Source organism: Tympanuchus pallidicinctus, unplaced genomic scaffold (assembly GCF_026119805.1).
Source record: "Tympanuchus pallidicinctus isolate F22 unplaced genomic scaffold, pur_lepc_1.0 scaffold16, whole genome shotgun sequence".
Lineage (NCBI taxonomy): Eukaryota > Metazoa > Chordata > Aves > Galliformes > Phasianidae > Tympanuchus > Tympanuchus pallidicinctus.
The window spans coordinates 3,909,964-3,981,781 of NW_026294679.1; the positions used below are offsets into that span (position 1 = coordinate 3,909,964).

A 71,818-nucleotide genomic window follows, 5' to 3' on the forward strand; every position below is an offset into this window, starting at 1 on the left:
TATGCCTTTGAGGCCTCCAAATGAATGTTACAGTTTTCCATTATTTTCTTTTTTCTTCCGAGAGAACGAGGCTACCTGCTTATTGCCTAAAACCTACACCCTGCGATTGTTCTGCTGTAAAATCTGTCTTCCAGCAGTAGCCTCACACGCCATCAGGCATCCTCAGCATTTCCTCCCCATTGTACCCAATGCAGAGAAATTGTACATGAGAAAAGAATTGCAGCACACAATTGCATTCAATTCAACGCCTCATGCTAAAGTTTGTGCATCGGCAACATTTCTGAAATTACCTTTGAAGAGCAGAATCTTGCAAAGAATTACGTGTGTTCACTTTATGTCCTGTGAATATGCATGGTTTTACTGAGATACTTACGTGGCAGTGATTGCAGAGGGAGCCTGGGTCTGCAGGCTGCTTCAGCCTCTCTCTGTGACCTTAAACTTCCAGGCAGGTGCCTATTCTATTGAAACATAGAATCATAGAGTCATTAAAGTTGGAAAAGACCTCTGAGATCATCAAACTCAACCCCAGCCCACCCTCACCATGCCCACTGCCCATGTCCGTCAGTGCCACATCTCAATGGCTCTGGAACACCTGCAGGGATGTGGACTCCACCACCGACCTCTGTGCCCTGGAGCATCCCAGGTTTTGTGCCTCTGCCTCCCGTGCCTGAAAAACCTTCCTGTGTACTTGGAGCTGATGACAAACACATTAGGTTAGCACGGCACTTGGACACCATGGTGGTGGGAGTCACTAACATATCACCACTGCTTCACAAGAGGTTGCTTAGAGACACCACGTGAACCTCCGCTCCCTCAGTCTGTAGGATCAAAACAGCATTAACTTTAGCTATTCTCACCCAGCAAAAAGCCTAAATTCCAACTGGGACAGATTCCTCCAGGCACAGCCCAACTCAGTCTGGCTGCTCCAGGGCTGAATTTGGCTCGGCACCCATGGCCATCACCTCCCATTCCGCCCAGCCAAGATTCCCTGGAGCTCTTTGACACATACCCTTCGTGTGAAATGAAGATGTCCTTCTACATCTTTCTTCTCATTAAAATGTTGCTATTAGTCCACCTCCAGCTATTAGAAAAAGATAGACGTGACCCTCTTTGAATGGTGTAATTTACAGCCGTGAGTATCTATATATTCCACTCTGATTACATCACAAGCACGAGCTCAGAGTCAGCAAATTTACCACCTCTAAACTAGTGGAATAATCACTAACAATTAACGAAATGATATATCTAAGTCACAGTAATCTTTTTAGCCACTTTGAACATATATTTGTTCTTTTGATGTCCTGTGTGAATAGGAGTGCTTTATCTGACTGATGATGGGCTAAACAATGGTTCAGAGTTGTAATATAGAACTCAATTTGCTGGAACTATCATCTGAAAGGCCTGGACAATTTATTGAACACTGCAGATGAAAGAAAGGGGAAAAAAAATTTAAAAACTGACCACTTCTAAAATGAAGAAAATAGAGCAGTAAAGGGTATTGTAATATACTTTAATCTTCCTTAATGTAGAAAAATATGAAATGCCATTAAAGCCTCCTTTGAAATAGATGTGTCCGCATGGCTTGAGCACCAAAATCTAGTTAATGAATCTATTGTTAAAGCAAATAAACAGGAAAGCAGCAGAGAAGGAGTGATCTGTGCTTTATACTGTCTAATTCAGAAGATGAAAGCAGAGAAAAATTAAAGTTAAATTCATATAAATATTACAGCCAAGGAGAATAGTTGCAGGTGTTAAGGAAAAAAAAAAAGGAGCAAAAGAGAGGGAGAGAGAAAAGGCAAAGCACGAACATTCATTCAATTCCAAGTCACAGCCAGAGACATTTTTTGTGTCAGAGCAAAGTCAGGCAAGATGAAAGCTTTTCAAGGGGCCCAATAATTAACATTTTAAAAGGTTTTAGCAATAAAATAATGATCCCACAATAACAGCAATTTAATCATTTTACTTGAGAAATTAAATTGATCGCTAGCGTTCATTTGTAAGAAGTGGCGTTTACTGCGCTTGTCAGAAGTTATCAAATCACCTTTCCCCGTTAATCGTGGTGGGATTTTTTATTTATTTTTTTTTTAACCTGTATCAGCATTCAGATGCTGCAGCCACCCGTGGGCCCAAACAGCACTACCTGAAGCTCTCCGTGCACACAGCCCTGTTTGCAGCACAAAGAACTGCCGCTGGGCAGCGGCGGGAGGCAGAGATATCCCAGCAGGATGCCCATCCCACGGTGCTGGGGGCACGGCGCTCTGGTTCTGTGCAGAGGGAGCTGCAGGGGCTGCTTGCAAGCCAAGCGGCGGAACGTGCTGCTGCACATGAGGAGCATCCTGCAGGAGACGGGAGGCCCAGCCCTGCTGAGCTCAGTGGAAAGATCTGCAGCAACTCCAGCGGGATTCTCACGCAACAGAAAGATGTTGGTTTATGTATAAACAGAAATACGTACCTCTAAATCCTTCGAGCTGCTAACGGGAAGCATGCGGGATGGGCCCAGCTCTGTTCGGCGTAGGTCCGGTGAGAGGATGACGGGGTCCTAACTCAGTGCATCTCTGGCAGAAATTAAATCACGGCACAGATAAAGTGAGCAACTCATATATCATCTCAACCAGACTATCCATATAATTGTCACAATCTAATTTAAATGACAGATCCGCCGCAGCGTACTTTCTTGTGTACGTCTAATGAATTTGTATTTCCAGCCCATATATTTTAACTTTCTGATTGCATTAGATCTTTGGTGGAGTGTCCACACACCAAATCACCATCTCTAAGATAATGATAATGCACAGCTCTGCTTTCTGTATCTGTCGGGATCACAATGTAAGACAAGATGGGGTTCTCATAGCTGACAGTGGCATGTGCACTTTTTCTTCTTTCATTTTTTTTCCCCTCCAATGTGCATTGTTCAAAATTGGGCTATTTCAATTTTCCTTTTAAAACTATAAGCTTTAACTCTCCAAGGTGGGAGTTGTGTAGGAAGAAGCTGCCAGGTAACCAATGTATGTGTTAAAGTTGCTGCTTGAGTGTGGACAGTAATAGGATTTCCAGAAATGAACTGCTATTTTGTGAGGCACTAACACAGAAATGTACAGTGGGAAATGAGAGCTTGAACTTTGCTTCTCCTAGAAAATTGAATCGTCTGTTTCACGGGGAAAAAAAAAAAAAGGATTTGAAAACAAGCCATTTTCCATTGCTTTCCTTTAATTTATATTTAATAATACAACAATCACTTTGTTTTGGTGAGTGGAAGGCCAAAATTATACAGGACAAATTTATCTATGTATATGTGCCTCCTTCTGTATCTGTCTTTCCATCTCTTTTTGCCTGTGACAGCTCAGGATAACACAGTGATGCTTTATGAACAATATTTCCATTGATGGGGTTACACCGAGGACGTCTGTTCTTCCTTCTGGCCACTGTACAATATCTTTGTAGTCTTTAAGAAGGCCAAAAGAGATTTGTGCTAAAAAAAAGTCCTGTCCATTAAGGCAACAGCTTGATGAAGGCTAAAGGTTAGGTCCATGGAGTGACTGCAAAGGTTTCAGAAAACACTGAGAGAGCTCGTGGTCATGTCAGCTCCTGCCCCCTCCGGCCCACCTCTCACCTTGTCCTTCCCCAGGCAGAAATAGGGGCAGGGTCATCTCAACTGGAGGAGAGCTGACCCCCATCCTCTACGGTCCTCTGGAGATGGCTGTGAGTCTTTTAATATGTGAAAATTATGAGGGAGGGAAGGGAGGAAAGCATAGAAAGAGAGCTTGCTGTGTTATTCCAAATGCAAATCAAAATTCGAAACGACAAAACATTTGCAGCAAAATCACACGGAAAACGTATGCCATGTAGTAAACAGCACGACTAAACTCATCCCTCTCCGCCAGCCACGTCAGGGCGTGCTGCAATGCAGCCCAGCTCTAACATCCTGTGCCAGCTGTGCCACTTCTCAGTCCCTCTGGTGTCTGCCACAGCGCTGGGATTGGGTCCCTCATTCCTTCCCTTTGCTTTTCCTTGCCAGGTGCCAATGCTTTGATAAGTGGCATTTCTTACGGCAGCCTCCCTGTTACCCATTTAGCACCTATTCCCCACTTGCCCGATAAGCTGCTTGCAGCCCAGCACTCGCCTAATCTTTTTCCCTGTTAGCTTTCTCATTCCCCTCTTCACCCCATTCCAGTTGCAACATTCAATTAAGGCTGGTTAGAACCACAAGTGAGCAGCCCGTGGCACGAGGGCAGGTTGCGAGCAGCAGGGCTGCCAAACATCCCCATTTGTTCCCCATCCTTGGGTTGCATCCCTTACTCTTACAATTCTCTTCAACCCTTTATGATTTTACCTGAATTCATCCAGCTGCCCTCAGACCACGCCGACAACCCTTTCCTACGTTTGAAGCTGGATCTATTTGCCTACCACGTTTTGATTTCACCTCCCGCTCTGCTTCGCGTGGGGCTGTGAGTGCAGGGGATGGAGCAGCAGGACTCGGAGCTTCAGTGCTCCCAGAGCTGATGGAAAGCCTACAAGCAGAGGGAGGGGACCCGCAGCCCCTGCCAGAGGGAAGTTAGATCACTTTGGGCTCTCAGAAGCACCGTCTTTTAAATGAAATTGCAAGATGGTGAATAAAGCGCAGCCTGAAACAAAAGCCCCGGTGATCTTTGGCAGATTACTTTGGGAAAAGTATGGCCCATTTCAGAAAAATCAAAGCAAAGAAAAACATTGACTGCAATTCAGAGGCCTAATGTATTATTACGGCTTTTTATGGATTTTATATATAATTTCCTGTAAAGTTAAGAGGTTGAAGTGATCTCTTACATTCGGCTGCATTATCAGCATAGCACCAAACAATTTTCTACATCTTATTATGTTCACAGTTGACATACTATTAGAGAAATGTGCAGCTGTCTTACTCTGCTATTCATTTCCTCATTACTATTTTATAAATATATGATTAACAGTTATTGCAGCTGCCTAATTCACATTTATTGCAAATGCAACCCCACAAATGAATGTTCAAAGCAAAGAGATGTGGTTTTAGAGTAATTTAAATTTTACAGTTCCATTTACCCTGCTTTTTAATTTACTGTATAATGACCCTATTAGAATAAAACACATCTGGAAGTTCTTTGGGGAACATTTAATTTTCTGTGGCTTCAGTACTAACAGAACTTGTACCATAAAGGCCACAGATGCTTTGAACACTGTACAAATTTTCACATTTTCTGCCAGGATGCTGGATAATTGTACAGATGAGACAACTGCAACGAGGCAAGAGATAAAGTTCTCTGCACCTGAAAGCAAATGAGAGAACCTTGCGCTGCGGTTTGGTGATGGCCATCTCTTAACCCCATCTCAGGTATAGAGGGAATTTGAGTCAGAATATAATATATTATATATATTATATATATATAGAATATATTGATCCTAAATCTCCATATCAAATACAAACAGCATTTTTCAAGTCCTGTGAATCCTCGGTCTACATGCTCTTTAAAGTAAAGGGAAAATGCCCTCCCACATGACTTTCCAAGCTTCATCGCCAGCCTCTAAGCTTCTCATCATCACTATGAAGTGACACAGTAAATCAATGAGACCAGAGAAGGCTTTGGAGGTCAGTGAGCGATTCCATAAGCACCCCCTGTTTGCAGTCTGCGGAGGGGATACAGATGCGGCGAGTCCCAGCCTGCCATATTAGCAGAATCATCCTGAGAATTTGAAATTGATTTGAATATTAAATACAGATCACTGCAGCAGAGCTCTTTTACAAGAAAGGATGCGAATCCATTCTCATTGATTAGTTAATTTATGTTCTACAACTAATCGAAACACAAATCTCATTAGCCACAGGTCAGTAGATGTGGGGAGGGGGAAAGAAGAAAATCATTTGGATAGCCCAGTTAGCTGTAAAGATATAATTATAAGCCAAACTGCTTTAAAGCCAGCGCCTTGGTCAGCGTGTGCAATGGGCTGTCAGCAACCATTGTGCGACTTCTCCCCAACGGTGCGAGCCTTCAATCTATTTTTAAGTAAGATGGTTGCAGGCACTCAGCTATTACAGAGAGAGCAGCAGCACTGCTCACTCCAAGGCAAAGAAAACGATGCACACAAAATATATATACACATGTCACAAAACACAAAGCTGACGGAATCGTAAGCAACATTAATTAACCTCCTTCTCATTTGAAGTAACTAAAACAACTCTCTGACCTCGTCCCCTACGGTCTGTTTCGTCCACATCCAACACAATACCAGATTAACAACATCACGTGCAGTCACATCAGTTGTCTCTTCTCCTGGCTGTTCTGCAACACGCCTGCACCTGTGAGCGCCAGCCCCAACCTGATGCATTAGCAGAGAAATAACTGACGCAGTTTCCAGCCTAGAGATGTGTAAGTATGGAAACGTTCGTGCTCAAAACGTTTTCAGTTCGTTGCTGAATCCTGTTTGATGAATTAGAATTTGATAACTCTATTCTAATACAAATTATTTGTTAATTAAGTGAAACTTTACCATGCGGTGTGTAGGTTTTTTCCACTCATCTTAGAAGTAATGCGAGTCATTTCATTAAAAGCTCATATGTTGCACTACAATTTCACCCCGAAGTCTTTTAGCAACAAAGTTTCAAAATGAAATTATTATTCCAGGCAGATCTTTTCCTGTTTCCGCAGTACCTTACATCCCCTAATTGCTTTATAATATGTTAAATACATAAAATAATATTCAGTATGCAGTAATAGCGAGCCCTTTGGAGATAAAGAGCTCAGCGCACACACCAAACTAGGGCAGAGAAGCAAATAGCAAGAGTTACCCCACTTCTGCAGCTTAGCAAGCACGGGGAACAGCCTGGTGGGACTCATCCAGGGGAGTGGAACTGGCCAGGGATCATCACAGCATGGCAGCCCTTCTCTACCTGGAAGAGATTAAGAAAGTGGAAAGTCAGAGCAAGGGTGATGGCCCGGTGTGTTGTATTTGTTGTCTCCTCCAATGCTTGCAGGATGGAGGTGGGGGCATCCAGAACACGACCCCTCCCCAGCAGAGACATAGAGACCATCAGCAGGATCACGGGGGTTGGGGGGACTTTTGGAGATCATTGAGTCCCACCACCCTGCTAAAAGTAGGTTCCTCACAGTAGGTTGAGCAGGATAGAGTCCAGGCAGGTCTTGAATATCCACATCAGACGCAAACGTGGAGATGCCACGTGAAGAGGCACCCATGGCTCTGCATTCTGTGACTAAGTCTCCAAGAGCAGCACCGAGGGTCATCTGTAATGCAGAGGCTTTCCACTTGGAGAGACAGGAACACCATTGCAGCAACAGTTAAAGATGGAAAACATAATTAAGTCAAAACAATCACTCCTGCTGTGTTGGATTAGCACTTTTGCTGGTCTCCATGTGTTGTATTTGCTGTTTTTTTTTTTTTAAGAGACGATCTATGTTGCAAGGGTCGCAGCAGCCTGTTTGTATTGCAGCACTTCTGCTTCTTTGGGTTGTTTCGGTGAGAAATATGGGAAATATTGCCTCGGGAGTCTCAGATTTCTCCAGTGAACACCCAGCTTTGATGCCTCCTCAAAGCAGCAGCACAGGGATAAAACTGAGGTCGCGTCGTTCTCAACATCTCTTTTTAGTATCAGTCAGAGCAAAAGACAGAAAACTAGGAGGTTCTCAAATGTTATTCTCAAGAAATTCAGTGACTCATTGTATAACCTTTGGGAAGTCACTTGACCTCTTTGGCATCCATTAACCCACATGAAAACTCAGCAAATGGTAGGACCTTGCTGAAAAGCAGATACTTAAAACTGAATTTTCCTGGGTAAATAAATGAGAAAAACAACCAACAAAGAAAGGCACTGTTCAAAACTCATCTCGTGACCCCATTATTCATGGATCATTAGTGTAATAGGCCACATGGGATCCATAAAAGGCATTATTGCCTTTTATGTCATTGCGTATTTAGAGAGTGATAATCCATATATTATTGGAACAATATAGACTCTAGCAACTCCTTCCAGCCTATTTTATGAGATTCTGAGATTTCAGAAACAATAACCAATGAACATCCTAAGTATCTGCATACGACTGATCATGAAGTAATAGCAACTGCAGTGCATTTACAAAGAAAACTCCTTTTAATCTCTGGACTGAAAGCATCTAGTTCACATTATGGTAAGTAGTTGGCAAATGATCATTTTATTAAGTTAAAGGCACTCATTAGTGCTGCTTTGAAAAGGCTATGAACCCTGCCCCTCCCTACAGAGAAGTATTAATGCGTTAGATGGCTGAAAATACTCATAATCAAATGAAGTGCAAACAGAAAAGCTGGATCTAACGGCACATATGCAATATTTTCTGCATTCTGTGGTTCTTTTTTTAATTTGTCTGCAACATATGGAGACTCCAGTCCCTCTGAAAAGGACATAGGAAGCTACTGTCTTGAAATTAGTTCTAATAACAGTTACAAAGGAACAAAACCAAATTCCAACTGAAGCAGAAAAGATTTTGTACAGCGTAAGATGCTGCCACTGCTTTGCATCTTAGCATTATCATATTTTTGTTTTCTGCATTTCACATCCTCACAGTATTTCAGTAGATATTTTGTCCATAGGTATAGTTTAGAATTTGTACCCGGTATGTCAAGAACTCCCTCAACATATGTAAAAAGATACAAAAGCTGTTCTCTCTGCTCAGAAAAGTGGAAGGAAGGAGTCCAGTCTCCTTTTGAATGCTTTATTTCCTACTGCCATCAGCACCCAGGTAAGACATCAGCACACCTTACACCAGCTGTAGCTTCCTAGATTCCAGCTAACAGATCAAGAGACAGCTTTCCCTGTTCTCTGACCCTATTTGCTTCCATTCTGCAAGCTGGTCAGCTCATACAGTTGTTTCCAAATGCATTTCAAAGAATGTAAATATGTTAGCAAAGATTTGCTGCTTAAATGATACCAGCTCAAACAACTCACACTGACTACCAGTGGGTTGGGAAACCAGCGCCTGAAGAGCTCAAAACAGCAGCTTGGAGAAGAAATCTACTTCCAAAGACTTGCAAATGGCAACAAGCCATAGCCTTTCCACCAGAGCTATGCAGAAAGTCCCTAAATGGGGCAGTTGTCCTCATTTTAAGGCTGTTGTATATGTTGGAATAATGCAAAGCTCCTGTGATAGCAGCTAGGAGCAAGCTCTTGATCCATGTCTCTAAAACCACACGGGTGACACCACATGAAACCTAGCAATGCAGCCAAGGAACTACACAGAATCAGGTAAGTTCAGCTCATGGTGAATTTTAATAGGTAGGCAACATCTCAGCCTGTAGATGTGGCAGATAGTCTATCATCTTGCACCCATTATAAGAAGCACTCTGTAGAAAAAAAAACAGGCTCCTATATCCCCCCCATCTTCTTAGGCAGTCAGGTTTTGAATTTACAAGGAAATAAGATTTCGTGAGCCTATCTTTATTACTGTGTGATTAGGCTATTATTACCTGGAAGGGGGCAGGAACATGAATACAAAAAGATTTTCTGCACTGACCATAATGATCCTGCCTATTAAACACTGCCTCACTCTGGCAAACTTTGAAAAAAAAAAATAATAATATTTTATCAAAACACCCATTAAACTGTTACAGGTCTTTTCTGCCTTTTTCTCCATCAGAGCTGATTACACAAGGTGCACATCTCTAAGCATAAACACCCAGCTTTCTTCTTTTATAACCAGTCATCTCCTTCTTTCTCTTGTCTGATTCACTCTCAGATGCCAAAATCCAGCAGATGTGGTATTGCAATTGCCTCCTCGTGAATGGCTTAAAAAAATAAATTAGTAAAACTTTCTATCCAACATGAGAGCAAAAAATTCAGAGCTCTAAGTTTCTGTAGCGGGATGGCAAACTGCAGCCAGCCAGAAAGGAGATGGATTTCCTGTTTTTACTCATATTTCTATTATTCTTTCTATCAGTATTATAAAATAGTTGGATACTTTATGACACCATACATATATATATATATATATATATATATATATATATATGTATATGAGGTCCTTTGTTCTTCTTAAATAATAATAACAATAATAATAATAATAATAAAACATTTAGTTCTGCAGATGCCTTGGGCTGATATTCACTGTGCTTACCATACACTCATTTGCCAGGACATCATGAAGGTCTAGCAAGACTGAGAAACATCATGAAATCTCCTCAATGAAATTAAAGTGCGTTTTGCTCTTTTGTTCCAAAATATTACCTTTTTTTCTTTTATCAGCAGTTCATACAAATCTTTTTTATGACGTCAACTCACCCATGTGCCATTTGGCACCGGGCAGCCCAGCGCATTACACAAAGTAAATACTGTGTGATCACAGTGGGTATATTTCTTCATATTGTCTCTTGAAGGTGCAGCCAGCCATGCTATAACACTTTCTATTAGGGGAAAGAAGAACGTGGAGGAGGTCTCACGTCCAGTGACTTATGGGCATTTCACAAAGTGGGATTACTATGGGAGAGTGTGCAGTCCACAAGGCTCCACACAGCCTCTTGGCTCACAGTTTTAGCCTAAAGACAAAGAAGCCAATGACAAATTGAATCTGCACGATCCTACGGAGCTGTGCCACGGTTTTGGTTTGCCATCACCTCTTCCTGAATAACTGCATTCAGAAGACAAGTTGTGGTCTGCCAGGTTGGCTGTTTTCACAGACACTGTCAGGGTTTAAAACCATGAATCTGCAGAGATGCTAAAGATCCATCCCCTTAAGTTCTAACTGACAAACTAGGTATATGTCAAGTAGTATTACATCCTGCTCAGATTATTTTTCCTAATTTGGCCTGTAATGACTACAAAAGATCCTGAGATATCCTCAAGGCACAAGTAGGCATGTGAATATTATAGATAATCTGTCTGGTTTATTGGGAGAATTTACTCACATCTACAGTCACATTGAGACATCAGCTAGGATATGCAGGCAGGCAGGTTAAATGTTAATTTCCTTTCTACTGTACCATTTTCTAACCTCCGCCCATGAATCAAAGTGAGTAAAAGGTTCCTCACTTAGAGACATAAAACAAATTGAACAAATTATGTTACTTAACTGAGGAAGAACCAGCTAGTTCATTGATTTTTTTTGTTTGGCTTCACATGTCTCTTTTTAATTAATATGAATTTGCAAACATGATTTTTAATTTTAGACCACAGTGTCCCATATACTCCAGCTGGGTTTTTCCAAGTAAGACAGGTCCAGGGGTGCTCAGATACCTCAAAAAGAGAAAAATCTGAAATTTAGATGCAGTAGTTTGACTTCATTAAAACCAATGGCCTTGCGGTCTGTTCCTCCATAAGCCTAAGTCAGGGGCAGCTCAACCAAAGGTAGATTTAGCTCTGGGAGCAATATGAAGTCAGGCCCCGCCAGGCTTCAAAGACAAAACAGCCCCCACAATACCTCTAAATGAATGTAAAATTAGAAGCCGAGGGTTCTGAGTACAACGCAGTTAATAGGATATGAAAAAACAGCCATTAACTTCTCAGTTCTTTTAGACTGGTCATGAATCACGGTCATCTGCAGCAACAAGTCTCTTAAGCTGACAATTTGCTATTTAAGGAGTACAAGAAGAGAGGGAATTTAAGCTTGAGCCAAGCTGAGGTACATTTCTCTTTCTATAGCAGCACTGACAGCATGAAGAGGAAATGCTTAATACTAATGGAGACCTCTAAATTTTTTACTCACAGGATATTTTGGTGAGTATCTAAAAATTGCCTGAGTTTATTCCTACATGGAAGGTGCAAAATTTCCACTGCGTTCTTGAAGCATGCGTGTAGAAATAGCACACCAATGCAGGTTTCAGAAAGACAAATGCGCTCAGGACTGCAGATTTGGGATTTTCAGCTGAAATTGTTGTCCTAGAGAGTTAATTCTCCTGTCAGTAGTGCATTAGCAAAATATCTTTGCTGCAGGAAATAAGATTTCATTTTTGGTGCTGGTGAATCCATTTCCATTCTGCCTGGCAGCTCTTTTCCTTCTGGAAACACAACCTCCTGCTGAAGTACTCATTCCCTCCCTTTGTTCAGCTGCTTCTCAAAGGTTGCCCTCCTGCTTACATACCCATGACATGCGTACATGCAGTCGGTTCAGATGGATGCCTTACTGTCTTCCACTTCAACTCTTGGTTGTGTGGCCACAGGTGTCCTGGCCTCCTCTGACAACGGGGACTGCACTTGCACTAAACTAGATTCAAACTAGATCTGCATTTCAGAACTTTCTTCTGCAAATCTACGTATTGATAGAGTAACAAAATGGACAGTGGTGCTCCTTAATTGCCTGTAAACCAAGTAGGGATAAGTGCATGCACAAGTATGTGTATGAAACCACTTAAGCCATCATCATGAATCCAAATAAGGATGTGTCAGGCTCAGAAGAACCGAGAAAACATTACCTATTAAAACATTACTGCCTAGAAAACCACTGCTTAGCACTAGGACTCCTGCAAATGACGAAGGAAAGAGCAGCTGTTTGATGCCAACTGGGTGGAAAATGGGAGGCAAAAATAGCTTTTGAAATGTTTGTCTGAGGAACAAAGGTTACAGCATAGTAGTGAGAGCAATACTCCAACCAGAGCCAACGTGTCTTCCTCTCCTTACCTCTCCTTTCTGAGTTGTACACTGAAACATACAGATAGAGCTGTTTTTCAGTTTGCACTGAAAGTCTTTCTAGCACAGATTCTTTTTCCTAATTCCCTTTTGCCAGCAGAATGCATGTCATCCAGCTCAAGGTTTACACTGATATTTATCTTTAGCCACTACAAGAACAGCGCAGAACTTTTTAAACTATTTTAGTCCCCTTCCTTGAAAAAAGACAGAATGAAAAGCAATCAAACTGACCTTCCTTCTAAAACAAAAATTTGGAAAAATACATTATAATGGAACCCCTCCTCTAAACACACACAGAGAAAACATTTCACTTTGAATATAAAAGCAGCAACTCACAACAAGTGCCAGGCTGGATTTCTTTCTTTCTTTCACTTCCATCATATTACATTGGAGATGTTCCTTGTGGGCACTCAGCACTACTGAAGCAAGGTTATCTCATGGCCAAAGAATGGTCACAATTCAATATTGAACGCTGCACCATCTGGAAGAGAAAGTGAGCAGCAGAGCCATCAACCCTACGTAGGGTCACCCTGCTGTGGGGACACCCAGTGTCATTGTCCCCTGCCCAGGAGCCGTGATAGAGGAGACGACCACAAGTGAAGGTGAGCAAGGCCCCACAGCTCTTGATTCTAAAGCTAAATTCTGTGGTTGGGTAAATCTTGTTCGGATATCTGTATAATATTGTACCTTTCTTTTGCTTATAGTGTTAAATGTTAACCCGAGGCAAAAATGTAGGTTATGGCATAATTTATTAAGAAATCAATACCATATTCCCCAGTAATGGCACAAACACTACAGCTTATAATAGCTTTACTGTAGTACTGTATTTTTTTATCATTACTTTCCAATATGATAACGCTTGTTCTAAGGTCAACAGACGTCACATGGTCAGGTAAATATTCTGAAAAGAGCGAGTTGCCAGAGTGGGTGCAGCAAGGTGGGATGATGCCCCCTCCAAAAGAGCTCCTATCAGAAGCGTGCTGCAGGCCCCTGCTTTCTGCCCTTAACAGCGTTATGCCATGTGGAATCCTGATGGCTTGTTGAAGGTTTTTCTGCAAAACCTCTCCTCTCAGAACTAGGCTCTAGTTCTTTAATTTACCAAGGCATCTCCAGCTACGTGCAGAGCACACAACAAGCAGCCCTGTATCCCCAGAACGTGCACCATAAAGCACAAACTTTACAATTTATTCCTTTCTTTTACTGGTTGCCTCATTAGTGGCTAGGTTGTCCATCGTGCACGATGCAAAACCATAAACCAAGGAGCTGCAAAGGCACTTGGTGCATGCAGCTGGAGCAATGAAGAATGTGCTCAATGAGATTACACTAACTTTATATAACTTATTAAAATAAATATCAAACTTTGTTTTGCCTCATTCAATTTTTGATGTTAATTAAGTAAGCACAAGCATAAGAAAGGAAATTGGATTTGCTACTTAAGGAACTTCCAATAAAGCCATGGACGTTAGTGAGATGAGTTTCTAATAAACATTAATAAGTGTCTATATAACGAGCAGTGCTTGTCTTTAAGAACATTGGATTTTTCTCACAGGATACGGACAGCAATAAAATACATTTGCAAATATGAAGATGTATTACAGGCACATTTTTCACTACCAGTCTTAACCAGCCTCAGATCCCAGCTTTCCGATTCTGTGACCTTGGGTACAATCCTGGGCCAAGAAATTTAAAAAACCATTTTAAAATTCATACAAACGTAATTTAGGAACAGCACCGGCTAGATGGGAACTTTAGACAAGATTTTTACAGTGAATAATGCTTTTCTTTGTCCATATCAGACAAATTTAATGTTGCTACTACATTTGACATCAATCACCCAGTCATGAGCAGCCACATCCTTGCTCAGCCTAATGACAGCAGGGAAAGGTGCGCAGCCCGAGCAGCGCGGCTCTGCATATGGAAACTCAGTGGCAGCCAGGGCTCTGATTTCTACCTTTCCTGCTGCAGCCAGAAGAAAGCCATTACAGCCAAGAAGGGACACATCTCCCTCACCATTATGCTCATTTATTGCTCCTAAGATTGGATGTTTTCTAAGAAATCCACAGCTGGGCAAGAGCCTATTGCCAACGCACAGGATAATGCTTGGAGCAGATTTTGTGCGTCTGCTGCCCTTGCATTTGGCAGCTGGGATCAGTGACAGATGCACAAGGAGAAGAATTGTGGAGCAAGATGGTGACATTTTCACATCACCTTTGGAGCATAAAATGCCACCTTTTAAACAGAAAGGCATTACAGGGTGCTGAGGGTGCCACTTTGCTGGTTCAAGTCATAAATCTGGTGTCAGTGACAACTCATAACAAAAGAGCAGAGCTAGTTTGGAAAAAAAGAAAAAAGAAAAAAAGAAAAAAAAGGAAACCTTTTCACTAAAACAGAAAAAAAAATGCTTGTAATCCCCATTTTCACTAGAAAAGGTTATATTTTAGCATGCATTTCCATTTGAGACTGCTGCTAGTCTAACAATGTTATTTCTGATACCATCCCTGGTTAGCAGACTGTCCTGAAGCACTCATGTCCTCATTCAGGACAAAATAAACAACTTCATCTGAGGAGCACCATGCCCAAACCAGCCTCTTCCACAAGCTTGTTTTCCTCCTCCCCAGAGGCCCATCTGCCTGGGAGGCCACGTTCACTGAGCTCCAGGGATCTGGTGGCTGTATGGGTGAGGAGCAGCCGCTCTGTGAGCTTCCATTACAAGAGCAGGGAAAGGGGCAGCCTCTGCACAGCCATCAGACCGAGCAGTAGCACTCCTCGCAGACATCTAGCACCATTTTCTGCCCCTGCAGTGTGGCCTGTTCATTATTTCACTGTTCAAATACGCTCAAAGGCTGCTGGGATGGCTGCATACGTGTACTTGGGGTTACAGCTTGTTCAGACAGTTATTCCACCCAAAGAAAACCCAACAGCGGTTCACTGAGGGCACGACTGGTAAAATTCAGCCTTAGTAAAACAAACTGCTGTGCTGCAATTAGTGGTCAGACAATCACCAAATCAAATACGTTCTGGTAGCAGAAACACTTCTGGCACAGACTTGCCCACTGGCACCAAAGTTACTGACTTCAAATACGTGAATTTGTTTGCCCATAATTAATATGATGTATCTCAACCCATTCAAAATAACAACTGTATCCCTTCCTGGTAATGAAAAGTGATTAATTTTCAATTATAGTAAGCATCCAATTTTTCACAGTGCAGCACTGGTCTATCTCTAACAGTCTAATTACAGACATTAAAAGTTCCTTATAATTATTGTAGGAAGATCAGTGGAATTAAAACTATTGGTTACTTGCCGCTGTTATTACATTTGCTCTAATGTAGCCAAAGCTTAAATTTATGTTGGAGCTGCCAGCCATTTCATCAGTCTCTTTCTGTGACTTGTTTAGAACAACTGGTTTTATTTCACGGTCTCAGTAACTGTTCCAACAGGTCTATTAGCGGTTTGGCACTCTACGTTTTGTAAAGCTTTAATTAAGTGAAACAAGCTAAAAATCACTAATATGTGCCTTTAGCAAAGTAGCAATGTAATTATCTCATTTAACAGATAACTACTTGTATTTCATTTTTCAAAGCACAAAGAGGAAACTAGCTCTAAATGTCACTTTTCAGGCTCATTAAACTCACCGGGGAAATATCAAATTAGAGATTTCCACTACAAATACTATGGTAAACTCTACGAGCTGATATGAACAACACGAGTATTTGGGGAAGGGACAAGCATTAGAAAACAATCTATTTTGCAAAATAGATGTTAGTTGCATATTTACAAACATCTTTTTATTGCAGCATCAACGAAAATTTGAGTCCTTTTTAAAAGAATCCAAAACTCCAAACCTTACATTGCTCATATTTTGTCATATCAAGAATTTTATATTCAATAGCCAAGCCTTTTTTTCTTACACTCTCTAATCATCTTTTTTTTTTTTTTCTTTGCTAAGTCACCTTTTCTAAGTCACTCTTTCTGAACTGCCTAAGAAGTGCCTGCAGTGAGAAATTAATGCAGAAGCAAGCACACAGTCTGGAGAGATGATGCACTTGTTCTTGCATCTGATGCAGGCACTAACACGGACATGATCACCTGCCATAACCACTGCCATCTCAAACCAAAATATTTACATGGGAACCTGAGGCCCATACTGAAAACTTCTCCTGCAGTAACCATAGAACAATACATAGATGGCCACTTGTTCACTTGCACTACCAGCTTGATACTCTTAGATGCTGGTCATGTTTCCATAAATGAAGCCTTAACCTTCTACTGGCATTTATTTCAGTTCAAGCACAGTTGTATCTGCCCCACTCAAAATTGCCCTTGCTGATGACAAAATTGATATATATCATACATATAACATATATAACATACAGATCATATCATAATATATGCATGGCATATAATGGTTATGGAAAGTCTGAGATGTCACCACCCCAAAAGATGTCAATCATCTGGGAAGAGCCATGGGAACCTGTGGCAAACCCAGTAACAACAGCTTTACCTCCATGTATGTATTATAACCATACCCTAAGGTAGCTTCAATGCTTTTCTACCTAAATTGTGCACAGCGGTTGGAATCCAAAGGCAGAAAGGAAAAACATCCAGCTGACGGCTAAAGGTCTTTGACCAATCCTACAGAAAAAAATAGCCCTCTGCTCGGTTGCCTGTCCAGCCAACCCACTTCATTCTTCATTCCTCTCTGAACACTGTTGCCCATCCTATTAACAGCACTGTCGGAGCCCGGCTGGCTCCAGGAGCCTGTGCAAGCCACTGGGACTGGCTGAATCCATCCTCCTGGAGCTGGTCTGGCAGGGCAGAATCGATGAGGTTACACCAGGGATGCATTTGGCTTGGTGCAGTGCACTCGCTGGGGTATTTCTTGGAGAGCAGCCACAGGCTTCAGAGTAAACACACAGAAATGGCACTGCGTTACAATGCATTTGTATTCTGTTGTGTTTCTTATTGTGCATTATAATATGGCTTATAAGCCAGCTGTAAATAAAGTTGAAGCAATAAAGCTTGACTGATTGATTGATGCATCACCATTTTTAGGGTCCATTGCACAAACTATTTTGATAGTTGAAGCCCATAAAGTATAATGTCTGTGCTAAAAGTGACACAATGAAGAAGATGATGCACCTGCTTCAATTTCAGCTTTGAGTCATTATTTAGAGCTGGGGGTCTAGGAGTTGCAAAATACTGCCTTTCTTGTTCCCTACTGGTTCACCAGAAGATAAATGTCTAAAACCAAGGACCCCGGGCACACAATAATAAAAACCTTTTTAGAGTCTAGACCCTTCCACTAGTTAAAGGAAACCTATTCCCATTTTTCTGTTAGGAAAAAAAATGGGATGCGGTTTCCCAGTGGCAGAGATCAAGATTTTTATTTATATTAAAAACACAGGATTGATAAGAAGAAAACCTTTCACAGACGGGACCAGTGGGATGAGGGGTAGATCTGACCCCAGCACGCTGCAAAAGAGAGCAAGACCAGCCATTTCCCCATGGATAGACACTGCTGTAAAAGCCAAACTGCCAGCAGAGTGGCTGCCACCTGCAGCATGGGGCAGAGGGGAGCATAGACATCACACTCCTGCCATTCTCAGGCAGAGCTTGCCACTATCACCTGCACCTATAAAAGTTATCCCCAACTTCTGCCACCTTTATCAGCACCACAACCCTGAGGTGGAGGCGTGAAGAAGCAAAGGAGGATGGTCCTCCTCTGCAGTTGGTAACTCCAATGGGGTAGAGCTTTCACATTCATTTCATTTGCCATTCTTCTCTTTTGCCCTACTCTGCGAAGAGCAGCAACATTAGGACAATGTGGGGGAATATGAATGTCATGCATTGAGTCAAGCCTGCGCCTTTCAGCATCAGCAGGACCTCAGCAATGGATGTTGCAGGGGAGGACACCTGGCAGGACAATGGGATTGCTGTTTGGTAGGAGTTCTACTTAGCCACGGCCTCTTGCTTTTCACAGCAGTCAGCGCTAGGTGCAAGAGAGGTGGGAAGAGGAATGAAATGAAAGAGGACTGAAATCAAGACTTTATACACAGACCATAAAGAAATTTACCTTGAAATGAACCTTTCCCAAGCAAGATCATCAAATATGTTTTATTCTTTTTTTCTGTTGCATTTCTAGCATACCTGCTTGTATCTACAGAGACTGTAGGTAGCATGCTTTGTATTTGTGGGGATGTGGCTTGGATATCAAGTGACCAAATAGCACCGGAGAAAGGTTAAGGAGTGTGACCTATTGAACACTAACCTTCAACTGCTCTTGCAGGAGATACATTTTCCCTCAAGGAAAATAAGTAACCTTTGAACCTCAAACCTTCATATTTATTTTCTGCCTTCTGACAAAGTTTCAATAGAATGGTCCTGAACAGATCAGGTTTGCTTCACCCCTCTGATCAGACTGGGGTACATCTGGCTGTATTCTGCCCTTTGTACTCTCACACAGGAAAGCCAGATTCCATAATCTCTCACTGGCAACAACTCAAGACGAGAAATAAGCCTTATTATTTCAGCCATCATACCAGAGTGCATGAAGATCAGAACCTTAGCAGTGCAGAAGTTAGTTGATCCACCATAACACCACCACAAGAACTGGTATCTGTGTGTATTACCTGCAGGGCTGCACCACAAAGCAATGGCAAACATCCATTTGGATCAACGACTCCTGCTTAGAAAATAAGCATCCTGGATTAACCTTGGGCATTTGCACAGCAGCAGGAGACTATAATCCTGAAGCAATGTTCTTCTCCACTGACATTATCTCTTAATTTTTACCCACTGCAGATTAAACTTAAATCTATCAGGCAGAGAAACCCTGTACATGATTCTTCACTTTGTTGTCACCGGAGTTGTCACTAAAAGCTTTACTTCAGAGGGATTCAAACTGAGATTCTCCTTGCATCCCAGCAATAAGCCATACTCCTTATTTCAAAAAAGATTATAATACAGCTCTAAGTTGTATCCATCAAAATACTGCATCCATCCTTTTTTCCCTTCTCTGATGCACTCCTCAATTGCCCCATGGTTTGTTGGTCTCAGCACAGCACTGTACCATCGACTCAAAAATGCTGCCCAAAATTCCTACCTGGACTGCAAAATTTCCGTGTTTTCTTCAGCCAGATTACAAACTACTCCTGATATTCTTGTGGCAGCTCACGTATGCAAGCAGATTTCTCCCTCTTATTTAAAGCCCAGGCTTCCCGCAAAAGCGATCCTTTTTTGTTTCTGTGGGCAAATGCCCACTAAAGGAGCATTCTGCTCATCTTCACCTACAGGAAACCTCATGAAGATGTGAACCTCCAGCTACAACTCGCTGTTACCTCACTCCCTTTTTGAACTAGCAGTGCAAAACAATAAAAAAAGTAAACGCAATCCCTCTGTCCCAGAAATAGCGCCAGGCAGAGCCCATCCCTTAGATGCCATAGAAGATTTCCTGTGGGTCTCAGCATCAGAAAGCTCAGGATCTCTTAGCTAAGTATCGCAGCATACATGGTATGGAAAATGCCATACTGTTTTAAGAGTGCTACAACGCCTTAACACAATGGAGCAGATAAAAAGGAGGACTGCAGCTTTAACTTCACATCTCTGGCTTTTGTTGGCTGAAGCCAGATCCTTAGTGTTATTTTAATGCGGCAGCAAAGAACTGCATTTAATACATGATAGGCTCAAGATGCTTCTCTCTTTTTTTCCTCCTTTTTTTATATCTGTGCTGAATATCCAGCGTGTAATTGAAAAAGGAAAAGGAGCTGCTTGTTTGCTGCCTGATCTAGGAATGATTAAAGGTAGAAGTTTTTCAGACATTACTGACAAAAAGGGTATAGTTAAAGCTGCTTTAAAAAAGAGAGCCTTCATAAAGAGCCAGTACTCAAACCACTATTAAAAGCATCATGCTTGTTAAAACCTGTAAAAAGGCAGGAAATCAGTGAGTGAAATGCAGCTTCTTCACCAATTACTGAAAGGAGTGTACACCTTAAAGCACTCTTTGAATTGTGCCGGAGCAGCCTCTCCGCCTCTCCCCCTGCCGCCAGCGCTGCGCACGTGTCCGTGTGTCTGGCTGCCTCAGCCCTGTGCCAGGCCATTCATTGGTACATTAGCGCTGGGGGGAGCGGAGGGGGCTGCAGTGCTGCACCAAGTTCACTTCTCGCTTGTTGTTTGCGACCCATTTACAGCTGAACGCCTCTGAGCAGAGACAGCTCTAAATGACTCTCTCCACCTCTTCACCGAGCCACTTGTTTTTGTCATTTCTTTCTCTTTTTTAAAAAATCCAAAGGAAATAATTGATAAACCGAACGCCATCCACCTTAAAGGCAAATGCATATATCCACCTGGTTAAAATTCCTCCTCTTTCTATTTTCCATCTCCCTACATCCATTTTGCTCGGCGCTGTTTAAACAATACTTCATCAAATGCAGCCCGAAGCAAATAAAAAGCACAGTAGAGTAAATAAAAAGTAAAAAAAAAAAAAAAAAAAAAAAAATCGCAGGCTGGAGGGTAAGTACTTTTATTCCTGTACTTTCATTGCCTGGGGAATTATTATTCCATTGCAGGTTTCAGGAAGGGGGAGGGAGTGGGGGGGGGGGGGGGGGGGGGGTGAAAGGACAGCCATGTTATTCGCAAAATGGATTGCTCCTCTCACTGCTTTTCACTCCTCTGGGTTCTCAAGAGTCCACTGATTACAACAAAGTGTGGCCATCTATTCCGTCTTATTGACAAAGGTCCTTAATTACTGCTGCACCAGTAATACCTGCTATTAAATTCTGCTAAACAGAGGCTGCAAATTAGCCGCGGATCCCGGTAACCTTTTGTGTGTAATTACAGGCAGTGGGACTGACGCCGGGGCTGCAGCACTGACCCGAGTCACAGCGATGGGAAACCTTTGTTTATCACCTGTGGTGGGGGCCAAAATGGGAAATTAAAAGCTCTCCATCAGCGGAAGGCCTTCAGGAGCCCTGGAAAGTAACAGGAAGGCAAAAAGCAAACTGCTCTATATTTATAACCGACTTCTTCAATCGCTATTTAAACTCGCAGCTCATTAACCTGGGAGGCTGCTCCAGCACGCAGCCATGCAAAGTTTAAAATGGCAAAAATTTAGCTTGTCTTTCCGAGGTGTTCTGTATTTCATCAGAGCCTTCAACCTGCATTTAAGAGCCGGTCGGATGCAATTGCTGACTATAAGCAGGAGCCAAGCCCTGCCACGCACGCACGTTTGGCATTTCTCTGTGGGAAGGTGTATGTCGTGTAGGCCTGGGGCTGGCCGCCATGCCTGCAGGTGTCTGGCAGCACTCAGGCTGCAGTGGACTTTCCCCTGGTGCCCTGTGTCCATCACAGCATTGCTTCACTCCTGTACCCGCCCTACAGATAGCAGCACCCTCACCACCAGTGCTTCTGCCTCTCCGCTCCTGTGCTGATCTTATGGAATGAGATTCTTAGTCTTAGGGACTAAAAGAGCCTTTAGAACTAAGTGAGGGTCTGCATGGGAGGCAATTTCTTCTCTATGGGCTTTTCAGGATCGGATGAATCAGCTTGCCAAAACCATCTCCATTGCCAAAACTTGCCAAACCTTCATAGAATCAGAGCATCATTAAGGTTGGAAAAGACCACTGAGATCTAATCCAGTCCCACCGTGCCACTGCCCATGTTTCTCAGTGCCACATCTCCGTGGCTCTGGAACACCTCCCAGCACAGTGACCCCATCACCTCCTTTCATTCCACACTGGGCATTTTTTACCCAAAACACCTCTCTGAAGAGAACAAGATTGTAAGGCATCTTACTCGTAAAGCGAGCAGGAGATACCTCGATTTTCAAAAGAATAATGCTTCCAGCTGTGCTAGTTAGAGGATTTTAAATTTTATGTCTATATTAAATTAATAGAATACAGCTGCATTTTATTTCTAACACAATGTTGTATTACAGTATAGCATGTTAAATCTAACTATTACTACTGAGATGCAAAACGATGTGAAAATAGTGTATTTTTCCTTAACAGTAGAATAAGGATAGCTGAGATCATACAAAGGATTTATATCCTCACATCCCCAAACTTTTGTTAATTCAAGCTTTCCTGACCTGCTCCCCAGCACATCTGCATTTCCTCCACACCCTGCCCCGCACTGCCCTTGAAGAACAAGTCTCATGTCCTCAGAGAGGAGGATCTGAGCATCTATGAGTGGGTATCAGGTGGGCATCTGTGTGATGATGCCACAGAGAAAGGCATTAACAAACTGCAAAGTGCAGGATTCGTGCATTCGTGTTGTTCTAGCTGACCATTAAGAGCACTTCTCAGATTATGTTTTTTTGAGAGGCAACTAAGTAATCCTGTCTTTTACAAGAGGAAGGTTTGAGAACAATTAGTTTTTCTGGGTCTCGAGGACTCTGGTACAAACCCTGCAATCCTCACACCAGCAGCACTTCCACTTCTCCCAGCAGGTGGGAGCTTCTGCTAAGAAATTCCCACTAATTTGAGGGCCAGCCTGGGTCCTCTGGCTGCTATTCTCATCTCTCCTCTCTAACTCTGCACAATCAAATGCCAGGCTCTGAAGTTCTTTAATGCTTTATATGGGCTCATTTCTGCAAGTTACCGAACAATCAGGGTAGAGTGCACAGCACTTTGCAGTTCTGAGGCACAGATGAGGTTCCCTAAGGATTAAATTTGATTCTGTCCAGAGGTCTAGAACTAGACTCATTCCACCCCTGAAGTCCCACTTAAGCATTATTTTGAAGGCATTAGCAATATTAAGGCTAGGTATTTCTCAGTCTTTAAGGATGTAGCAGCAGAGCACTGCAGCACCATATAATAGTCGCAGAGACATAACTCCCAGCCTTTCTCCAGACAGAAGCCAAGGCCAAATGGCCAATCTGAAAACATAAACCTGATCCTGCACACTGAACGTCCAAGCAGCCATTCTGGCCCCATCCTATCTCTATGTGCTATCAGCAACAGAGTCACCCTGCCCAAACTCTGCTCTGGGAGATAGATGCTCAGTCTGTAGGTGTTAGCCGTGGCATTTCTATTTACAGGGGAAAGAAAAAAATAGAGGAAAAGATACCAGATCATAATGGCAAAGCCAGGATACTCCAGGCCCCAGGATAGATAGGGTACAGCACACAGCCAGCAGATTCATTGTTGTGGTAACATTACTCCTCCAAGTATATAAATGTGTATTTCTGCAGCAAGGAGATCTGTCTGTTAGGTTCACATCTTTGAGCAGATTATATTTATCTTGGGGTTGTAAGGGAAAAAAAAATGCATTGCTGACAATGCTTAAGCTGCTCATGTCATAATCACTTGAAATCTTAAAGCCCAAGCTCCTTTGTACTTGTGAGAGGCTCTGCTGACCTCTCTCTATTTACTTTAGAAAACAAACTAGCTCTCTTGGATTCAGAAAAGAGTTTGAAAATGAGGTCTGGAGGTTTTAAACCCAAAAGACAAAAAGAAATCATAGTTCATTAGCTTTTAGAGTAAAAGTTGGTGGTGTTTTTTTTTCCATTGATTCATTTTTAGTGAGCACTTAGTATTTTATAGCATGTGGGCTTAGCAATATCAGAAATAATCTCATAGAAGTGTATTACATTTTTGCACAGCCTCATGCAATAACAATACTGTGCAACCTGAGAATTATTACAGGAGAATGGCTTTTTAATTAACATTAGTATGCGTTACTAAGAGATGTTGTAAACATAAATCAGCTGTTTTAACTCCCCTTACAACATTCACTTAGCATTAGATTCTGCTTTAGGAGAAACTCTCCATGACCCTGTACTAAGTCACTGAATAAATATGGCAGACACCAAAGGAGCTGCCAGAAACTGAGAGATGAGACCTTCCTTATATTTCCTGTGAATATTTGCATCCCTAACAAGCTTTTAATCAAAAAAGAAAAATGGATTCCATTGTGCTACATAATAAATACAAAATAAAAAAACATACATTCTTTTCTGACTACCTCTTAGGAACAATGTCAAGACTTGCCAGAGGATTGTGTTATCTAGAAGTTCCTACAGTAGCAGATATTCATGTTGTTCCCCTGGGGGTAGCTGCCATCCCTTTAGTTTTGGACACCTACCCAGCCCTTCTAGAGGCATAACCAAAAGGTGCATCCAGGCAGTGGTTCCTTCCATCCTGACCCACGAGCTGCTCCCCAAAACTTCCTTCTCTTCCCTTTGAGAGCACTGACAGTCCCAGAGATAAGTTTAGAGACAACATTTAATTTTTGGACAGTTTACAGCATGCTAAGCTGATCACAACCTATTAAGCTCATAGTGGGGAATATTTTTAACAGAGTCGCCTTAGGTGTTTTCCATCTGTGCTGACCTCTTTTATCCTTTCATTACAGGCACTCATTTGAAGGGATGACCTGAACCTCACAGAGCTCCTCTGGGAGATGCCTTCTGGAGCCTTTATCAGCTCAGGGTTGGAACACCCAGCACCACCTTTTGCAGTGGCACCTCCGAGCAGCACTTGGGACTCCTCATATGAACGCTTTATAACACACAGTTGAAACAGCAGAACTCTCTGCTGACATTGGAGGACTGCACCAATGATCTGAGAAGCAGGGCTTGCTGCAGAACTCCCATAGCAACTATTGCTCCACACAGACATTGGAACAACTCCACCTCACATCACCTTTGGGACATTCTGAGGCCACAGTTAGCTGTCCTTGTCACTGTCACCTGCCCTTTATTCAGTGCCTGAGTCAGAAACTCATCCTCCGTGAGCAGCCTTTATATTAACATTTACTGAGTGCACTTTAAAATGTTAAAATGCAATCACAAGTTTCCAGACCAGAACAGGGGTTTGGGTTGTTTGGTTTTTTTTTCACTTAAAATGCCCTGAAATCCCAGAAGACACTGTAAAAATATGTGGAACTCCACAGCTCCAATGGCCAACACAAGCATTTTCTAAATTGCTTGCCTATCAAAATCATATTTGGAATTGTGTTCTGTAAGTATGTGCAAAATTTACATTACAAAAGATGCAGTGTGACACGAAAAAAAAAGAGTTACTACAACAGTTCTGAAACAGTGCAGTGTGGAAAAGGGGCCTCCAAGGATTATTTTTATTGCCCCTAGGACTCCTGTTGAGAAGTGCCTCAGGATGACAGTGGAAAACCTACAATTAAATATTTAAATCACCGTAACAGCATTTCTTAAGGAAAAAGAACTTCAAGAGACCTCTTTAGAAATCGAGTGCTCCCTTGTAACATTACACATGCTAGTGAAATAATTTTAAAATAAAAGGGTAATCTAAATTTTATATTGCCCTGAATGTAATAAGCTCTGGGTGAGAACAGTAATGTTGCAGTAAAATATGAAAGTGCAATGCGTTTTCTGATTACATCAGGGTTTTCTATTTGCCACTTTAATCCTTAGAATTCAGCTGTTCCCTCTTTGGTCCTTTTACATCATCCTTAGCTAATCTGTCAAACATTTCAGACAGCCAAACCAATTTTCAGATTGTTCGGGACTTTGCCACAAGCACCGTGTTCTGTTAATAAGATTTTCATTTGGAGTGATGCCATGTCATCCATGTTTCCTATCGTATATAAATACTGAAGTTTAATGGCTTCAGGTTTTGTTTAATGTTAACATCAACAATCAAAAAAAGGGAGGTTCTCAAACGCCAAGCCCCATAGTGAAATGCACTGGTGACAGCTATTTGCAAGGTTAATGTTGTGGAAAACAACATCCATCTTTGAAACAGTTTCATTAGCCCCATACAGCTGACCTCTCCACATAATGTTGTCAAAAGTGACGTGCATCAGATTATTGGGAATATGGAGATCAATAAATATGCAACACCAGCGCTCAGAACGCTCCTGGCATCATAGCCATACAAACGCCATCTAACATCCCAAAGAGTAGCTGTCATCTGTCAAATCTACTAGCAAATAGACAGGCTTAAGGGGAAAGCTATCGGTAATGGTAAAATACAGAAGTAAAGATGAATTAGGGAGTACAAAGTCAAGGCCCTGATACATTACGGTTCCAAAAGGAAAACTCCAGATAAACACTTTCGACCAACGACTTGCCTTATTTGTTGTGTTCAGTGTAAACCTCTTCTGTGTGGCAATACGTTTCCCAGAGCAGTTTCATGCGCCCATTTTGCCCTTTTGGAGCCACGTGCTCAGCAGTGCTGTGCCCCAGCCCACCCGGTCACTCACCAACCCGTGGTCCAACACTGGTCCCCTCCACTCACAGCATCCCAGGTTTGCAAGGAAAGCCTCTGGAGAAGTTGTTAAGGAACTTGGATGGATGCAGTATACTCCACAGAGGTCAGCGTTTCTTGATAATAAAAAATAGAAAAATACACGTATTAACATGGCTTATTAATTTCAGATGAATTCTGTAGGCTAAAAGCGATGGAACTCAACAGCAGACAGAGACATAATGTGTTTGTTATCATCTGTGTGCTTTGGTTTCAGGTCCCGTGAGCTTAGGCTACAGAGCGATGGTAAATAACAGAATTAGAGAGAGGTTTGGTAGCTGATCTCAAAGGGGAGAAAGAGCACCCAGGAACTCGCATGCCTGAGCTCTCATTAATTGCAGCACTCGAGGGAAATGAAGCTCCCTCCTACCTGCTCTTTGACTGTCAACATTTGGTAAGGGGAGATGCCTGACATTTTTCTTCTGCTTTGTATGTATCACGTTGTTCTCGTCATCGTTTCCTAAATAATTGGTAGTAATCCTCAGCTCGTTGCAAGTGCTGGCATGGCTGCCACAGTGGTGGAATTTTGCAATAAATCAGCAGTTCCAATCAATCCCTGAACGAGGGCTGAAAACTCCCCCAAAACTCACAGTGCTTAATGCTGAGAAGGACACACCTGCAAACAGCTCCTCCTCAGCTAAATATGTACACTGAAGTGTTACCTTCTTACTCGAGGACACGCTGTCCAATTAAAGAGATAACAAATTGGGTTTTTGGTGGTTTTTTTTTTCCTTATATGTTTTTAAAAACAACAGTCATGCTGTGGAAGAAGAGAACAAACAGAAAGCAGAAAGGTATTTTTGAAGTATATAGTTACAAGGTGCTTGGCTGATAATTTGCAACCTTGGTACACAACATACCTTTTAGCAAGGCTATTTATTTCTCAGGGAGAATGCTACAGTACTTAGGATAAAGGCCTCTGTTGGACCTCTTCATCAATAGCAAACCTTTAAGCACAGCACATTTCATAAATAGGAGTTCCACTAACACAGACTTCAAAAGGATAGAACCTGATAATTCAAAAATAGAGCTATATTAAGTGTTCCAACAGTCCATCCATAAAAGCAGCCTCCAAACGCCTCCTCTGTGCAGCATGACAGTCTATTAGAATAATAGCAGGGGAAAGCATAATTACAAGTAATCATTGGCTGGAAAGGAGCTAGTTGTTTTTGTAGAGTAAAATGCCTTACTGAACCCAGCAGAAAATGCAGCGCTGGTTCTAGCAGGGAGGGCAAGTAGGCACAGAAAATAATCAGAGCACGCTTCTTGAGCGATCCAGCTTTACTTTTTAAGCCCTTATGTCAGTCTTGATATTCTCCCAGTGAATCACACTTAGTTTGCTGCCACTTTTTTAGTTCCCCTATTTTTGCTGTTGGCCAAGTAGTGACTTTCCTCCTGCTGGAATTTCAGCTTAGTTTGGTGAGATATGTGACTTAATGACTTCATTCTTGCCTGCGTGAGTTACCTCAAAACATTCTAAGATGAAACATCTTCCACCACCCATGATTTTTAACCTACATCAGAATGTCTACTGCAGATTGTAAAGGTGGTGGTACAAGAAAGTTCACAAGGGATTCATAGAATCACAAGGAGATCATAGAATCGTTAAGGTTGGAAAAGACCACTAAGATCATCAAGTCCAACCCTCAGCCCATCAGCATTCTCCCCCCATTCCCATAGATGTAGAACCTGGCTATCTTGTCTTCAAAAGCAAAGAATTGCACCCCAGTGAATTGCATTTCCATTTGTAGCTGAGCTCCAGAAAACCCAGTTCTGAGAGCTTCGTTTCTCCTTCTTCTAAGTGATTTCTCATCAATCCCACTTCTTTTGTGCCCCCCAGCCTTACAAGTGTCTCAGCCTTTATGCTCCGCCATTAAGACATTTGGAGATCTGCTGCTGACTTCAGCCAAAGTAGGCTTATGAGTTCTACTCCCATGTACTATCCATATGGATCCATGTACGGATGTTCTTGTTAGAGTTGTATCTCTTGATGACCTATGTATTGCAGCAGCCTGTTGCACCACGTTTTGGGAGACACAGAGGAGGTGGCTCCCAAAGGACCTCCTCAGAGAGGAGGTGGCTGAGGAATACAGAGTGCTATTTTGGAGCTATTTCCCTCAGCTTCCCTGCCATTGCAAAAAATTAACAATTTCCCCTCATAGGAAGAACACTCCGGGTCAGATAAAGCACAAGAACACGCCTGGGCCAATTAAGCAATTATAATTATACCATCAACTGCCAATCATTTTATTTATTGTGCTATTCCAGGTACAGGAGCAGCACCTCTCTTGTAGTCATCATGTAGAAAACACCTCTGCAGACCAGCCTGTATTCCCTTCCTCTTGTGATAATGCTTTCAAGTTGAAAACCTCTTTTTGTGAGGACAGTCCCATTATAAAGTGATATGCTTCATCACAGCCAGCACACTGAAACCAAAAAGTTTCAATGTTCATTACATTACCTAGTCTTAACAACGAAATACAAACCAATTTTAATCAATATGTAGTAATAAATAAATATTAAGGAACTACACCACTGATGCACAGGTAGCCTAATTAAAGTAACAGCATTTGCTGCACTTACATACCTTAATTTTCCCTACAAAATCCTTATTGAACCACTACTTTAAAAAAAAAATTGCATTTGCAATTAGAAACACTGAAGTTACATTATCGATTTTCTGCTAAAAACCTTTTTAGTAAACAAGCACAAACTACATTCATTAAATGTAAGTGCTTGGAGCTATGGTGTGAAATTCAATTCAGCCATTATCATGAATTACACTGATTATTGCTGTAATTATTTTCTCTTGGATACAACTGCATTTCTGTTCCTTGCTAGTTGTGTTGGACATATAACCATGTTCATTTTATAGCTAATAATACTGAACTGCAGTTTCAGCAATTACTATCACTTATACAAATCATTAAGTTAAGCTATGGGTACCTAGTATAATTAAAAAAAAAGTAAGTAAAAGATCCTTTTTTTTTTTTTTCCTTTTTTTTCTTTTTTTTCTTTTTTTTTTTTTTTTTTTTACCTCTGAAATAAGTAATGGCATTGGCAACAGAGGAAAATTACTGGTGTTAAATGACTTACGTTAGAAAAAAGTGATCACCTGTGATCCACTTTCAGTGATATTTTGGTTGCAGTGAACTCATATCCATCAATTAAAAGCCTGCCAGACCACTGTATGTTTGCCTTTACCACACAGGATACAAGGAGAAACTTTTCTCCCCCAGGGACCGTTTGCAAGCAGGCAGACCACAGCCAACATTAAACATCCTGATCATTTGATCCATTATAACCGTCTGTTTTACAAACCATATAAAAAAATGGCATCAGCAAAAAAATAGTTTTCAGTCAGAGACCCTTTTCCAAACCCAGTGTGACTACAATCAAGCTGTACTGACAGCAATCACAGAATCACAGAACCATAGGGGTTGGAAGGGACCTCTGGAGATCATCAAGTCCAACACTCAGTGGTTTCTGCTTTTCAGCCCAACAGATGCCCAAATCTCCCAGCATTTTAGGCCAAATCCATAAGTGTCAATTTCAAGTGTTGCTTGAGTAAGAAGGTCAGATTTTTGGAAAGCAGTTATTTCTATAACAGACAATGCAATAAAAGTGATGTTCTTGAAAAGCAATTATTTCTGGAATAGAGATGAAGAGCAACTGGTGAATAAGACTGCAAAACAATAAGAAAAGATATCTTGTTCAGCTCACAGTATCACAGCCAAACCGTGTTTGACAGGGAGTCTCCTGGAAGAACAAATTTTGCTACAGAGAGAACAGAGATTGTACACATCCATGCTGATATTCTGTGCTCTCTGCTATAGCCCCTGCAACCAGGCATGATGGGTTTGTTATAATTTGCCCAATAGTTACATTAAGCATCATGGATGTGCACTGCCTCAGACAGCATTCGCCAGGCTGTTTGCAAGTCACATGCATGCAGAAAAACATAGGGAAAAATCCCAGGCAGCTTTGGAGCTTTTTTCCTTTGTCAGAGGACAGAGCGTGCATTTGATCGCATGCAGGAGTGGGATAGGAACCTAAGTTTGGCATAAATGCTATGGTCTAACGAGTCTTCTACATGAACTGCTCCCGATAAAACTTGGATTAATAAGGGAAAAACAAATTTATGTGAAATGAAAAAGCAATGCTTTTTAATATTGGATTTAAAATTCAAGTTAATTTCAGCATGCACTGCTCCTCAAGCCAAGCCCATCCAAGAAAGGAGCTGTGCTTGCCCATGTATCTCTAAGCAAATCTCTGCCCAGGTGCTGCTGTTCTCAGGCTCCAACAGACTCTGCATTCTTACACCTCTTTATGCTGGTGAAGGCTACGAGTTGGAGGCACTTTTAACGAAGGAAGCATTTATGCAATGCTAGCCCTGGCTTCATTGTTCAGAGTATTTTTTTCTGTCCTTATCTTTCTTGTAGGAAATCCTGCTCAGAGCTGACTGTGCAAACATCACTTTAAATGGAAACTTCCTGACAATAAAGATCATTGGAATACAACCTAAAACAAATGTGGAACAAAGTCTTACTACGGGCACCAGTCCTGCATTAGCACATTTCTGTGGCACTGTGGCACCTGTTGTGATGTATGTATTAACAGGCATCAACAGATGTTATATAATATCTAAATATTTTTCTCCTTTTTTCTCAATAACCAAAGCCAAAAAATGGCGTAAGCCAAACAAATCCCAAAACAAAACAGCAAGATTCTCATACTTGCAGCCATTGCTGTATCTCACTGGACAATAAGTGCTGTCTCCAGGAGTGTCAGCCCTCTGTTATCAAAGTCTCCTTACCTTTTTTTGCTTATGGTTATCCAGCAGCAGTGCAAATGCTCTTCAGTGCCATGAAAATTCTGTAATGAGATAATGAATGAGAGGGTCTACTGCAGGTTACTGACAAAACTGACATGTGCTACACCTCTCTACCTGCCAGAGAAATCATTGCAACTCTCTCTACCTCAACTACCTCCATTTACAAAGGAGGAAAAGTGGTACCAGCTTATTGTCAGAGCGCTCTGAGTTCTACTAATGAGAAGTTGTGGTCTTTTCAGTGAAGAGCAGATACACAGAAGTTCCTTGCAGTTTTAGAAAAAAAACATTGGTTGTATTTTCAAAAATGAAAAATTTGTAAGAGAAACAGGTATGCTCTGAAGAAATAAAAATAACCCCTCTGCATTCAAATCCCAGAGAAAGATTGGAAGGCTGGGACAAAATTCAATGCAAAATTTTCAAATTGCTGAGTTCTGACTTGCTGCTTTATTATGTGCAAAATTAGAAAGCACTGAATTAACAGCAAGGAAATCCTACCTGATACACAAGAAAACAATGGATGTTGCCAGATATCTTCTTCATATAGGAATCTCCTCTGGCCACTTTGAAACCATGTAACACAACCTTCAAAGCAGAGAAGAGTTGTTGTATAAGTTCTGCTCAGCTGACCATGAATACTAATTGCAGGAAGAACAATCTTCCCAGCCCAGAGGGCATGAGCTCACCAACAGGCACAGCAGTGTCATAATGCTGCTGCACACAATGGAGCACGGTGCCAGCCAGGAGTGTAAAACAACCTTCCCAAAAGCCAATGCCTCCAAATCTTTAACAAAATTCTATAGATAGAAAAGTCTGATTTCTTCCTTGATGGGAAGAGAGCATTGAGAACAACTTTGGCTCCAGCAGTAGAGTTGGTGTGTGCTGAGAAAACACACTACAAAATCACCAAAATGGCATAAAAAAGAGGTAAAGCCTTGACACCACCTCACTCAGGTTTCCAACTTCAGAATAAGCAGGACTGGACAGAACAACAGAATCACAGAATCGTTAAGGTTGGAATTGATCACAAAAGCCCAACTCCAATCCACCCTTACTGCCCACATCCCTCAATGCCACATCTCCGCTGCTCTGGAACACCTCCATGGAGGTGACCCCACCACTTTCTGGGCAGCTGTGCCCCCATGATCATTCTTTCAGAGAACAATATTTTTTGTTCCAATATCCAACTTGAACTGCCCCTGGTGCAATTTGGTCCGTGTTGTTCCCTCAGTGGCACGTGAAACCCTCCTTGTTTGGTGCTTTTTTCTTTTTATAGGTTTTCTGTGCCAAGGGCGGAAATTGATGTTCTCTGCTTGGTAAATCCAAGTGCAAACACTCTCCCTTTCAACTTGCCAGATGACCTGTTTGGCAGCTGCATCACACACCTGGAAGTCAATAGATGTCACCATAGCAAATCTTTCCCACTCTTTGAGAGCTTCACATGCTTCATGCAGGCAGCACAGGACAGATGTAAAATCCATTCCTCGTGACAATACAGGCAGCCCAGACTCTGGGGTTTGGGTGAGGGGAGGGAGATGAATCAACTTTCAAACTACTGTTCTGCCTCCACATCATAACATTTTGGAATCTCTCTTTATGAGGGGACAGAGGAGCACCTCAGGTGCACTGCTGTGTCCTTCTCCAAGCGTCTACTGCTCGCTGGAGCTGCTGAAGTAGATGGGGATGAGGGATACGTGGACGGGAGGCAGGCAGCATTCATTTTTCTTTCTTACAAATGACTCAGATACATACAGCTCTGCCTTGAGATGGGGAATGAGCTCAATGAGCTATTTTCTATAGCTCTATTAATTTGAAAGTGCCACATGGAAGACAGTTTTAAAAGGCTTGATGTTCAAAGAGAGAGTTGTTATCACTGTTTCAAAGTCAGAATCCCCTCTCAAGTCCAGCATGAGAAACTAAAAAAACAAAATCACTTTTGGAACATGTGAAACACTTCTGCAGCTTTCTAATATGTTTAATAATAATCTTGTTGATATCGGTTCTGTGATGCCTATCAACCAATGCAGAGCTGCATTGCTGTAAGGAAAAAAAAAGGAAGGCTCCATTTCCAGGTCAGGAGATGAATACAGAGAAGTTAAAATAACTGGAGGAGCTATGCCTACATGGTCAGTCTGTAGTTCTCCTAAAGGAACACGTGTTCTCTGGACCTTGCTTTCTACCACAGAATGGGCAGATTCCCTCTGCTCCAACTAAGCCTGCCAAAAGCAAGAGCAAACCAGAGACCAGTTCAAAAGAATGGGAAACCCAATTAGAGAACAATATGGCTGAGGATGGGTTGATTCCCCTAACGAAACATACAGCTGCCATGGAAATCATATGCAAGGAGGATAGGGGGATAATACTGTTAGTTTAATCTGCCCAAACACAGCCTTGTAGAACTTTGCTTTTTATTTGTTATTAAGAGAAATTGCAGCTGAGGTTTTTCCTCTGTCCTTGTAGTACTTGGATCTGTACAACAGAGGTACTTAAAATGACATTTATACGACTGCTAGCAATGGTTGATCAGTTAGTGTGACACAGCGCAGATAAAAGCTCCAATTAGGCCTCAACCGTTTACTTAATAGAAAGACCTGTTAAGAACAAGAAGGATTGCCTGTTAGCAGAAGAACAGAACTTTTTCACATGGCAGATTATCATTATTCTTTAGATTCTCACATAAACAAGGCTGAAATGCAATTACATTTTCCACAAGGACCCAAATGCTTTTAACCTTTCCGAGGTAAAAAGAAAATAAAAATGCTGAATCTGCTGTTGAGTTAGGTCCAACCAGCTTTTTTTTTTTTTTTTTTTTAAGTTTTTGTTTCATTTTAATAATGGTTTAGTCTGTTTCACAGCCTGTGGCCTCTTCAAACCTGTTACTTTAAAGATATAGCAGATGCTTCCTAAATGGAAAGGAAATTGTAATGATGCAAATCCCTATTCACTCGATTTTCCAAATAGGTTTGAGCACTACAAGCTGTATAGGGCAGGTGGGGTAGTGTTACTGACAGCCAAAAAAGGTAAACTTGAATACAAATGGACAAATCGAGCACACATGCTCGTTTGGGAAGTTTGTAGTCAGCTCCCACTCTGCACCCGAGAAAATAACCTATTATATCACCGAGTGTCCTTCTCAGCATCAGAAAGCTGGAAATTAGCTTAATTGCTGAACTGCACCTAAAATCAGCTGCCTCGAATGTTACAATTTGGCTTTTAGTCTCATCAAAATTCCAAATATGTTAAAATTCTAATTTGCAAATGTGCTAAATTAACACTTTGAAACCACAATATTTAACCTGTTGGCTAATCTGGTGTCAAGTGAAAACAAGTCAAACAACATGGAAGCCATAAGCCATACAAAGAGCCACGGCAATTACCTAAAAATCTATACTGTGAGGAGCTCTGAAGTTGGGTTTCATTACAAGCCCTATTAGGTCCTTTCTCCTCCTCCTCCCAGAAATTCACACAGATTGTTCTGAATAAAAGCGAGGTTTCTTTATGCAGGCATTTGCTGAAGGAAGCTTTAACTTAAGGCTTTTGACAAACTTTTATACACTCTCTCAGAAGAGGCTGGTATGTGAGCTGAGAAACAAAACATTACCTTCGATTAGAATGCAATCTGCACAGACCAAGCTCAGAAAAATACCAGAGGAACCCAGAAAGCAGATGAATAGGCTGCATGGCCACAGTGACAGCAGTGCTGACGAATGGCAGGCAGAGGCAGAACTACTGGAACTCATACATAGAATTCTCTGTAATTGCTGTATACCTTACACTGAATGACCTGTGTTACAAAAATAAATAAATCAATCCAGGGAACATACAACCAGGAGTGGTGCTAAAAAAACGATTGTATAGAAAATCTCTACTCTGTTCAGTGGAATTTCAGCTTTGCATTTGCAAATTGCTGGCTGGCCTGGTAGCAGTATGCTAGAGAAAGGCTGTGCAGGAAACACATCAAACAAACCAATGTAATGTCAATGTTTGTAACACTCCATAGGTTCCTAATCTCTGGGTCTCAATGTAGATTTAGCAGATACTCAACGCACCAAAATGTGCTTCAGAAGTTACTAACCTTAAGCCTACTGGCTCAGTGTTGATCCTCATGTCTGCTGGGACTGAGAAATAACACGTATTTATTTTGTAGTCATCAAAAGGTCACTATTGGGTGTGCAGTTTTTCCTCGCTGTTGGCCTATGAAGGAAAAAAAAAAACAGAGAAGGCATAATTTGTTCTTAACGTGACCATGGAATTGATTATTGGTGTGTGCAAGCAATGGCCATTATAAAATGGAGGAGGCAAATTTGTGGGTATGCAGAAATAGTGCAGTGAGTGTCTATGCCAGCTGCTCAAAATGGAGGATATGTTTTACTCAGTAATCAAGAAAAACTACTTAACATCAAATACTTCAGTATTGGCAACCCAAATGTCTAAAAGAGAGCTTTCCTTAAACAGAACTTATATTTAGCATTTTGTAGTTTCCAAGGATACAAGTGGTAACTAAATAAGTAAACAAAGAAAATATAAACATTTACCTTACCAGTTAGAAGCAGATGGAATCCCAGTGCTCTGGAAATGTACCAAATACCACCTCTGTATAGCCAACAGTAGCTTTGTGGGCAATCTTATTGATACTTCAAACATTCTGGATGTAAAAGAGCAACAAAAAGAACGTCTAATACATAGGTGTTACCACTCTCTGGCTTTATTCAGGCTGGATATTAGGAAAAATTTGGCCCCTGACAGAGTGGTGATGCAGTGGCACAGCTGCCCAGGGAGTGTTGGGGTCACCGTCCCTGGAGGTGCTCCAGAGCAGCGGAGATGTGGCACTGAGGGAAGGGGCAGTGAGGGGCTGCAGCAACTGATGTGAAGGGTGAAAATACCCCATTGTGCAACATGACACCAGCCTAATGGTTACAAATGTGTTTTCTAGAAGAAGCGGAGAAAGGGCTTGGGAAAAGCCTCCATTCTATCCGATGTGAGAGCTTTTGTCTTTTTAAAGCAGCTTTTTATTGTAAGCATCTCCCCTGTTCAGGACCAGTGTTCAGAAGCACTGTCCAAAACAGTATGATTCATTTCTTATGCCAAAATCAACAGCGTTTTGGGAGTAGTGGCCAAATAAAACAAGGCAAGGATTAAATCAATTTAACACCTCCTAGGATTTCTACCAAGTGTTCCTAGAAAGAAGCTTGGGTTTGTTTTCCTGATGCTTTCACTGTCTGCTCCATTAATGGTCTCTTTTTAATTTCATCCTGTGTCTTCTTGGCTTGTGAACGCTCAGAGTGGATGAGCACAGCGAAGTTGATAGCCAAGAAAGCAAAGCACGGCCAGAGAAACAGCAGACCAAGTCTGTACAGAGAGCAAAGCTGTGCTCTTCCTGCTGCAGATCTCCTGGTTTGGTTCATCAGCACAGCACCTGCACTGCCCATACACCCACTCCGTGTACCAGCATCCACTAATCCAACACCAAACCCCTTCATCCTGCTGATAGCTGCTGAGATCAAGCAAGGCAGCATTTCCAGGTGCCACAAATGTATGACAGAGTAGATAAAGTCAGGCTTCCCACTGCTGTTTAAAGCTGTCTTGGCTGGGGTTAAGCTGTCTCTCTGCACAGGGGAATATGCAGGGAAGACCCTCACTTAATAATGCATCTTTCCTGTCATAAGCCTTTAAATTGATTTTTTTAAGATTGGAAAATAACCCTAAGATCACCAAACTCAACTGCAGCCCACCCCACTGCCACAGGCCTGAACAGCTCTGAACATCTCCAGCTACTACCAGGTCAACTATAACATTAGCTCCCAACATAGGAATTACAAAATATTCTCTCCTGACATATTTTATCGTCCCTATAACGTTAGCTGGAAGGATTTTACTCTGTAGTTAGTGACTTCCTAAGACATTAAGAAACAAAGGAGCAAGTCTTTAGCATGAACGCACCCACAGCATCACCGTGTCGTCAGGGGAGATGGAGCAATTACATGAACTAGTGAACTGAAATAGGAGCCAATGTGCAGTAAGAGCATATTGAAGCTGCTACAACAATGAGGAGTCGATCCAGCCTGGAGACACAGCTCATTTTGTTGCCATATGTCCTCAGTGTAGAGGCATGCTGGGAGTTGACTTAGATCCCTATACATAATGTGAAGCTCTCCAGGAGGAGGCTTTGGTGAATCGTGGTCATATACAGACTGACTAGCAGACTGGGACATGAGAGAAGCTTTTCTTCCTTTCTTCCCAGCTAGATCAAATCTCCCTCAAGGCAGAAGTCTCTGCTTGGAAAGGAATGTTATATGCAAGCCCATGCTGCAGGTAGTGCATTCACAATGAGATGTAAAGTGACATCCATCTTGATTTAATGCCACTCAAGAGCCATCAGGATTCTGAGCAGCACTTGGACACAATCCAAAGGCGATGATTGTGCATTGCTGGCCTTAGAAACATGTCCCAAGACCACAGTTCTCTCCTTTTCACCCGAAAGTAAAATATATCCCAAGGCTTCTTTTGTTATACAGCAATCAGGTTCTCCAAATCCATTTGCTGACTGCAGCGCATCTCATTTCCCAGCTTCTTTCTCTTCCTATTCAATCCCAACAGCTGCATCTCGGTCAAAAATCAAACTTCCTTCTGACCAGAGAGGCTTCAGAGAGGAGCAGAAACTGTAGGGAATGCCAAAGACAAGAGGGTCAGGCCTCTTACTCGTGACTTAGCGTGAACATGACAATGGGACAAGAACATGGTGTGCAATGCTTCCGTGCACTTCTTTCCACAAGTAATAGTTGGATCAGACTAACTCAGGTACACCTTATCATTAATTTCTTTCTTTGAAGACCTTTGTCTGGCTTTTAAATATATGTATATATATATGTGGGAGAGTTTCAAGGCACGTTCAATTTAATGGAACTGGCCATGGAGTATAATAGCTGGACTCCAAATTTCTTCTGTGTTAAACATCTCCCATAATTGTCTAGGAGCAGGTAAAGGGAAGCCCAGGTTTGTGTGCATCTGAGCCTGAGTGCACATGAACTTTCCTCTCTTCTCAGTTTTAAACTGCTAGAGAAAATCTTCAAAATGGGCCACAGCCACAGTGCAATCAGACAGACAGACTGTCTGCAGCAAAGCGATTTAATTTGGTCCTGTTGCCCCTTCTGAAAAATGATGTCGACAGAAGATAAGGAGACAGAGAGTTTAAAATTGTTCCATCAGAACCAGTTGCCTGTTAGGAAGCTTATTCGAGGCAATTCAAAATTGCTCCGTTTTTTACAAGGCGATTGCCCATCAGGAAGACTGTTTGTAACTGAAGTAAAGGCTAAAATGGTTTACATGGCAGGAAGAGGCACTCTGGATTTGTACACATTCTGTGCAGCAGACCCTTCTGTGCATATTTCCCTTATTTTGTTTTGCTGTGTGTCTTCTGGCTACTGCTGAAGCTTTTTCTTCCTGAGAGTCTGTTTATTAGTTGAAAATAACAAGAGCTCTTTCATTTTTGTTTTCCAAGGAAGCAATTCAAATCATCTCAGAAAATTATTTTCCTATTCAATTAGGCTATGTAATAATGCGAGACCAAACCTTGCCATTCATAGATGAGCCAAGCAGGATTTACTGGGGGGGGAATAAGAGACAGATACGGCTGTCTCAGTAGACCTGAGATAATCAGTGTATTCTATTGGCATACTCTATATTATGTGCTGATACAGGGGTATCAGATAAGCAAGGAAATTGGAAGGTTCTGAGTCTGACCAGCCAAGGTCTCTAATTCCCTTCTGCCAACAGCTGGAGATGTGAGCACCGGCCAGCAGAGCCCTGTAGAGCATCAGCTCCATCAGGAACCTGCCAAACTAAGTATTTATGTAATAGATTTCTATATTATATCTGGGTGAAAGCAGAAGTTGGGAATGGGGTTGGACCCTGCCAACGCATCTCTGCATTGCTGCTCACATGGACTCGTAGAAAGATGCAAAAATGTTCTTGTGCACCAGCTCTTTCTCCAGAAAAAAATTCCCTAAGATAACCATCTGAAGAAAAAGCATTGCAAGACAATTTCACCTGCAAGCACACAGAGCAGAGGGCACAGCACCATCTCTGCTGCCTTATGAAAAGTAGCACAGAAACACATTTGCATATAAACAAATGACCTCTGCAGAGCACACCATGTGTTCTAGCCCCCACTGGCAGAAAATGCAAAGGTCTGTCCTGTCCTGTGGAGCTGAACTTTTTCAACTTCTATTGGGCATGATTTGTGCTCAAAACAAATAGCGGCCAGAATCATTTCTGATTCAGTGCTCATTAGCCATTCAGGACTGTATGGCTTACCCAGATTTATTTTATTGTGTAATGTAATAAAATTGTCTACATTCGATGTTACTACAAAATAAAATTGTTCTTAAGAGAAGATTTATTTTATAAAGTTAGTCCACAAAAACTGACTAAGATATAAGACATTGGATAGAACATTCAGATCCAGACCGGTTGCAGATCTGTAATTCAGTTTACGAGTTGATCATAGACGTTGATCTATGTATGGTTGGGTTATCAGCATGTAGGCAACCTCAAAAGACATCATCGTACACAATGGCCCTTGAAGACAAATTCTTAATAAAGGGAAAATCCTAGGTAAATGGTGTTGCTGTGAATGACTCACAAAAGAAACAGGTTTGCTTTTAACAGCCAATGCTAAAACGATGTCTAAAGCAGCGCTGAGCCAGAGAAAACCTATTCAAGACTTTGGAACAGGGGCCAGCCCTGATCTGATTTAGGGCAGCCCTGTGGCTTGGAGCCACAATGGGGCCATTCTCCCCCAGCAACACAGTGAGCTGAAGTGACATCACCCCCAGTCACCACTCCAAGCTGAACACGGTGAGCATGACGCATTCTCTTCCTCCTCCTCATCTCCCCCATCCCCGAAGTCCCTGAGCAATTCCCGTCTCTGCCAAAAGGCTGAGTGTTGAATTCTGCTTTGTGATTGAGCACAAAGCAATGCCAGAATGAGGAAAGTGCAAAGGTGATGCTCACAGGCTTATGGAAAAGTGCAATATTAGATCACTAGGTCTGCCCTATTTTAGAAGACAACATGGAATTGTGTACAGCAAACTCTTTGTCGAGGCTAATAATTTGTGTTTCAGAAAGGCCTGCTGCAGGAATCTGTAATCAGATGCATCCACACTTGGAAGGTGAGCATGGTTAGATGCTGGGGCACCTGAAGAAAGGATGCCCAGCTCTTGGCATTCCAAACCACATCTGAATGCCTCTGAAAGACTGGCACTAACCAAACATAAATCATTTGGCTCAATTCAAAACCCCACGGCGCAAAGTTCTGCGTAGTTCTGTACGCTACGAGGATGGCCTCACCAAGATGACCTCATTCTGCACCTTACTCCACAGATACCACCAGCATGTCCTACAACAAAGTCTACCATGAGCCACTGCAGTGTCACTGCTCAAAACAAAGCAGTGGGTCTGGGGTCTGATCCTGCACTTCATCAGGTCAATGAAAGCTTCTGCCACTGAGTTCAACGTGAGCAGAAACGACACTAAGATTTTTTTCAGTTCAGATGTCAGCTATTAATTTGGGTGATGGTTATTTGATTCCAAGAAAAGCCAGTGGAGTCAAGTTAAAAAGACAAAGATATATTCATATATTCTCAAGCTGGGAGACACCACAACTCCCTGATAACCTAAATTAGATTGAGATAGAGCTATCTCTAATTAGGATCTTCCACTATGAACAAGGAAAGGGAACAAAGTGAATTAGCAAAGGAAACAGTACATACGTTGGCTCAAAACAATAACCAGAAATGTTAGCTTCCACATCAGATGCCATGTACGAAGAGAAAAATGCTTCGAAAATTATTTTACTAAACTCTGAAACTCTGAAACTATTCAGAATTAAAGAGACTCCCTAGAAATGCTGGCGATATTTATTAACTGATTAGCTAAATGACCTTTGCATCATTTTTATACACAGTTTTCTTTCATAAATATTTCATGAATTACATGTAATTATTAGTAACATCAACTTTAGCGAATTAATTACTGCCAATTCCTATTAATAAAATGCATCTTGTAATAAATAATGTTAGTTTATTACGGAGTATTGGTCTCAGAGGTATTCACATCTGTCAGTTGCCTTCTACTTCAGGCTAAAAGAAAGGTAATCAAATAACTGTAATTATTGCACTAAATATATCACCGTTTGTTTAAAATGTCAATGGGAATGGATAAAGGCATTTGTAACAATCCGAACTGAATATCCTAATCTGCACTGGTGTAAGTGCATATGACAAAGAGCCACACTGCCATCAGGATAACGGCGGACGTCTGGGGCTACATAGACAGAAATGTCAACAAATGGTTACTGCCTCGATTTACTAACAGGTTCCTGCCTACTGGCCATTGGCTTAGAGTAATGTCAAGTTAATGAGGAGCAATGAGTTTAATCTGATGGCTCCTAATTAGCCCCGTGAAAGGGGTGTTGGAGATAGTCCAGTTTCAGGAGACAGTCATAGAATCATAGAATGGCCCGGGTTGAAAAGGAACATTATGATCATCCAGTTTCAACCTCCTTGCTATGTGCAGGGTCGCCAACTATCAGACCAGGCTGCCCAGAGCTACAGGTGTCTTCGCAGTGCCCAGTGCCACTATGGGTGCCATCCTCTCTTCAAACAGACTCTGAAGCTGTTGGACCACGCACTGCAGCAAGGCAAAATCCAGCAAGATCTGCCTTGCTCCTGCCTTCCAGATAACTCCAAGACTTTTGCCCACCTGCATGCAACCTGCTGGTCTCCCAGAGTCACATTATGGGCATGCTATAAGTATAAAATCCAATTCACAGAATGCATTATGAAATCCACTGCAATCTATAAAGTTCTCAAGAAGAGTAAGGAATTATTTTCTACTTGTATCGCACCATGACCCAAGTCAATCCTTCGTAAGGGTTACACCCAACTAGATGGCTTGGGTGTGTGCCCGCTCAGTGGCTGCAGTCAGCTCTTGTTCCAGTATTCATAACAGTCCTAACATGAGGCTGAGGCTGCACGGCTCACCCTGGAGCAGTGCTGCTGTTTGCTCACGCCACCCCAAAGGGTGGACCCTGCTACAGGCAGCTGCTCCTCGCATCACATCTGGCAGGAACGAGGAGCAATCACTCTGGCTGTCTGCTCACCATTTCCTCACAAGAACAGCAAACAATTCTCCAGCACTGTACTGTTCCGAACTGCTGTTCTTACATATCTGAATACCTAAATGCTGACAAGCACGGCAAGCTTACCTTGGTGATGCCTGTCAACACAAACCACCGAGATTTTTCTGTCTTTTAAACTGAAGCTTTCCAACAAGTTATCATCTGAAACAATGTGAGCATATATACTCGATTGATGACATCTAGGGTTTCCGTTCATTACTCCATTTTCTTCTGTCCCTTCATTAGAGACAGAAATTCCTGGAGAAAATAAGAGGTTACTGAGATGCAGATAAAAATGGAATTCCTAAGCACTAAAATTCAGGAAAACTGGTGTTTGAAAAACAGCAAATCAGGTTCTTTATCAACCCCAACCCAGACTAACTCGCTTTTACTCCTTATCCTCTGCCCTGCTACATAACAGAGTGCTCACATGCACAACCATCGTGTGGTTGCTGGGATTTATGCTCTCATCTGTCAACTAAACAACAGCTATGGCAACGTCCATGCTGTAGTCCTTCAGAATTCCTGTGATGGGGAATGCTAAGCAGAGAAAGCTGCAAAGACGACCTCAGAATGTCCAAATTCTCTGGATTGGCCATCAGGCACTTATGGACTCCCTCAAGGATGCCTGCAATGACAGCTGTCTCATGGAGTCCTGCACTTCTCAGGAGTCTCCATTCTGTCAGCTAGACACACTTTCTATTGTTGTAGAAGAAAACTGCCTAGTTTTGGGAGATGAAGGAAAGCAAAGCACCCGTTGAACATAGGTACCCTATAACATAGTCAGGACTTGAGAAACAGGTTGCATTCTTCAGAAATAGTGCTCACAGTTAAGCACCTTAGGCAAAAAGGTGGTGCAGTTTCTTAGAGCGTTGCTTCTGAGGCAGAACAGAAAGAGCAATCCCTGCCACAAGGGCACGTCTCCACCTGGGCATCCCAAACTCTGTCCTCACAAGCAACAGTAAACAGACAGTCTGTGAAATCTCATTTTGTACACTGAAACATTTCTCATGGAAGCTCTGTATTTAAGGTTGTGGTTTCCCCATTGTTGAAGTGCAATAGACCCTTAATGAATACATTCTCTGATTTCCCAATAAAGCTGTGGAGTTTTTACTCACCGTGTAACATCCATAAAATGCAACCAGTGGGCAGCATGTGTTCTGCTTAGCAGGGATGAGGATGAGGACCTGCTTTGAGCTCTGGCAGCGTAGATGTACCCAGTCACAGCCAGCCAGCCATACATCTCATGAAGAAGTTGTGGGTGCCCCATTCCTGGAACTGCTCGCATCCAGGCTGTATGGCACCCTGGGCACCCTCAGCTGGTTCCTGATGTAATGATTGGCACCCCAGCTGGAACAGGCTGATCTTTGACGTCCCTTCCATTCTGGGATTCTTTGATAGCATGGATGCGACAGGCTTGCTGCTTTTATCAACTTCATTAGGGTGGTATCTTAACATTCTCGTTTATTTTATTTGTTCATTATTCACCGGTGCACTCATTCTGCTGATCGTAGACTGAGTTGCAAACAGCATTAAAAAAAAAAAGGAGATTTTACCACAGTCTTTTCAGGAGCTGCTTTAATTTCTCCACACATCGTAGAACAGAACACTGCAAAATTGAGAGGCACATTTTTTTGAAAGTTTGAGGGAAAGAAGTAAGAAGAAAATGGAGAAAATCTAGCTTAACAACTCTTTCAATTTTGAAAATTGCAATTTGACAGCAATCCTGTGGGCTGGGAAATAAACGTTCATGCCTTTGCCTCTATAGTCATTTGATTGATGTCAAATTGCTTAAGATGAAATAAAGAGTGAGATGCAGTCACATTTTTCCAGCTCCTTTCTATAGAATTGGGGTCACAGTATTTGGGATCAAAAAGTTATTTATGACATTTATTTTCTACCGCTGATTGCACTTTAGCCTCTCAAAATCTTGATTTTATCAAAAAGATGGGCCTTTATATTTAGAATTTTGCTGCATCGTGGCTTCTCAAAAGGCACACTTTTGGATACCACCCACCATTTTCAAGACATAATCCTTCAGTCACTATGGATTCTGATGCTGACCACAATAAAAACCCTTCAATGAATATATTTTCAAGTGTGTAATTAGACTCATTGACTTGAGTCTAATGAGACTTTCTCATTACCCAGACAGGCTGTGGATGCCCCATCTCTGGAGGGGCCAGGTTGGATAGGGCCCTGGGCAGCTTGCTCTGGTATTAAATGGGGAGACTGGTGGCCCTGCATGTGGCAGGGGGGTTGGAGATTCACGATCGTTGAGGTTCCTTCCAACCCTGGCCATTCTGTGATTCTGTGACTTCAGAGCATATACACAACATGCTTACATGTAGGAACATCCCTCATCCTACAGATGAAGGTTCCCACATGGTTTTCTCTTACGAGTGTGCTGCAAGATGAGCAGGACAAGTCTTCCCAGCCAACTTCACCCAACTGGAAGTAGGGGATCCTCAGTGGCTTCCAAATTTAGGCTAAAAACCTCACTTTTAGATAGCCAGAGGCAAGTGAGATAAATCCAGCCATGGATTTTCCATTGGAATTAAACAACTAAATGATGCTTGTTTTTTTTTAATGGCCGTTCCACTCCTGAACCTGAGCTTGTACCTTAGACACTGCTATCCCCGGATGCTATTCCATTCATAATTTTACAGCATTTCTAATTAATAAAAATAAAAAAATAAAAAAAGCAGACAGGAATCACCTTATGAGGAACAGGAAGAAATGACTGAAAAAAAAATAGGAAGTACAGAGTAATCAAAATTACCATTGATTTATTTTTTTTAATTAAAATTTGTGTTACTGCTTATTTTATGCATCCTACATCTTTCCATTCATTCCAGCAGCCTAAATGCTATCCCAATATGAGAAACTTAAGAACAGCCCTCAGAACAGAAAACAAAACCCCCCATGGCATTTCATACTGTTATGACACGCATAAAAAGAAATGCAATTAGTCACCAATGGTGGAGTATTAATAAAACTTTATAAAGATAATTACTTGATACAAAAAGCAACTAACAAGACCATTCTGTGCTGGATATTATCCAGGAAAAATAAATAAATAAACCTATGTTGCTGCTTCAATACTGTCTAATGCTAAGAATTGGCAGAAAAACATCTATTCTATGAATAATAGCTCAACAGTCCCAAAGGACATCAATACATGAATAAGGAAAAAAAAATCTCAAGCCTTTCCAAAATGGTGCTAATGCTCCACTGAAACTTAATTTTATAATTTACTGGCAGTCAAGATGGCAGGAAATAAAATAATTTGCTATATATTCTGCACAACAAACCCCCTGCTTTTCCTGGGAAGGGTAATTATCCCTAAAAAAAAAAAAAAAAGAAAAAGAAAAAGAAAAAGAAAAAAAAGAAAAAAATACGACATCTCATATTAAGCTAAAGTCTCATCAAGAAGAGAAAGAGTGCCTCATTACATGTAATTACCAGGGAATTAGAAACATCATTTAACTAAATGAGCGAATAATGCTCAGGATATTGAAGAAACTTGCCTGCACTTCTGCAGAGCACTCTAAGTCCCATTACAAAAATTGCACCTCTTTAATGGAATAATTTTAGGCCTTGTCTGCCTTGCTTTAAAAATAAAGAGCCTCAGAGAGGCAGAAAGAGGCTGAAACTACCATAAACAACTGTTGAAAAAAGCTGCAGAGTAGGAGTAGTCTCTACTGGATACCATGATTTAAAATGACTCATAATCTAACATAATCATGAAAATTAAACCTAAGGACTTGGGTGGGAGGATGGGAGAGAGGGAGGGGAACGAATTACCCTTTTTAATTGTACTTACTCAAGACTACAATGTATTTATAATTATACATTATAGATAACGGGTGAAAGATTCTAGGTTAAAGGTAAATCTTACACAGAGGGATGAAAGGCTGCCACATTAGAGCCAGTTAAAAAAAGAAAAGATGCACTCCTGCCTATCGATGCTTGCTGTCCTGCAATGCAATTTTTTTCTAATAGCAAAGAGTTTTGGGGGGATTAATAACAGCCACGCCAATGCAGTACACACAAACTGCATAAAACATCATTTCCATTCTAGATATATCATCTCTGCCTGTACAGGCGATTCTGATGCCTTCAGGAAGAAAAATAAAACCTAGAAAGTATTATTTGCTGCCATGTTGACCCGGTGCCAGAAAAAACAAGGTTCTCCTCACTGATTTTAGTCAGAGGGACTGTCTTGAGGTCATACACAACACCGAAATCTCTTCAAGATGAGACAGAGGAAAAGCCACCTCTATTATTCCATAGAACAGAAAAATGGAAGATGCATAGGAGTGAAACAAGAACCAAGGGGATACAAATGATTCACCATCTGCATCACGTACACCTCTTCTATCTGTTCCCATCCTTTGTTTCCTTCTCTCCATAAAAACCTCACAGTAGAGATTCTAGGCAAAGAAGGATGGCTGTTTCTTTCCTGTAAACCAACCCGCAGCAGCCCAAGGTGCTAACAGACCACAAACTGGAATAAGGGGAAGGAAAAGTAATTAGAATCCTAGAAGTGCCGAATCCTGGCACCTCCATTGGGTAAGCTAGCTCATTGCTGATGGCAGAAGGGAAGGAGCTGGTTGATAAGAGCAGCAGAAGGCCCACAGAGCGCAGCACCATGCCAGCACTGAGGCAGGGCTACCACATCAGACCCTGAAATGGGAGGTTTGGCATGGAAGGGCCAATGGAGACTCTTGAGCTGCATCCCTAAATCACCTGCAATCATCACTATTTAAACATCATGCAGACCAGAGCAATGGGGAATGTGGTCCTAGGCACTCGATGGACATCGGTACTCTGGAGCTCCTGGGATAAGGAGGTCGAGTACTGGCAGTTCGGTCCCACATCAAAGCAGCTGACGAGGCCTTGATTCCATCAGAAGCTGTGCACCTTCTGTTTGCCAAAAAGCCAGATTTCTACGCTGTATCACTTGCAAATATCTGCCAAAATGGGTTTCTCCCAGTGCTGTATTGATCCAGATTTTTTATATAATGGGTACTTCAGCAAAAGGCATTGTCCTCGCAAAGTAATTGAAGAAGGGAACTGGAAGGTCTTAACCTTAATTGATTTTTTTATTCTGGTTTCCTAAGGAAATGAGATTCATGCAATGAAACTGCCTGCATCTGCCCAGCCGTCCCCTTCTCCTCTCGTCCCTCTAATAACTTTGGGACTGATTGACCAATTACATCCAGGTTGGCTGCAGGAGCACTGTCTCAAAGATATCAGATTCCTGAGTCTCACGAGAGCAGGCAGGTTTCCTTTTGTTTCCCCTATGGAAGGTCCAAGGAATCAAACTGGGAAAAATCTCCCTCCTGTTTGTGGAGAACTTCAATCTAAATTCCATTTTTCAGGTGTCCATGGCTTTAGGCAACCTGGTCTGCTGGGAGGTGTCCCTGCCCATGGCATGGGGTGGGAACTGGAGGAGCTTTAAGAACCTTTCCAACCCATTCTGTGATTTTATGATGGTACAAATAACTGCAAAATCCAACTACATAACACTAACTTAATTCTTCACCTTTCAGACAAATTTTAAGTACAGACGATCTTGGCAGCACTACAAGACATAAAGGAGGAAGAGAAGAACTGGAGATCAGGAAAAAAAAACTACAATTTATATCTGCATTTGTAGCCTCATATTGATTTGCATCTCCATCAAAAAGTTCAATTCCAAAAACTTCCTTCTCTACCCCATCCTTAAAAATCTCCATCGTAACCCCATTATCTGCCTAATTAAATTCTGAATGCATAAAACTGTTAGACCCATCTTTTGGGAGGCTGTACGCTTTAATCACAATTACATGCTACATATTTCATGATATATATCTTTTGCGTATAATTAGGAATAAAAAATGTAATCCCAAAAAGATGTTTAATAATTTAAATACTGAGGATTTGATTAAAAGCATTTGAGGATTGCAGATGACAGAGAAAGAGCAGCAGCTCCATTATAACCAAGGGAACAATTCAAGGACTTCAAGCCATGCTTTTGTTTCAAATCGAGCACCGTGATCTTGGAAACAAATATTTTGAACAAGAATGAGCAGATGCATCTCCCCAGATATGCTCCCATCATTTGATCTGTGGAATCCGACCGTGTGCACAGAAGGCCAGATCTTCCTGTTGAGAGGTTTACCTACTTCTCACCACGTTTCCTTCAAACTCTCATTAGCAGAAATTAACGACCTCTGGCAGAACCAGGGCACTTACCCCCCTCTCAGCCCTGCGTCGCTGTAGGCTATGACGTAAAGAAAGCCTTGGCATGAAAAACAAAGCTATCTTAATGCAAAACATACGGATGGAAGAGATAAAGGCAAAGTTACGTCGTCAAAAAACGTCACAGTTGTACCATGTCACAGTTTATGCTATCAGTCGACGACGCAGAGGATGCTTACATCTCCTACCTGCCTCCAATCTGTTGCAATTATCCTCCACTCAAGTAACAAGCAAGGCAAATCTCTGCATTCTATTGGCCTCTTTCTACGTCACTTTGCATTATTATATATCAACACATTGGTATTAATGTATTTCTCCATAAGAAAAAAAAAATGCATTTAAGAAGATTCCTCTGGGGATCTTAAGCCTCCTTTAACAATTCGGCCTCATTAACCAACACAGGGGAAGCAACATTTGTTCAATTGACCAAAGAATTACATCACAGAAATAAAAAGATTAGCTAAAATAACTCCCTGCAGTAAGTCTACAGCACCAAGAAAAAAAAATGAAACCAATTACATGAGCTAGGATTCAAGAAATCTCTGCTCGAGTCCTGCCTTTACCCTGCAACGTGGAAATTCACTTCCTTATTCTTTGTCTCTGTGGACATCTCTGGAATGAGAATATCAAGAACGTTTCTTCTCTCTGCACCTTCGACTGCCTTATCTATTCCGAGAGCAAATTCTCCAGCCAGGATCATTTCTTACAATGCATGCATGCAGCTCTGAAAACAAGGCAAATACTGAGTGCTGCAGTGTTGTCATTGCAGAACTGCAGCATTATGCAGCAATATAAGCAAAGAAAATCAACCCGTGCTTAGTTAATTATTAGGAACACTTTGGCATAAACTAATAAGTTACAGCTTTAGCTTTACCTGGTGCTACCTTACTCTATCAGAAAAGAATATAGTGATTTTCTGTAACAGAGGCTGCTTGCTGAGCTGCATCACCTGCTGATCCAGGGGTTGTTCCAGCACAGCTGATGGTGACCCCAGCCATAACTTTAAGGCTGTGATTATCACGAGATTGGCACAGATTTTCTGTAAATGAAGTATTTATATAGCCAGTGAGAATAAAGCAGTTTTATTAACTTTATTAACCCAGTTAAGAAGTCAGAAATGCTTACAAACATATTCTTTTACCTTAAGGAGTGCTATTGCCTTTCTCAGCTGAGCAAGTCCAGCTGGCAGACACTGCTGAGCAAGGCAGCGCAAGGCTGACACTGGGTTTTGTCACTGATGGCGTTTTGGGTCATGGAGGAAAATAAAAGCCCATTTAATAGGTAAGAAGTTTAAGTTTAAAAAGAACGGGAACAAAGAGTGCTGGTTTGTGGGGGCAAGACCAATGCCAGGAGGATGAATGATTGGAAACAAACTCAGCAATACAACAGCCAGCACTTGCTTCTCTCTCACGGCCCGAAATGGAACCAGTTACAGCTCCACCATCCCTGGCAGAGACATGAAACATTCCACGGATGGAGATTCTGCCTCTTACTCCAGCAATTTACTCCCAGGCTTAACCATCCTTACACTTAGCAAGTTTTTCCTAACGTCTAGACTAATCTCTGCTGCAATTTGAGCTCATTATGCCTCGTCCCAGCCCCGGTGGACAGGGAGAACCGTTTATTCCCTTCCACTTTGCAGGTAATCACGGAGGACTCTGAAGACCTATTACATCCTCTGCGTTGCTATCACGGCCTTAGCACACTCATATTTCTTTTTTGTCTATAGGAAAATATATGATACAATCAAAAAGTGTCACACACCAGCCTTAACGAACTAGGGATTTCACAGGAAGAGTCTTTAGCATCTTAGTTATGGGTAACTGGGCGAATCCTCTGCTTGACTTTACATTTCTAAATTCTGCATAGCTAAATGTATTATAAAGCATCACTTCAACACTGTTTCAAAGAACCTTACTGTGGTTCAGAACCAATGCCACCTTGCGGGAGTACAAGAAGTCGTATCAGTTGCATATTGACTAAAAAATGACCAGCGTCGTGGTTATGATTATACTAAACAACATAAAAGCAGCTAATGGTGTAATCACCAGAACAGATGCCTGCTAGTCAAAAGAAGCAGCTTCTGCTCCAGGCTGCTAATACCAATCACTGATGGTGGACGTGTCATTTAGGCCAACATTTGCAAAAGCATCCAACAGTAGATGGCCCGAAACGAGCTGTTTCTATCTTAACAGATGCACCAACTGAATTACTGCTGAACTGAGTGACCAAGGGACTGCAACTAAAGAAAATCTGATGTTTTCTCGAGGCAATAAAACTGCTGGCTTCTCGTAGAAGCGCGAGCCAGCCACACAGGATGGAGCTAGCAATGCCTACACTGATCTGCAAAGGTCATTCTCAATGGCACCACTCAAATCTGTGTGTTCAGATATTTAAGATCAGTGCTGGCACCGGTTTTGCTTTGGAAAATGCACATCTTAAGGATACTTTTTTTTTTTTTAATTACATAATTGCAGCAGCAGCAAAACACATCACATCTGAGATGTGGCAGAGCTACAGAGCTCTATGTAGTAAGCCATACACTGATTATCTTCAAGTAGTGGCCAATAAAGTATGCTTACCAGCAGAGTTCTGTGACACTCAGGGCACAGATGCCACCTGGCTCCCAATCCCATTGTTATGAGGCTCCTGTGAAAGCCAAGCCATGATGTTTTCTCCTGCAAGCAGTCAACGATTGATGGCTCTATTAGAATGACCGCTATGACTCCATGTCTTTCTACACAGCCCTCTGCCCTACAAAAAGCAACGATTTCAGGAGCATTTCTAGATCTCAACTCCTCTAAGAGTTGCATACTCTCCCTGTTCAGCTGCTTGCCATTTAGATCTCTACAGGTTTGTGCCAGGACTTCTCTGCATTGTCAGCCTTTGCCTTGACCTGTGTTTCTAGAAGACAGCTTAAAAGGAAGATTCATCTCATGCACACCAAGAAACAACCATATATTTATACCTAACAGGAACAGCTGTGTCACTGACCAACCCACATTTCTCCTCTCCACCGTTACTCAGGTTGCTGTGCTGCCTTCTACAGGCTGCATCTACATAGAATACCAACTCACCACAGAAATTTCTTAACCATTTATAACCCAAAATATAATTAAGTCCAGTCTCTCTCTCTCCTACGTTTTGTGACCACCTTTGCTCGCTTTGTAAGCGTGCAGATCTTAATCCATCACTACTCAAACTTTGGCTTTTTCTTCATATTTACCATTAGAAAACTGCACAGGTCACATCTCTGTGGTATTAGCCAAACCATTTTCAATGCCCCCATTCCTCTCCTACCCTCCCCTACTTCCCCCACCTGTTAATTCCCTTAACTTCCCACACTTAACACTTACACCTCTGTACATTCCCACTCCATGCTCTCTTCATTTCACAAATCTCTTTCTTCACATAAAACCTACCTTTTCATTATTCTCAGCCTGTTCTACCATCCTCATTTTGGGTCTCTTTTCCTCAATGTTGGTGTTGTACTTTTAAGTAACCAAAAAAAAAACAAAACAAAACAAAAAAAAAAAAAACACTATGGGCTCAATCCTGTATTTTGCAACATAATACTCTCTTGGTTGAGAAGAAATTGAAGAAGAGATACTACCTACGTTTGCTCTGCAAAGATGCATGTTCTTATATTTGCACACAGATTGTGCACACATTGTGCTCTGGAACACTTAACAGTTTGGGCAGACCTAATAACAAAGTCTGTTGTCTCTACATTCAGCCATCTCTCAGACTAGGTATTCTGCTCTCAGAAGCCTTCAGTTCCCATATTTAGGCTCCAGTCCCAAACTATCATCCGCTTCCTCTCAAAAAGCCAATAAAAATATTATTCTTTTTCAAAAAGGAAGCGTTATCACTTCCTAAACTGACAGCAGAAGAGCAACTTTTGCCCAACGTTCTGTAGCCATTAACCCTCAAAGCAAAAAAACAAAAGCCACCATCTCTACCTGATAACAGCTCAAGTTTGTTAGCTCCCCGCAGAGTCCAGCTTCCTCTCCATTTCCACCTTCTCTGGAATGATTTGTTACCATTTCTGTTGTTGGCAAGTTTGTTTTCTCAGAGGTAATACAGCACTCCCACTGACTGGACAGGCATTGATATCTCAGAACAGAAGCAGGAAATACAGCATGAATCCAACCACTGGAACTCAAGAATTAATTCAGGTAGGTTAAAGCTTCGGTCTTCACGTATGCCTCAAAAAAGACTGTTACACAAAGTATTTTCAAAAATCTACAGATATTTATTGAACACTTATGAAATCATTCCATAATGAACAATACTACAAAATTGTTGCAAGTTTATAAAGATATACAGAAAATTACCTACAGGGGGGTTGAGCAATAGTGCTAACATATGTAAGCAGAAAAGTAACAGTGGATTAAGACACAGGACAATATACAAAGAAATAGTTCTTGGGTAAAAATAACATATGAACACAGGCTGTTCTTCCCATTTCTATTACTTCATCTTAGTCTTGCAAGGAACAGGTGGGCAACTCTTGCAGACATCCACTGATATCTCCTCTTTAAGTAGACCTGAAATAAATAAACTGCATTTCAGCAAGCATTTTTTACAGTAATCATAAACAGGTCAAACACTCAATATTTTAAAGGGCAGAAACGTGTAGACAAACCACATTCACTTGTACCAATACATTACATAACTCAGCAATCAAAAGCCTGATGCTAAGTTTATACCACACGGCTTCATTTAAAGATGGGCCATGCAGAAATGCACAGAGATCACTACGAAAACATAGAAGACCAGCAGCTTTAGCAGCAAGCAATTTATTTTTAGACTACAACAGAGATGACTCACACTACTGCAACACTGAAATATATGCATCATTCTTGGTGCACTAAGGCTGGCACAAGCAACTTATAAACGTCAGGAAAGCATATAAACCTTGTTAATGTTTTCAGAAATTCATTTAAAGATAGAAACAGGTCCAAAAAGATGCCTGTCTAAATGCATTGCAATTACGTTACAATTATTTTCCAAATACACAGATATGTTCTGTCTTTTCTCAGCTCATTACTGACTCAAACAATTTGCCCTTCTGGGATCAATTGTTTGCTAATAAATAATTGTTTACAGTCACAAAATGATATTAAGGAGTATTCTTATTAGTTTTCCTTCTACAGCCTAATAAGATTCAAAACTAGCTGATTCCCAAGAGTCTAACCTTAACCTTGCTGTGTTTAACAGCCCAGGAAATGATGAACCATCTGTTTCAGAAAATAATGGAGGGCCAAGAGGAAATATTGTTTAATTGTAGATTAACCTCCTCATACGGCAGAACGAAGCATCTACAGCATCAGCAATCATAACTAGCAAGGAACGAGAATAACTGAAAGCAGCTCTTGCAATTACAAAACCAACAGCAGCAAGTAGTCTTTCACCACCTCTTTTTTTTTCCCCTTTAATTCCTCCCAAACATACATAACAAGCACAACCTAACTTTTAATATAACTGAAAAAAAATCAGCTTTTTATAAACGAGGAAGCCACAGAAATAAATACTGAAATCTTCCTTTCCCCATGAGTAAGAAGATTGTTTTAAAACAAGCATCTCCAAATAAGAGATGCATTTATTGCTTTGTAACTTCCACCTCGCATCTCCACTGTGAGGAAATGGCAGCTGCCAAGCAATGCACAAGACACTTAAGGGAAGGAAAGAACGGTGTTGGTTTAAAAATAAAGAATTTTGGTCACTTATTTAGCATCACGGAGAGCTATGTGAATAAATATCTGGTCATCTCAGTTAAAGTTTGAGTAAGAAAAGAAAAAAAACAAACAGTGACAAACCACAAGGACTTGAAAATAAAAACAACTACTCCTGTGTTGGCATAATGAAGAGCTGTGCAATTCTGCGCCGCAGTGGCAATTTTTTTTAATGTAACATTCACGCCAAAACAAGCTTAACAGAAATCTTTCATCCCATAAATCAGTTTGCCCCACTTTGACAGCAACAATGACAGAAAAGCACGTTATCAGAGGGCTGCAAAGTCCGACACACAGCAACTGAGAAAGCCAGCCCTGGATTCTACACACCCATTCCCTTCTGTACCAGCTGGGTGCACACAGAGCGTGTACAGATTTCATTAATTCCAAGTTCTAAATATCCAAACACGGTGACATTTACTCAAATGAATTATTCTTCAATTCCTCACTTAATTCTTGAAGCAATGAGCTAGCAATAACTCCACAGCTTCATATAATAGCACCTATTCAGAAAGGATAAGAGTTTGACATTCTTCTCCTGCTAAACAACTGGGCACAATTTTATCCATCAGACGTCTATCAACCTACGGATATTGAAAGCTTGGGTGAACAAGATAAAATCAAAACCAACCCTACTGTCAAGCTGCACTATCTACTGGCATCAATAATGCTATTCATGAATTTAGGAAAATTAATAAAATCTTGGGATGAACGCTCAGAAAGGCTCCCACACAAGCGATGCATACTCACTTAGGTTTTGTTTCTGCATCTGTCACTTGGCGAATATAGATACCATCTTCAGGATGTTCAATGTCATCCATTTCATACATATATGAAGAAGCTATTGCAAGGGTGGTTCCATCGTTGCTGAAGGCAAGTGATGCTATGCTGGTGGGATAGCGGTGGAACTGACACAGCCGCTTTTTGTTGAACGGATCCCAGATATTTACAAACCCGTCTGAACCTCCTGGAAAACAGTTTTTAGAAATGGCCTGCAAGTGACACCTGGGAGAAGGGCAACAGCTACAGGGAAGTGGGAAGGATGGGAAAGATAGATTAAAGAGCGCGGCTACGTGGAATGAGTTTGTCAGACAAAACACAGGATTATACAGAGCTGCATTATTCACACCGAGTATTTCCTGATGTCTGATAAGAGAATTAACTCCTGCTGCAGCCAATAATTTAAAAGCAATACAAGAAATACAATGTAAAAGACTTACAAATGAAGGGCGGAAGAAATAAAGGCTGACCTGTTCAAATCACAAACTACAGAAAATGATGCAAGCGTCAAGAAAAATGAATGCTTACCTGTAGCAAACGTGTTGTGGACATTATGGAAAGAAATAGCATTAACTGGATAAATCTGCTCAATGTTGTTCTCTTTCAAACGATGACACTTGAATGCATATTTCTTCTTCTGTATTTCAGGACTCGGATCCAAATACTCCACTGCAACACGACCTTCAATGGAACTTAAAACATAACCCTAGCAACGAATGGGAGACAGGCATTTCAGAAGTTTGTAAGTGGAGAAAAGAGTGCCGTACAACTTACTTTATACCCCTCTAAATTAAAGTAAATGTAAACAGCCTCTGGTTGTGCACCAGCACAAGCTGTTACCACTGATCTACGGCATCAGCAGGAAAAGCTGCCTTTAAGAAGCAACTCAGATAAAGCTTTCCAGAAGATTTTCATTGCATCGTAAGTTCAAGCTAACAATGAGGCTTTTAATTATCTTTGCGAGAGGAAATTCAAGTTGATTGGGAGGAAAAAAAAGCCATTACACCTCCCAGCATTTGAACACTTATTCCCCAAGGCCCATATGTAGCAAATACTCACAGGATTACTTTGTTTCATTAGTCAGTTTACTAGCAAGTAAACCCTTCAAGTTGAAACAGCATTTTCAGCAGCATTGATTATAAGGGGTGTCCACTTAGCCAGCTCATTACAGCCCTGACTTACAGCAACTTGAGATGCTTTATTGTACCTTCCCAGTTAAGCCCATCATAAAGCATTTCCAAAGAGGATTATAATGATCTCTAGCTATATCAAGGTTCTTCAAAATCCAGAATATAATCAGGAAGATCAATTTGTTTTATTGAAAGCGGAAAAAAGCATTCATGCCACTTCAAGAACAAGCAAGATCTCTCTCAGTGTCTGCACCACCTCCATGCACGCTGAAAAACTGTATTCCAAACCAGTTCTTGCTTTTGCCAGCAAAAGCTATTGTTGCTTTCCTTCAAAATAAGCCAGAAACACCACAGACACTGTGTTAACCTACATGGAACAGCTCTGTGATCATCTAAATGGTATCATTTGCTCAAGGCAACGAACCGTAGGTTCTTTAGTGAGTGACACAGTCAAGACTTCAGAAAATTAAAAAGAAAACCATCGTTTACATTCTTACAGTTTTAATCCTGCCCCTCTTCACTGCCTGCTGAGGAATCCAGGGTTACAATGCATAAAGCCTGCTGGGAAACCATCAAGCCTGTCTTCAACTTTTCTACTGCTGCTTCACAGAGATTTTTACTTATTTATTACTGTATTGTGATGCTGATATGCAAAGAGGTGATTTGTAAATTAAAAAAAAAGACAAACAGAAAAAGTGAAACTGATGAGTCAGTGGCAAAAGCTCCAAAGCCACGCTGTTCATTAAAAGAGTTAACCTGGAACAAGGAGTCGACATCATTTACTTTCTCCGAAGATGGTCCTCAAATTTCATAATCCAGAAATATTTTAAAATGGGAGCAAGACACAGAAAGCTTGAAGTACGAGCTGCTGTTTTTCCTACAGAAGACCCACCAGAAATGCAGTCGTTGAGATTGTTCCCATACCTGTTTGTTTGGAAATGCTCTGATACAGCGGGTCTGGTATTTCAGGCTCGATTCCCTCCGCTGCTGAACGTAACCCATGTTGCGCAAATCCCACACCAGCACCCTGCGACCTGCAGTGCCCACAATCAGCCTGTCTCCAGACACAGACAGCGTGTACACCTTCCAAAAAGAAGCACAGGTGTTAAACACATATTAGTCTGGATGTTCGTTGCATGAAAGAAAGTATCAGCAGCCTGCAACAAGCAGCGTCTGTAACTACGACTGCAGCCCCAGATTTCCCTTCTGCTTCGATTTGTAACTCAGGTTTGGGATAAACAATAGGAGCATCCAGCTGGTTAGTGGCCAAAAACCAATGTAGCATCTCTTACCTGGCACATACCTTAAAACCAAGCCCAAGCAGCATCAGAAAACATAAAGCTAACTTACAAAAACCAACAGTAACCAAATGATTCCAGTACAAATATGCACTTGTAAAATCCTAAATATCGAGAACGCTCACTGTGTTGGCAGTCTGGAGAGAACCTTCCTCAGTATTAATTCACATTCTAAACAATGCACATGCACAGAAAAATAGATGCATGATTCCAAAGGGAAATAAATATTATTCAAGTTTTCCTCAAAAATTATTTCAAGCATTGAATTTATTGATAGGACAAGGCATGAAGGAAATATGAACAAAGCAACAGAGGAAGAGGGCACAGATTTGATTTTTGCTTGGCATGCACAGCTTGCATCACCCACTGTGCAGGCATCATTGCACAGCTCAGTCTCACAAAGCCACTGCTCATTTTGTTTCTCCTCTGTCTAGAAGCAACACTTCAACATGTCTTTCATGTTAATGAAGGGAAATAAAGTGCTAATAATTCATTAAAAACAGTACTTTGAATACTACAGTAAAACTAATTGAAAAAGCCTACAGCTTGGAATTGTAACTGTTCCCAAAACTGGCTCAGAAGTTCTACTTTTTGTTTCTTACAATCCTCACAACAATACTAAAGGTATCAATCCTTCTGTGTCCAACTTCTACTCATCAATGGAGTTAACCTGGGCCAAAAGGAGAACAACACCTGCTTAGTCAACAGCTCAGTCCTACCAAATGAATCACCAGCTGTAGCTACACAAGCAAGATGGAATCCAACTACCTCCAGCTGCTCTGCCACTGAGCTGATACAGCTACCAATATACTCCAGAAGAGGAAAGGCAAGTGTGAGAGATCTGGTGCCCTGGCAGAAGGACTCTATTTACTCCTGGACAAGTGCTTGTACTCAAGCACACAGCTTCCCTTTCTGCTTCTCTGATAAAGTTTGTAAACAGCACAGCTGCTTGGATCTAATAAGACTACACTGAAATATGAGACAAATAAATTTGTCCCATCAACTTCTTCTGGCAGAACTCTTGTCCTCCAAAAAGTAATTTATTACAAAAAATACAAAGCTATCAATTACCTCACAGCTCCACATATACAAAACCCTATGTCTGTTTAACCAACCTACATCCTCTAGGCATGCATTTCTGCTTTAAACAACACACCATTATTCAATTTCCCTCTCAAGACTGATGACTCAACAAAGGCTCACATAAGATCTGATGATCCCCATGCCAAATCCCATTTACATACAAGAGGGAGAAGACTTAAAGCTAAACTGATCTGCAGGTGTTGAACATCATATGTTTGTGCGTGTAGAAATGAATGCATAAGAGCATTAAACACCTTAAATCTTCTCTACAAACTGATGTCACACCTGTACAGTGAGTATTCTTTCTGCACCACACAGTGATAAATCAAACAAAACCATTGTCATGCAGTTGAGTAGGTGTACACATTTATCAAAGGCAGTATTAAAGAAAAGGACATAATGAACCTTGCTGAACCAATCAGCAGCTTGATTCACTGTCTGTCCGTTATATGATATCCTGTCAGCAATTTATCATCGTTCTTTACATGCTACATACAACTATAAATCAAAACTAGAAATAATGCAATTACTTCATTCTGAACAAAGGCCCTGTCAGAAGGAGGTCCTGCTGTACTGTGACAAAAGTAACAGCTATTTAGCTGCCATGGGGAATGCAGTGATGGTTTCTATGACTCGATCGTACACTGTGACACAGCTAAGTGCCATTTTTAAAAGAGCACAGGCAAAAAATATTCACATGCATAATTTGGTCTTCTGTAATTCGTTCCAATGATTCCACTCTAAGTGGCATAAAGATCAGCAAACCATGAAACATATTAGGAAAAACTCAAGAAATTACATTCTAGTTTACTTGTCTTGGTCTCAGCACAGAGGATTTTGGTCAGTTTAGCCATTCTTCTAATACTAGGTGTTACTACAAAGCAAGCAATTCTGTTCAACCTTTCTACACAAGTCAAAAAGAAATAATATTTCAGGCAATGAAAATTGGCCTCTTACTCTATTTCTGGGCACGTTTCAAAGCAATCAGACCTTACAAACGCCAGGATTTGCTATCTAAAAACCTTCATGTCTAGGAAAACCACTAACAGCACATATTGAAACAATCAGGCCAAAAATGAGCAAAGTAAACCATGGATTATCAGTGACCACCTCAATTTTACACACTGCTTTTGATGGGACTTGCCTCCTCAAACTTGATTTACACAGGACAATTTTTTGCCATCACTACTGCTAAGAATTAAGTTATGCTCCTATTGATGACAGCGTGATGACTCAACCCAAATTCGTAACATTTTCTGATTGCTATTTTAAAACACAACATTTGTGTCTTAAAAAGCATCAGAAGCCACCTTTTGAAGTCACCACAATCATACAGGATGAGCTCTCCAACCACACGAACAACTCCCTGGCTGTATTGTTTAACATGTTACCTGGGATCCCAGATCCACCACATACCTTTTCTGGCTGAGAGAAGGTTCCTGCATTGCAAGGTGTTCTGGGATCCCACAGTTTAACTGTCTGATCCCAGCTGCCAGTCACCATGACATTCACTTCTGGGCAATACTCAACACATCTGATAGGTGCATCATGGCCACCAACAAGGTTTTCTGGAAAGAAGCAAACCCAAATGTAACTGTATGGGCTTCACAAACAGAGTGTGGTGAATGAACTTAAAAACACACATTATGGTCATACAAACACACTGTAACACACACTATGAGGTGCAAAACTCTGACAAAGCAGAAGTTTTCTGTGCATTTTGCCATATCTGTGAAAGACCATTTTAAATATGTCCAGATTACAAGCCTTCAGAAGCTTTGACAGGGGGGTTGGACTCGATGATCTCTGGAGGTCCCTTCCAACCCCTACAATTCTGTGATTCTGTGAAAACAGCACGCTCAGTTTAAGAGCAGCTCAGCTAATTCCCCTCTATGAGACAAAGTGGCAATTCTCAACAGAAAATGAACTCAAGATGCCTTAACAAGCACATACCAGACTTCCCAGCAGAGTGCCAAGCCCTGCTCTGCTGCTAGGTGGTACTTCTCAGAGCCACCAGTTTTACTGCCAAAGATACGCATGACAAAGTTTAAACCATCAGAAAGATGGGTATGTCACTGCTTCCTTCCCTTCTCATCTTAAAATTAGGGAAGGAAAAAAAATACACGTGCAAAACACATCAGTTAATACCTGTCACCAGAAATGCTTTCAGTTTAGCAGCAATGGATCCAGCCCTTCTGCTAGAAATCTCCTGGCACAATCTTTAATCACGCAATAAGAAATACTGCCTTGTTCAGTGCCCCAGGGAACCAGAAAGGGCTGCATGATTCCTGGGTGCCAATAGTGCCAATTTAAACTAAGGAGCTACTGCTTAAAGCAAATATTCCCCTCCTGAAAAATTGGAAAAATTGTATTGTTGTAAGCATCTAAACCTGAAGCTCAGGCCGGGCTTTTCAAAGAGATCACTCCCAGAATTCAGTGTGCTTACCTTGGTCCGTGTTTAAATCGTGCATTTTCAACTGCTGATCTAATCCTCCACTCCAGGCATGGGTAGGGTCCTATAAATGCAAAAAGATCCACTCATGACATGCATAGATGTACAGCAGGCAGGGGAACTTAGGTCTCCCAGGCACAGAAAGAGACCTGCTTTAAGAGATTGGGGAAAACTGGAAACCGCGTGAGAATCTGTGTTTTAAACCACAGTCTGAATTGCAGGTGGAAAAAAGCACAATTAAAGATTTAATTGATCCTTATAGCATTCATTCGGTAACGTATCAAGTTCAGACACTGGAGGACATGTCAAAATGCAGTGCAAAAAAAAAAAAAACCTACCAATTACTTGCAACACTGTATTTCATATATCACGTATGATAAGCAAAATAATAAGAAAAATAAAAGCCAGTTAAAAAAATCTTTCAGAAGAATATTTCAATGGTTCATGTGGAGCAACGCTGTCTTTCTAAGACAACCCAGTAAGAGAAGGCTAAAAAAAAATAATAATTGGCTGTGGGTATCCATTGTGGATGATTGTGGGTATTCATTGTGAAAGAAACATGCAAAGAATTGTCCACTGGAAAAAAAAACAACTGTATAAACCAGCTGAATTTATTCTTGTCTGCCACTTCTGCCAGAAGTAAGCTATGTGTGTGCCTGCATCCTTCACAAAAAACATGGATTTAGGACAAGAAAGAGGCTTGTGGGAAGAACAATAAGCACAAGTACAATGCTCTTGGACACCTGCATTTCAGGTGGGAACTACCCCTTTAATTTCAATTTCTCACATACTTTGTGCACCATAAACCCATGAAATACAATTGAAGAACAAACCTCACACACACTTACATAAAAAGCACAGTCAAGGACAGCTCCTGAATGCTGATATTTGAGTCTCATGCTGTTGGCAGGAACATCATAGAGACGGACAGTGGTGTCCCAGGATGAAACAAGCAGAAACTGAGATGTGTTTGGACTGAACTTTACCGATGAAATCCCATCATCTGGAGTTTGATTGAGTTTGAACTCGTTTGATCCCGTCATCTGACAACAGAGCACAGATGTCATTTTAGTCACAACAGGAAAATAAACCCAGCGAGTTGGCTGGCTAACTGACACACCTTAAGGTTCATTTAAAGGAAACCCAGAAAGCTTGCTAACCTTCACACAGAGCTGGAACACAGAATTGACAAACACACTGAAGTTGCTTCTCGCAGCCCAAGACCTTAAACTCCTTCCCACATAGAGAATTTTTAATTTAAATACCAAACACAGCAATACAGCATGGAATAATTATCATAAACTTTTTGTTCTGTTTACCTCTAAGCTTAGATAAACAATATTGTTATGCACTTTCCCCTCATTAAGCTGTCTATATGGTTATATTTCTAGGAGTATTTATAAGTTACTCTGAGGCTGAAGATTTTACTTTAAAAAATGGGGGCAGAAAGAAATCCAAGGAAAAACTCCAGCAAAAAGCATTCCTGATTCAGTGCAACTGTGCTGGACTTCCAAGAACTACAACTGCATGACTACTCCAACAGTTACCAGCACTAGTTGGTATACATAAAAAATAAGTAAAAGAGAGCTGAGGCTACAGGCAAATTTCAGCTGGAAAGACAGTTAAGAGCTTACAAATGCTCTGGATGAAGAAACTGTTCATTATAAGTACAGCAAAAAAGCCCCCAAAATCTTTTAAAAGGCTTTCTAAGCATTAACAGCACATTTCTTTCTTGAGGAAAGGCTTAGTAAGCGCATTAGCTGTGACTTTTTGTAATGTTATCACATCTGAACTTGTGTATAAACTCAAAGGAGATTAGACCTTTGGGAGCAAAATCCAAGACAGAATGAGAAGGTGAAATGTGACAAGAATCAGCTGCTCTGCACAACGATTGCAGAGCTGTGTTTGTCAGTAACTGAACCATCACCAAGCTGTAGAACAATGTAAGCACTGCACATTCTTACACTGGAAAAAAAAGTCTGAAGTGGAAGCTCTTGGAAGGATGCCTTTACATAAAACACCCACCAAAACAAGAAGTGTACCATTGCAAATGGTACTCAAAATGGAAATGAAAATATCATCACTTTTAAGAATAGGAAATAGAAATTACACTCTAAATCCCTTTTTCCTTGCCCAGAAGATGGATATGCTTGAGAATCCATCACACACGCAACACAGCACTTCTAACAAAGGATTCTGCAGCAGGATCGTTACACCTTAAACAGTGAAACGTTTCAGTGAGGATTTCAGATAGACATGCAAAGACAACAAAAGTAAGGAATGGAGAACCAGGAGGATCTAAGCAGACACACTAAGAGCCACAGCCACTTGTGGCAGAAACTCAGCAGGCACTTATTGTAGGCAAATGAGGCAAGAGCTACAAACCACCCCAAAACAACCAGCAAGCAGAGCTCCAGGAAGAGCAGAAACTTGGAAGGAACTCCTGAAGTTTTTGAACCCAGAAATAAGTATATATACATACATATCTCCTATGTAGGTTAACAGATATATATATTTTTAAAAAAAAAGGGACTCTGCACATTTACAGAAATAAAGCTAGACTGCCAGAGAACTGCTGTGGTCACCACAGAGCCCTGACACAGCAATGGAGCACCACAGGCAGTTGGAGAAGATACTCCGACAAAGGCAGAACCACGACACCAACTTCAGCACGGGGTTCCTCTGCAATTCTTCCACCCCGAGAGCTGCCTGTACAACACACACACGAAACCAGCGCTTTTGCAGCCCCCAGGACCCCAGCACACAGCACTACCGTTTTCATAGTACACGGCTTCTTCCCTCTCTCGAGGCCACACCACGGAGAATTGTTCTTCACAGATGCAGGCAGCCTGCGGATAGTCCTGTGTGGGCGGGAAGTACAGCGTGAGGGCCAGGCCCGTAAGCGGCGGTAGATGCGAGGCCGCTCGCAGGCCGCAGCCGTCCCTCAGCGCGGCCCCGAGCCGGGAGCGAGCCCAGAGCCTCCACCGCCATCCCCAACCCTTCCCCCAGCCCTCAAACCCGCTTCCGACCCGACCCGACCCGACCCGACCAGAACCGACCGACCTCACCTCGCAGCCCGGCTCGGCCTCACCTCACCGCCTCACAGCGCCTAACGGCCGTCCGCTCCACGCATGCGTAGTGCGCGCAGCCTCGCCCGCCGCTTGGCCCCGCTCTCCCATTGGTCAGTTCAAAGCGGCGTGGCGGCGCGATGCATGCTGGGAGCTGTAGTCGGCCCGCAACGCTGCGCGGCTGCAGGCGGCTGCGGAGCGGGCGGGGATCGGCCCCGAATGTCCATCGATGGAATGGAAGTCAGAGACGAGGGGACGGAGCCGTGAGGGTGGGAGCTGAGCACGGGCTGCCGCCAGCAAAACGCTTACGGCGTCTGTAAATACACATGGTGTTTCCAAATATTTCCGACATTTACCAATATTTACCGGTATTTACGATATTTCCCGATATTTCCAACACCCACAATCTGTTATCAACAGAAATGTCCGACACCTGAAATATTTCCAAATGTAGCCAACAGTTCCAAACGTTTCCAATTATTTCCACTATTTCCAGCAATTCTCACATCATTCACGGCATTTCCTGCCCAAGCTGGGATTGCCATGCACCCCTTCCATAGGGCAGCACTCGTTCCTCATCCATTCCCAACACGCTGCCTCTCCCTTCATCTTATTTAATCCTTTCTGCATCGTTTAATCGTTTTTTTTTCCCTTTTTCCCGTGCTAGCACCCTCCCACCCCCCTCTCCCATGCCCATCCCACAGCACGAAACCCATCCTGCACCCACTTCCCAGCCATGCAAACACGCGGTGGTGGTGGCAGATTTACAAACGAGGCTTAAAACGTTTTATTTCCTTTAAAAATATGTACAGATCTGAAATAGCTCTTCTTTTTTCTTTTTTTTTCCTTTTTTTTTTTTTAATTAATTTTCCCTTCAAGTGGCAGGATAACGCTGGGCGGGGGGAAGGGGAGCCCCGACCTCACCCCTCCCACCCCCATCAGTTCCAAACCTTTCCGGACTGCCCGTGGAAACGGCCCCGAACCCGAGTCGGAGCCGAATCCCCGGACCCGATGCCTCGGAGCCGGAGCAGAACCCCCAGAACCGAATCCCGAAGTCTCGGGCCCGAAGCTCCGCAGGCGGTCCCGGAGCCGAAGCCCGGAGGCGCTGCCGCTCTCAGCCCCGACGGGGCGGGCGGGGCTCTCAGTACTCGATCTTATTGTAGAGGTTGTAGAGCGGTAAGGCCGAGAGGTTGCTGCCGGGGTAGTAGAGAGGAGCGGGGAAGGCGATGGAACGCGGCACTGGCACCCGCAGGAGGGAATTGTCTCTGAACACCAGCGGCATCCCCACCAGAGTCTGAGCTGAAGCGTGGGCCATGTTGGCCGCCTCCAGCTCTGCCGAGAGCTGTCGCTTCCACTTGTTGCGGCGGTTCTGAAACCACGTCTTCACCTGGGTCTCGGTGAGCTGCAGGCTGGAGGCCAGGCAGGCCCGCTCCGAACTGCTCAGGTATCGCTTCATGTCGAAGGTGGATTCCAGCTGGTACACCTGGCTGCGGCTGAACACGGTGCGCGTCTTCTTTTTGGCGGCCCCGGCCTGCCGGTCCCCGCCGTCGCGTTGCCTGTCCCCGTAAGAGGGAGAGGAGGATCCCAGCGGCTTCTCCTTGTCCTCCTTAAAGTCCTGCGGGGAGGCCGAGAGGAAGGGGGGCCGTTCCGCTCCGCCCGCAGCCGCTCCGCTGCCCTTGGTGCTGCCTGCAACACAGCCACAGCGCGGGTCGCACCGGCAGCCACCGACGGCGCGGCCCCGACGGCTCCGGGGAGACGGGAGAGGAGGAAAAGCGGCAGGAAACTGCAGCGAGGGTGGGAGAAACTTCTGATATGAGCGGTTGTGCATCAGGGGTTGGTGTGTGATGGAGAGAAGGGTGGATGGTCGAGTGGATAGATGGAGGGATGGACAGGTGGATGGAGGGGTGGAAAAATGGATGGACAAGGTGAATGGATAGATGGATGTGCAGGAGGACAAATGGATGGACGAAATGGATAGCACCCGAAGAACAGCATGAAGCTTCGTTGGCAAAGGCCAGGTTGGCTTTTAGGGAAAAGGTTTTGCCCCAGAGTGTGATGGGCACGGAACAGCCCCCTATGGCTCCTACAGCCCCGAGAGTGGTGAGACACCCCTCTCAGACACAGGAATTGAGTTTTCGGGGGTCCTGCTTGGAGCCGGGGGTTGGATACCATGATCTTTAAGGGTCCTTCCCTTAAAGCTCGGGATATTCCCCGATTCTGTGATTTCAACCATGATTCTGTGAGATATGTCACAGTGAAGGCACCTGAGCACCGGGCTCAATGCTGCTTTCCTGCCCGACACGAGCCGACGCATTTTGCTTTACAACACCGCATTTCACACGCCGTTTCATCAGAACTAATGCTAAAAATAAACATCTTTCTCTCCCTCAGCCGAGCGTTGTAAAGAAGCAGGAGATAAGGGAACGTTCGTTATCACTCCAAACTCGCCCCTTCGCCAGGGCGAGAACGAACCCTGCTGAGGTGGGAAAAGGGAAGAAAAACCAAAGCCGCCCCGTTTCTCCAGCAAATCCATCCCCCCTCCAGCCATGGCCGGCTCACACCCGGCAGCCCCGAGGCGCGGCCGCGCCGTCGCGCAGCGCTACTCACCGAGACGGGCGAAGCCGAGGGGCTGCTGCTTACGGCACGGCTCGGCGGGGCCGTGGGCTTCTGGGCAGAAGCAGCCGCGGTGTTTCCAGCTCTCGTTCGGTTCCTCTTCGTCCGAGGAAAGGGAGAGGTTCCGACCTCGCGGGGGCCACGGGGCCGCCTTAGGGCCCGCTTCTCGGGGGCCGTCGGCGCTGCCGCTGCCCAGGATGGACTGAATGGTGAAGGTGGAGCCGGGAACAGCGGGCGGGCAGCACTTGCTCTGCTCTTCCTTGCTGCTCATCCTGGGTTCATAAGAAAGCAGAAGGGGAAAGCTCTCGCTTTAGAGGAGCCGAGGGGTGCGGGGACGGGGGGGGAAGGGAGCAGGGCTGCCGGGGGGTTTGTTTTGGGGGTGCTTTCGGCGTGCCGCTGCCGGTTCTCCCCGCGCCTGCCCAGGCGGACTGCATGCTCCTTCCCTCGCGTCCCTATTGATCTGCGGGCGGCGGGCGGCGGGGCTTCATTTGCATGGAGGTGGCCTTCGCCGCGCCAATCACGGCGGCGGCGGTGGAAAGTTTGGGCAGCGGCTGGGTCCGGGGGTTGGGAGGGGGTTGGGGGGGTCCCGGGAGGCGGCGGGGCCGGGGGTCTCCCGAGTGCTGTGGGGCTGCCCCGACCCCACGGCTGCGCTGCCTCCGCCTCGGGGGGCGGTGTGGACGTAGGGTCGGGATGGACGGGAGGTGCTGGGACAACGCGTCTTGGTGAGGGGACGGGGGGAGGGGGGGGGGTTACCCTTTTGTTTGTGGGAGAAATGGGGGAAAAACAATAAATAAATCGATGTTACGGTTTGATGCCGAGCTGGGAAAAATCCTCCTGCGATGAATAGGAACCGGTAACGAACGCTTCAGGGAAAGGAAATGCTATTTCCTATCGGGGAGGCCCGGCCGAGGCCGAGCCCCGACGGCTGCCCGGGGCGGGGCGGTGTTGGGATGGGGCCTTTCGGCTCCCCCTTTCCTCACCCTCCCCCCGCTCCCCCCCCCTCCGACCCCGGGCCCCTCAGCGGACACATATCCCAAAAATCAAATCAGGGAATGCAAAGAATAGGATGGAAATATACAAATCAATAGAGACAAATGTCAAGACGTTTTAAAATGACATTTTCATTAACTCCGAGTCACCATATTATGGCTGGTATATTGAATAAAGTACTTATAATATAATTAGGCATAGCGAGATGACGACTGTTACCCAGACCAGCGGCATAATCTTTAACTACTTAACTACTTGATAGACTCATTAATGGACTAATTGATTAGGAAAAGTGTTCCAGCTCCTCCTCTCCCTGCGAGGGGCAGGTGCTGTCCTGTTTTACCACATTAACCTTTTCAGTGCTTTTCAACGGGGTCGCGACACATTACAAATGGTCAGCTTTAATCATGATGTCAGCTCATTAACCCGGAAAGACCCCTCACTGAAATACAATTTAAGAAATCGTCCTTCATCCCGCTTTGCTTTCCCGGCCCCTCGCACAGCCGGGACCCTGTTCTGCCGTCGGGGAAAGCGAAGGACGGCACCCGGGGGCTGCCCGAGTTCCAAGCCGGGGTAGAGAGAGGCAGGGAATGGAGCTGGAGCCGCCCCGATGGCAATCGACGTGACAACGCTGTGCTGCCTGCGGGTGGATGCGGATGGGCCGGGGTGGGGGGATGCTGGACAGGGAGAGGGGTGAGGAGGGTGGAAATCATGGGGGAGTGGGGGATTTAGGGGATCTGGGGGCAGAAGGGAGGGAAAAGGGAGAAAGAAAGGGAGAAAGGGGAAGAGGGGAAGGGAGAAGGGGAAGGGGGAGGGGGGAAGAGGGAAGGGGGAAGGGAGAAGGGGGAAGGGGGGAAGGGAAGGGAAGGGAAGGGAAGGGAAGGGAAGGGAAGGGAAGGGAAGGGAAGGGAAGGGAAGGGAAGGGAAGGGAAGGGAAGGGAAGGGAAGGGAAGGGAAGGGAAGGGAAGGGAAGGGAAGGGAAGGGAAGGGAAGGGAAGGGAAGGGAAGGGAAGGGAAGGGAAGGGAAGGGAAGGGAAGGGAAGGGAAGGGAAGGGAAGGGAAGGGAAGGGAAGGGAAGGGAAGGGAAGGGAAGCACCAGCAACCTGTGTGCCGAACCAAACCAAAACAAACCGAACCAAACCGGGCCGAGCCAATATGAGCCGGGCCGCGCTCCGACGCCGCTCCCAAGGGGGAATGAATCAGTTCCAACGCCCATCAGCACCCGACGGAACGAACAGTCACGGGGCAGCCCGGCCCAACCCGCCTCCCGCCGGCCCTCGACGGATGGGGCCGCGCTATCCCCCCCCCTCTCCCCCCCCCCTCCCACCCCCCGCCCGCGCCGTCGGGGCAAATGTGATCAACCGGCACGGCGAGATCAACTTTGAAAGACAGAGCGAACGCTTAAAGTTTAGATCTCCAGATTATTACAATGCTCGGTATTAAAGTGGCCCTGAGCAAGCTTTCAAAAGGAGCCTAATAAAAATTGATCTGCCCTGCTTCTGCAGCGCTTGGAAAATAGGCTCGTAGAGCGGCCATAATATCGGGAGAAGGCTCCCTCCGAAATGACAGATGAAGTCATAAACAAGTTTGATCTCGGAATCAAGCTTCGATAAATATTAAACACGGTCCCCTTTCCACGTGTGGATTATGATATATGGCGCGTCCAAACTTTAAAATAAGGAAATACCAGAGAAAATGATCTCGATAAATTTTCTAAGTATAAACGTTGATTATGTTTCGATTTTCATTCAAGAGCCTCTGCCGCTCGTTTTTTGGCGCAAATGACATCTCGCAATGGGCTTTTGGGGAAAAGGGCTCCTGTTTGAGAAAGAGAGCCCTAGAGGTGTACAATTTATGTAATCTGCGGCTGGAAAATGAATTGTGTAATTTATTGGAAAACAGAAAGTCGCGAAGATTGGATCAGCATAGCCTATCCGAGGGCCCCTATCCATCAAGTTCCAATTAACAACCTAACCAGAGAGCTTTAATGTGTTTCCAATCTAGTGGCCTGATAGACTCATCAATTCCTCGGGGAGAAATTAAGAAAATCGACCGCCCCTTGGCGTTGTAGTGTCATTCCTTTCTGCAACTATATGTCAAATTAAAAACACAATTAAAATTTAAACTGTTTCAATCAGAGGGTGCCCTGCAACCTATGTTTCACTTAATAGAACTTTGATGAAAATCTGATGGTTCCACTCCATCATGAAAGCGAATAGAGCCGAGGAGTGCGAGAGATCCTTTCTATTTATTGAAAACGCGGGGCCCGGCGGGCTCCAGGTGAGCGCAAGGCGAGATCGGGGCTCTGCCCGGCGATGCGGGCACACGGACGGGGCGGGCAGAGCGGAGCGGAAGGGGACGGAGCGCTGCCGGTTCCCGTGCCCCCACCTGGGGACGTCGGAACGGGATGGGGAGGTGCTGCGCGGGGCAGGGCTGCGCACCTTCCCCATCGATTCCCACGCGAATCCCTCAGCGGGGCTCAACGCGAGGATGCGGCCCCTCGAAGCTGCCCTGCGTCGCTCTTTCCCCGCTTTTCCTTACGTAAGAGTTCTTTTGCCGCACGCTTTTGAAACATTTCCAAGCTCCAAAGCTCTCTTTGGGGCCCGGACTGAGCTCCGGGAATCCCTCGAAGGTACGGGAGAGGCGCAAGGTCACCGACAGCACCCAAAGAGCGCAGGAACAATAGATTCATTGGAAACGATATTTTACAGACGTGCCGCGATCAATAGAGACCGCAGCATTGCGCCGTGCCAATCTGTTAATGCTCCTAATGGTCTCCTCGTCCCGTTTGCGCGCTACGCGGAGTCGATGGAGCAAAGCGATTATTGCAGAGACACTCTCGGCATATTTGGGAAGGGAGGGAGAGGGGGAAAAAAAAAAAAAGAAAAATAGAAAAAAAAAAAGAAAATTATCCCCAACCCCACGCGTTTATTGCGCTGTCGGACCGCGGGATTTTCCCACGGAGCGGAAAGAATCGCATCTGCGCAGCGCATGCAGCGGAATTCGGAAACCTTCGGAGAAAGGAGGAGGGAAAAAAAAAAAGGGGGGGTGGGGGGGGGTGGAAAAGCAAAAAAACTCCGTTACCGATTACCGACCTCCCGGAGGTGCTCGGAAGAAGCGGAGCGCCGCCCCGCCCGGTCCTTGCGCAGCCCGCGGGAGGCAAAAGTCGTCTGATCCCCAAAATGCGGCTCTCGGGAAGTTTATATCCCCCCCCGCGCTGTTTGCAGTACACAGCCAGCCGCTATTTACTACCAAATAAAAGAAATACATGGGTGTTTGTAGCGCAAACACGGCTCCGCTCGGCGCGGAGAGCTCGGTGCGGACAAAGGCGCAGAGCTGCGGAGCGGAGCGCGGCCGCTGCGGCGCAGAGAATGGAGGAGAAGTTCGGTAGCACCGCACCGACACCCCCCCCCCCCCCCCCCCCCCACCACACACACACACACATCCTCCCCCCTCTTTGTTCGGTCTCTCAAAAGGTGTTTTTTTCGCCGCCCCGAAGGGTTTCTCGCAGCCGTAGGTGTGCCCGAAGGGAGAGGTGACAGAGCTCCACGGTTGGGTGCGGGGACAC

General features: G+C 43.1%; 2 protein-coding genes and 2 long non-coding RNA genes across 8 annotated transcripts; all 4 read right to left on the minus strand.

Annotated features, from left to right (window-relative positions):
* Nucleotides 1-409: 409 nt before the first annotated feature.
* LOC128077838 (uncharacterized) lies at nt 410-2,801 on the minus strand. The gene is made up of 3 exons (XR_008205200.1): nt 2,453-2,801; nt 1,010-1,081; nt 410-458 (listed from the first exon to the last, which is right to left on the minus strand). It is a non-coding gene; the product is annotated as an uncharacterized LOC128077838 (long non-coding RNA).
* Nucleotides 2,802-12,956: 10,155 nt separating this feature from the next.
* On the minus strand, nt 12,957-31,813 carry LOC128077655 (uncharacterized). The gene is made up of 3 exons (XR_008205117.1): nt 31,656-31,813; nt 26,796-27,940; nt 12,957-13,094 (listed from the first exon to the last, which is right to left on the minus strand). It is a non-coding gene; the product is annotated as an uncharacterized LOC128077655 (long non-coding RNA).
* Nucleotides 31,814-53,330: 21,517 nt separating this feature from the next.
* BUB3 (BUB3 mitotic checkpoint protein) lies at nt 53,331-64,745 on the minus strand. 5 transcript variants are annotated; one of them, XM_052677132.1, is made up of 9 exons: nt 64,671-64,745; nt 64,353-64,440; nt 62,428-62,622; nt 61,574-61,643; nt 60,544-60,695; nt 57,671-57,829; nt 56,145-56,322; nt 55,587-55,803; nt 53,331-53,648 (listed from the first exon to the last, which is right to left on the minus strand). In XM_052677132.1, exons 2-9 carry the CDS (start codon nt 64,359-64,361, stop codon nt 53,639-53,641), a joined length of 990 nt encoding a protein of 329 aa, XP_052533092.1. In that variant the 5' UTR covers nt 64,362-64,440; nt 64,671-64,745; the 3' UTR covers nt 53,331-53,638. The 5 variants fall into 5 exon arrangements, with proteins under 5 accessions (XP_052533092.1, XP_052533091.1, XP_052533093.1 ...); XM_052677131.1 differs by having other exon boundaries at nt 64,643-64,728; XM_052677133.1 differs by having other exon boundaries at nt 64,648-64,703.
* Nucleotides 64,746-65,520: 775 nt separating this feature from the next.
* On the minus strand, nt 65,521-71,506 carry HMX2 (H6 family homeobox 2). The gene is made up of 3 exons (XM_052677136.1): nt 71,346-71,506; nt 67,255-67,532; nt 65,521-66,333 (listed from the first exon to the last, which is right to left on the minus strand). Exons 2-3 carry the CDS (start codon nt 67,529-67,531, stop codon nt 65,789-65,791), a joined length of 822 nt encoding a protein of 273 aa, XP_052533096.1. The 5' UTR covers nt 67,532; nt 71,346-71,506; the 3' UTR covers nt 65,521-65,788.
* Nucleotides 71,507-71,818: the final 312 nt, after the last annotated feature.

Excerpts from the sequence above, each read along its gene's own strand:
- BUB3 (XM_052677132.1), bottom strand. Across the intron at positions 57,830-60,543 it reads CCTTCTCTCAGCCAGAAAAG|GTGTACACGCTGTCTGTGTC; the intron begins GTATGTGGTGGA and ends TCTTTTTGGAAG. Across the intron at positions 56,323-57,670 it reads GAGCATTTCCAAACAAACAG|GGTTATGTTTTAAGTTCCAT; the intron begins GTATGGGAACAA and ends ATTCGTTGCTAG.
- HMX2 (XM_052677136.1), bottom strand. The coding sequence starts at position 67,531 with ATGAGCAGCAAGGAAGAGCAGAGCAAGTGCTGCCCGCCCGCTGTTCCC. Across the intron at positions 66,334-67,254 it reads CCTCGGCTTCGCCCGTCTCG|GCAGCACCAAGGGCAGCGGA; the intron begins GTGAGTAGCGCT and ends GCTGTGTTGCAG.